Source organism: Callospermophilus lateralis, unplaced genomic scaffold (genome assembly GCF_048772815.1).
Source record: "Callospermophilus lateralis isolate mCalLat2 unplaced genomic scaffold, mCalLat2.hap1 Scaffold_63, whole genome shotgun sequence".
Classification (NCBI taxonomy): Eukaryota; Metazoa; Chordata; class Mammalia; order Rodentia; family Sciuridae; genus Callospermophilus; species Callospermophilus lateralis.
The window spans coordinates 8,747,846-8,819,934 of NW_027514713.1; the positions used below are offsets into that span (position 1 = coordinate 8,747,846).

At 35.1% G+C, this 72,089-nt stretch overlaps 3 pseudogenes; 1 reads left to right on the forward strand and 2 right to left on the reverse strand.

Annotated features, from left to right (window-relative positions):
- Positions 1-205: 205 nt before the first annotated feature.
- Positions 206-2,354, reverse strand: LOC143389583 (E3 ubiquitin-protein ligase Midline-1 pseudogene; annotated as a pseudogene).
- A 20,437-nt stretch (positions 2,355-22,791) lies between these two features.
- LOC143389707 (small ribosomal subunit protein uS12 pseudogene) lies at positions 22,792-23,267 on the reverse strand (annotated as a pseudogene).
- A 5,628-nt stretch (positions 23,268-28,895) lies between these two features.
- LOC143389706 (small ribosomal subunit protein eS7 pseudogene) lies at positions 28,896-29,579 on the forward strand (annotated as a pseudogene).
- The last annotated feature ends 42,510 nt before the right edge of the window (positions 29,580-72,089 follow it).

Consider the following 72,089-nt stretch of genomic DNA (forward strand, 5'->3'; position numbering starts at 1 on the left):
GCAAGCCCATAGTGAAGAAATAAAAGTTGTAAAGAGCTGGCAAACTTATGGGCCTCTCAATGTGCAAAACCAAGTCATTCCTAACAGTTGTAATCCTGATTATGTTTCTTTTATAAATAATCTATAGATTTTCCTCTAAATACAAAAAAAAATATTAAAGCCTGTACTTAATACAAAACACAGTAAAAGAAAAAGAAATCTCCCATTTGAACCCTATTTTAGCTGATTTATGGACAGTTTGGGGGAGATTTAATCACACTCTTGAAACCTGTGCTTTCTTAATCCTCTAAATAGTGAATAATAGCCTCAAACTTTGTTACTCCTGGAAAGCAGCTTCATGTGGTCAGATGCTCACGGCAGCTGCTCTGTACAGTCCAAATGGTCTGGGATAGGAAGACCAGTTATAATCGTCAAACACTTGTTCCACAAGGTGAAGGTGGGGCACACAGGCTGTGCAAATGCCACATCGAAGGTGTAGAGGTGGATGGAGTTCAAAGCATCATAAAAAGCGATGGAGCCATTATCATAGTCTAGCAGGATGCCAACGCGTCGCAGGTGGGGGGCTGGCTCGATGGGGATCTCCTTGCTGTTGTGTCTCACCACCCAGTTATTGTTACAGCGGCAAAGGGCCCAGGAAGCAGAGTTCTTCCCAATCCATTCATGCTTTGGGGCTGATTTGTAAGCAAGGCCAATGGCATACCATGTGCTTCCACTTATGACTACTTCCCAGTAATGCCGGCCACTATCAATGAACACATTTCCAGCCACTCCATAGCTTCCTTGGCTGGTGAAGCGTTCAGGCGTATGACTCTTTTTGGATGATGACTCATCACGTTCTACTGTCAAGTTATCATGGGACACCTTTAGTTTTCGATGAGCAGATTTGGGATCCAGTTTAAAAGGTTGGCTGTTTGTCTTCAACTTCCCAGGCTCGCTGCTGCGGCTGCCTGCCTGGTTGATGGCCTTGACCATGAAGATGTACTTGGTGCCACTTTGAAGACCATGCACCGTGTAGTGATTCTGCTTGATGTTGGGCACAATCATCCAGCTATCAGCCGAATTACACAGACTAACAACATTGGCTTGCCCGGTGAATATGGTGTACTGAAGCTCATAGGAGACCACACTGAATTCATCATCAGAGGTCCAGTGGACAGTAATTGTGTCGTATGAAGCCGTGCAGAGCTCTTCTCTGATTGTGGGAGGGTTGGGAGCTGTAAGGTAATCCAGCATTCTAGCAATTTCTTCTCTCGGGAAAAATCTAAGGCAAAGGTGTCAAATGTGTCATTGAGGTTGATTTCAGGAATTAGGACCTGAGAGGATGCAGTTGCCATGGAGACTCTCTCAGTGACATTCTTAGCAGTCTGTAGGAAGGGAGCATGATCATTCTCCTTCAGAGAGTGTTCTGCTTGGGAGATGAGGGATGCTGACCGTTCAATGCACTGTTTGCAGTTTGCAATCTGCTGAGCCAGTTTGCGAAGCCTCATCACCTTCCCTTCTTTGATCTTGGTTCCAATAATTGGTCGTCTTTGCTGAATGATCTCAATGAGAAGATCACACTCCTCAGTCAATTTGGCTTCCTGACGTGATACATTGACTTCGACATGTTGACAGGTTTGGATGAGTTTAGCCAAAAGAGTCTCCAGTTCCGTGTTCCTCTTAATAAGGTTGGTGAGGTTACTCTCTAAGTTTTGCTTCAATTTGTCATAGCGCTCACTCAAAGCTGCCACCTGATGATCGCGGTGCCGCCCAACCAGTTTACACAAGGCACAGATTAACTGGTCATCGGTCACACAGTACATATTCACCTTCTCATCCTCGTGCTCCAGGCACATCAGCTCCCGGATGTGCGAGTCCGGGATTGGCTCAATCAGACGATGGCCTGTAAAGGGCTTCTTGTTCGGGTGAGTGGCTTTCAGGCACTCATCACAGTAGGACACTTCACAAGTGACACAGGTCTTCACCGCGTCCTGGGCAGGATCCTGGTCACAGAACTGGCAGAGGACCTTCTCAGCAGAAGACATGGTGCTGGTATCAAAGGCCCGCTCCCGACGGGTCTCACTGGGGAAATTGGGCCGGCTCACTGACGCTTTCTGGAACCTGTCGATGATGTTCTGCAGGGTGACGTTGCGCTTGAGTCCGTCTAGACCTCGCTGGCTGAGCGTGATGACATGCCGGCAGGTGGGGCACTGGAAGGCGCTGATGGACTCCACAGACTCGTTGGTGGCACAGTGTGACACCAAGATGCGGTGGGCGCAGTTGAAGCAGAGGCTGTGTGCGCAGGGCAGCAGGAGAGGGTCCTCAAAGAGCTCCAGACAAATAGGGCAGGTCAGTTCCGACTCCAGTGTTTCCATCTCCAGGCAAAGCTCTCTGGTGTCATCAAAATCCAAGGAAGCTGATCAGCTATCTGCCTCATGTTTAGAATTCCATGACCCATCCGGCAGGGAGCAAGCTGCATGGAAGCGCACGCCGCAAGCCTTTAGTGCAGACACTAAAGCCAACAGAAGCCCGCGAGACAAAAGCAACTCGGTGAAATCCACAGGCAGCAAAGAGCACGTTTTCGTCCTCTTTTTCTTTGATCTGTTGCTACACGCACTCTGCCCAAGACAATGTCAAGTTTCTCAACCTTTTCTTTCCCAGCCTATGAAAAGTCGGGCGCAGAGAAGCGAGGACCGCCTGGCTCTTATTTCAAATCAGTTCTCCATTGAAAATTTTAAAACCTTCCCAATACTTAAAATTTTTTTCTGAAAAGATCAGTGGTGATATTATCAATATTTTTTAGTTATACATGGACACAATATCTTTCTTTTGTTTATTTATTTTTTTGTGGTGCTGAGGATCAAACCCAGGGTCTCTCATGTGCGAGGGGAGCAATTTACCACTGAGCTACAACCCCAGCCCCCAAAGGTCTCCTTTAAAGAGTGAATAATGAAATGCACTAATCTCTAGAAGGTCTATATAGTTGAGACTCAATATTTTCTAAATGAATTATGGGTACTGTTACAAAAGCAATTATAAGTAAATCCAATGTGTAAGATAAATCAAGGGATGGAAAGTTCATCAGTGATACCAAACCAACTAACTTTTAAGAAACTATGTTTAATCTTAGCTGGGAAAGCAAGTAACTAAAATACTCAAAATAATTTGTGAGGGAAGTACAAAGGTGAACTCATACTTTTTTACTTTAAGGGTCACTATACTTATAGAACTGTGTATCTAGGGGTTGAGGCTGTGGCTCAGTGGTAAAGCACTTGCCTAGCATGTGTGAGGCACTGGATTCGATTCTCAACACCACATATAAATAAACAAATAAAAAAGGTCCATACATTTAAAAACAACAACAAAAAGAACTGTATATCTAAAACTATATATTTTATTCTATCATAAATTATATTTAAATAAAGCTGATTTGAAAATAAAATTGAAAAGAAACTACCTGAGTTTGGTATGGAATCAAAGAAAAGCATCCACAAATAGCTAATACATTATTAAAATATTACTCCTTTCCCTAACTATATATCTGTGTATGGCCAGATTTCCTTCATATGCTTCATTCAAAATAAAATATCACAACAAACTTAACAAAGAGAAGAGTTCAGTTGTCTTCTACTAAAACAATCATGAAAAAATATCTTGCTAATTTCTCTTTGTTTTGGAATATATTTTCATAAAGATCTGTTCTTTTACTAACAGAACAGACTTATTACTATTTTTAAACAAATTAATATTTTAAAATTTTCTGTCTTCATTTCAAATATGATTAATATTAACAGATACAACCCACATTTTTAAAAAGTTCTTTGAGATTTTTGAGAGCCTAAAGAAGTCCTAAGAAGAGCTGCTCTACAAATGTACTATCACAGATATAATTATAAGCCACTAGTATCTATGAGTAGTAATGGAGCCATGGACTTTCCCCTCAAGTATGGAAAAAATAATAGCATAAACTGACAGCACACTATGCTGGTAACTGTCAACTGCAGTCTATAAAAGAAGGACTGATACTACTACTTATCTTGTACACAGCCATTTTCTAAGTTATTCCTTTTCAGAAACTTGTTCAAAATATGAGCAAACTAAGTTTCCTCCTTTACCAAAAAAATCCCAAAGCCCACACTTTATCTTAAAACAGAGATGGCAAACTTTTTCTGTAAAGGTCCAGACAGTAAGTATTTTAGGCTTTACAGGCCATATGGTCTGTCGCAACTACTCAACTCTGCTTGTGAAGCACAAGAGCATCCACAGACAGTAAATGAATGAATGTGGTTGTGTTCCAATAAAACTTTATTTATGAACACTATAAAAATTCTTCTAATTTTTGCATCTAAATTTTTTTTTCAAAATTTTTCAATCATTTAAAAATGTAAAAATCTTTCTTTAGGCTGCATTTGACCCATAGATTGTGTGGTCTGCTACCCTGTCTTAAAACAATGTCCTAATTACAACAGAACAGCTAATTTGCCTTGTGTTTATTTTGTTAGGGATGGGTATCCTGTGAATTTTAATCATTTCATTTGTGTTAAAATACCACTGTATAATTACCTTCAATTTATGAAAGAAGTTGCCACTGAGGCACAGTAATACCCCTTAAATTAAATAAAACTGAAGAACAAAGAACCCTGCCCTTTGCAACTCTGGTGTTAATTCCAATCAAGGAGTGGCTGCCTGGAGCACTGTACTAAAAGGGATTTTGAGGATTTTTCTGAAAGGATTTTACCATTTAGAATGGAGGAGAGCAACACCAATGTCACATCAATTTAGACAGAGTAAATTTAGATAAAAGATAAGCTAATGGCCATTTTATTTATTTAAAAAGTATTCATACTAATTATTTTTAAAGGTAAACAATATTTCTGAATGATTTTCTAGATGCAGACTATCATTTTATTGATATGAAATATAGACAGAGAGAAAATGTCTTATGGAAAAAACTATGACAATCTCTCTACTACTCCTCAGGCTTATCTGTAATCAGTTTCTATGCTATCACACCTCTAACTAAACACTAAACATAAAGAGGTACTTATAAAATAAAGCAAATTATATATATTTTTATATTCTTAAGCTCACATTGTAACTTTAAAGGTGTGGTTTTAAAAAGATGGCAAAATAATTTACATGTATTAGGTTTTAATGGCAGGTCCTACTTTCTGAAACTTCATATCTCTCTGAAACTTCATATCTCTCTCCCTCCCTCCCTCCCTCCCCCCCCCCTCTCTCTCTCTCTCTCTCTCTCTCTCTCTCTCTCTCTGTGGTGCTGGGGATTAAACCTAGGGTCTTGTACATGCGAGGCAAGCACTGTACCAAGTGAGCTAATATCCCCAGCCCCTGAAACTTCATGTTCCTATACAAAAGTGTATTCTATCAAAAATAACTCCATCTGCTTAATGTTGTCATTTTTAAAAGAAATAAACATACATGAAAGGTACTCATTCAGAGTTAGTACAGTGATTCTTAAACAATGATGTACATCAGAATTCCCTTTGTATTTTCACACATTCACATATTAAAGCGCTATTATGTCCTGGAAATGCAGTAGATGAAAAGTACATTTGGGGAATACACACACACACACACACACAAACACACACACACACACACACACACACATACATACACATAGTATTCAGTTTGTGTTCTTTTTTTCTAATGTTCATTCCAAGTTAAGAACCATTGGCTTAATAGGCTTTGGCCTGTACATGCAGACTAGTTCACAAACTGCTGCCTTGAACATGCTAGCAAATCCCTCAATTCAAGTTCCAAATTATTTTCCAGATCCATAATTCACACTGCATCTTATTACAGAAAATTTAGCCAGGTGGGTCCAGCATCAGATTTAATTTAGATAATGTTTATATTATCTAAATAATATAAACATTATCTAAATTATGGTTTAGATAATATTTATAATGGTTATGCATTGAAATCTAGTACTAACTGTTGCATTCGCCCTACCATTAAAATATACATACATGTGAGCGTGTGTATGGGGTATGGGGGCAGTGGGGTCAACACACAGAATTTGATATTTGGTAGATTACTGGGCCATAAAATAACCTTGAAGAATTAATGTTCAGGGCTGGGGTAGTGGCTCAGTGGTAGAATGCTCACCTAACACGCATGAGGTACTGGGTTTGATCCTCAGCACCACATAAAAATAAAATAAAGATATTATGTCCACTTAAAACTGAAAAGTAAATATTAAAAAAAGAATTAATGTTCAATCTAAAATGTTTTTCCTTTGCAAAAAAAAAAAAGAAAGAAAGAAAAAATTTCACCTAAAGCAACTGCATCTGAGGACAATTCAAGTTTTTTTTCTTATAAAAAACAAAACTTAGTCCCTAGGAATAGAGAGGAACTGCCTCAGTATCATAAAAGAATATTATACTAAAAAAACCTACAGTTGACATCATACTTAATGGTGAAAGACCAAATGCTTAGGAAACAAAGTAGTAATAGCCACTCTTATCCTTCTTATTTAAAATGGTACTCAAAAGTTCTGGCTAATGCAATAAGGTAAGAAAAGGAAATTAAGGGGATACTGGCTGAGAAAGAAGAATAAAATTGTCTCTATTTTCAGATGATGTTACTATTTATATAGAAAATCACAAGATTCCTTAAAAAATAATCTCCTAGGATAAATGAGTTCAGTCAGGTCATAGGACACAAGATCAATAAACTAAAATCAACTGCATTTCAATATGCTGACAACAAGGTGGAAATTAAAAATGCAATACCAGTTACAATTTGAAGCTATAACCTAACAAACATATCATATATAAGATCCCTATGATGAAAATTATAAAATGCTGATGAACCAAAGACCTAAACAGTTGAAGAGACATACTAGGTTCATGTCATGGAACTGAGACTAATAAAGATGTCAGTTCTCCCTAAACTTACATACAGTTTTAGTGCAATTCACACCAAAATTCAGCAAATTTCTTTGCATTAAACAAGCTTCCTTTAAATTTTTTTGGAAAAGAAGACTAAAGTGAGAGAAATCACTCTCCACTTTCACAATGTTAACATTTACAACACCCCTTAAGGCTTAACTGTAGTAAATCAAGACAAGTGAAGTATAGGAAGAGGAAAACACACATAGATCAGTGGAGCAGATAAGACACCAGAAATAGATCCACACAAATATGTTCAATTAATTTTTGCAAAATGGACAAAGCAATTCAATGGAGGAAGGGTAGCTTTTCAGAAACGGGTGCTGGAACAACTGGATCTGAAGCAAATACATCTTGAATGCCCTCCCCCTCACTATATAATGTTATTCTAGTAATTCCTGAAAGTCCAGCTCTTTCAGAAAGCCACCCAGGCAAAATCTCATGTATGTGACAGTTTGCAACTTTTCTTAAGATACACATATCAAAATCCTAACTCTTTTAATCAGGACTCTTTCTTCTCCTAAAGTGCTCACTAACTGATCCAACATAAATTGTTTTATACTTATTCAATGTTTTTAATCAGCTATTTATATATGTACTATTACATATCAGAATGCTTTGGGGGGTTAGATTTTAAGCATTCTCACCACAAAATGTAAGTATGTAAGGCAATGCATATGTACATAAGCATCATTTAACCATTTCATAATGTACACATATTTCAAAACATGTTGTACATGCTAAATGTTTATCATTTTGTTTATCAACTAAAATGAGTCAATAATAAAAAAAAAACATATGTCCAGTTTAAGAACTGTGGAATATATGAGTTATACTGACATTTCTTTTCTTTAGACAGAAGATACAAGGTGATGATATAATACTGTCTGAAACTACTACTATGTATAAAGAGGTACGCCACTGAAGACCTACCCTAAATTTGTGCTTCCTATAAGCAATTCAAGTCTTCTAGGAAAGGTTAATGAAATTTCAAATATAATAAATTCAACTCAAAAAACAATTCTTATTTCCCTTTCACATATCATTACTCTTGCCACTTTATGGACAGACTACATGTTCAAAGAATCAACTATGGAAGACAGATCACAGTGAATGATGTTTTTTAATCCAAAATATCTTCTAACCAGGCAGCCCTCAATATGAAGGATCCCTAATTTTCCCCAAGAAGATTTTTTTTTATCTTGACTAACCTCAAATATACAAATTTTTCATGTTTACTTGATACAGTTTAATGTATACTGAATTTGTTAATTTAGCCTTATGTTTTAAATCACAAACACAAATTTAATAAAATAATTACTTTCAAACTTTACCTGTATCTTCAACAAGTGTCTTATTACTTTCTTTTTGAGTCATCAAAAGTATCCTAAAAGGGATAATCTTCACTTCCATTTAAGTTGTTTTGAAAAGCAATACATTTAAAAGTCATATATAATACTCTCAATAAAAATCTTTTCAGACAAAAATATTCATTCACATAATACTAAGGCAGTTAGTTTTTTAATAGTTCTATACGTACATGTTGTGATTTCCATTAGTAACGTGTTAAGCATCCTAATCCAAATATCTAAAACACAAAATGCTCCAAAATCTGAAACTTTTTAAGCAGCATCATGATGCCACACATTGACATCTCACAGTCAAAACAAGGTGCATTAAAGATACTGTTTAAAACAAACAAACAAACAAAAACTTCAGGATATGTATATAAGATGTATACAAAACTAAAATGAATTTTTGGGTCCTATCACTAAAATATCTCATTATATATGAGAAAATACTCCACAATTCTGGGTCCCAAGCATTTAGAATAAGGGTTATTTATCCTTTAGTACTGTTAAAAATAAAATAACAGAAGTTTCAAAATATGAAAAATCTTGTAAAAACTAAAATATAACACCTTATTTTAAGGAATAAATTTTTAGAGAAAACTGCTTTACATTGGATGTATGCAGATAAAAGAACTGATCATACACTTGTTCCATAAATAAAATCACCAAGATAAGGGCTAGATAAATGTAGTAGGAATTTGGAAATGATAACCTAGGACCCCCATTAGAGTTTAACAAGTACAGTCACAACCTCTGTATCATCAGTGGCTAACACCATATAGACACTCAACAAATGTGCACTAAATCAATTCACAAAGACCTAGAAGAATTAGAAAAGGCTGTATGGCCAGGTGTGATGGCACCCACCTGTAATCCCAGTGGCTCAGGAGGCTAAGACAGGAGGATTGCAAGTTCAAAGTCAGCCTCAGAAACTTAATGAGGCCCTAAGCAACTTAGGGAGACACTGTCTCAAAATTAAAAAAAAAATAAAATAAACAGGTGTAGCTAAGTGGTTAAGCATCCCAGAGTTCAATTGCTCATAACAAAAAAAAAAAAAAAAAAAAAAGAAGAGAGAGAATGAAAATTAAAAGGATTTATGGAGGAAATGGGACTAGAGTATGAGACAGAACTAAAGTAAATATAGGCAGAGAAGATGAAACTATAGTCAAGGTTGTGAACAGTGTTTGCCCTCATTGGATGGAAGCATTTCATATTCTTTAGTACTGGATAGGGTACACTAAAGGAAAAAAACGTCTTAGAAGACAACAAAAACATAAAATTGCATTTTAAAGATTGATCAGAAAACAATAAGTAAACTGTGTTGGAAATGGAATGAAACTCATGAAGCCATACTAACCAATCAATAAAAAACAATGGTCTATAATATGCATGTCATAGGTATCATCAAAAGGATTAGCAAATTAGAGTACAGAGATCAAGTTTTTGCTTACCACAGTCCCATATTTAGTCTCTCTGAGCATATAAAAGTAATATATAAAAATGAAAAGGCTTATTAAGTTGGATGGGCTGCATTTCTTTTTTTCCTATATTTTTATTAATGCATAATTATATAATTGTGAGATTTATTATTATATATTTATACATGAACATAACAATACACTTTGGTCAATATCATTCCCCAGTATTTCTCCTTTCCTTTCTTTTCTCACAACTCCTAGTCCCTTTCCTTTATTAGGTAGCTACATTTCTAAATGTTTATCCAACTTCCAATAAAACAAAGCTTGCTTCCAAACATGTTTATCCTATGTTTCCCTGTTGCTCTTTTCCTGATATTTACACTGTCATAAAAGATATGTAATGCCCAGGATAAGTTAGATATCTTCAAAGAAAAAGCACAAAATAAAGTATTTTTTGCCTATAGCCACAAAACATGGGGTATATTTATAAATGCCGAAGTCTTAAGATTAAAATAGTTCTATGTAGTCTTCTGGCATTCATTCAAAAGATGCTTTACACCAAAACAGGAATAAGTAAATACAAGTTTTACTAAGATTTTACAAAAGATATTTCTGATATTAGATATTCATTTGCGGGCAAGGAAAAGGAATCATGAAGACTGTAGCTGGAGGCCAATAATCCCATCAGATTAATAGGTTATTTTTTTAAAAATATACAAAAGCCAAAACTGAGCATAAATTTAGGGGGGAAAAAAAGATGAAAGGTAGATTCTTAAAATCACAACAGAGCTCCTAGTAGACAGATGAAGTACCCAAACACATAATATTTCTATCATTTATGCTTATTATAAAAGTAATGTAAAATATAACCCTTGAAGAATCAATCAGCAGTGTCAAGAGTGAGAAAAGTGGGGGGGGGGGCGCGCAGGGGACACAGCATGACAGCCACCATAAACACTCTCATCAAAGCAATATCTGGAAGTTTAAAGGAGAGCTTAAATAATAATATTTGTTAAAAGTAGCTTTTAATAGCAACACAGTAGTTATTTTAAAAAGACGTAAGCTGATAACTCACTACGACATTAAATAACAGATGGATACGAATCACTTAGCTAAGCTTATTTTTTTTAAATCACCAGCTTTTTTTCATATGTATAACTGTGTTGCTTCAACTTACAAAGAATAGAATTTCTAGTATCAAAAAAGAACTAAAATTCTTGTTTATTACATTTGTGCTACATAATTTCTTTCCTATTGAAGACTCATTAATTTGTTTCTGTATGATTACAAATACATTTTAGGTCTTTTGGTGCCTTTCTTTCTATGTTAACACATAGCTTAGAGGAATCACCTTCCCTATTTGGCTGCTCTGGGCTGTTTTTAAACCTTACAAAAACTTTTCACCATCCAAAACTTGCCCTAAAGTCTAATTTGTCCACAAAGACACCGAAAAATCTGAAATATGATGAAGGAAATATTAACTAGCTCAAATTTTCTAAAAAATTACGAAGCTAAAAATAAAATAAATTCAAGTTAACTATATAAATCATAAACAACAGAATTAGAAAATCTAAACCAGGATTTTTAAAGGAAGTGAGTGTCACTGAAGTAAGAAAGTTATTACTGCAAGTCATCATTATCTCTGCCTGAGCTATAAGCAATACTCTTTTTACCTGATTTCCTAGCTTCTACTTTGTCCTATACAATCAGTACTTCATGCATAAACCAGACAATTCCTTTATTAAGGTTAAAACAAAAAATATCAAGCCACTCCCCCAACTTAGAGCCATTCATTTAATGGCTGCCTGCCACACTTGCCTTAAGATAAAAAATCTTTAGCAAATATTAGAAATTTAAAAATCTGGCTCCTCTTCAGCCTCAATTCCTACCAAATGAACTTCTTTCTTTAAATATCAAACTCTCAGGTGATACATTCTACCACTCTTCCATCATCCCCAAATCTCCTCCCCCTCCTTGTGTTTCAAATCCAAAATTATTTATTTATTTTTATTGGTTCTTTTTAGTTATACATGACAGTAGAATCCCTTTTAATGGGTGAGATAATGGAAGGAAGTAAAAACATTGAGAAAGTGCTGAAAAAGTTTGCTATGATTTGAATGTTTATCACTCTAAAACTTCTGTCTGAATTTACAATTGCCAATAAAAGGTACTAGGAGATGGGTCTAATGGGAGGTGTTTAGACCATGGTTTTAATGCTGTTATAAAAATGGCTTTTAGAAGTAGGTGCTTCCTCTTGCCCTGATACTATGTAAGGATACAGTAAGAAGGCCTACACCAGATGTTGGGACCTTGAGCTTGAACTTCCCAGCCTCCAGAACTATGAAGGAATACATCACATCATTTATAAATAACTCTGTCTCATGTATTCTATTATAGCAGCACAAAAGAAACCAAGTCAAACTTGAAAAAAGTTCACCAAAAAAAAATGCAAAACATCATCTCTAATTTAGTTTCTTAAACTACTAAAAGCACAATTTGATTGCATTTTAAGTTTTTCAAAATACATAAATTATCATCTTCTCCACTCCCATGAAATTACTTACATCTTTAAAACACTTAAAATCAGTTAAATTTCTGATAGTTGTATAATATTACCTCTCCCTTAAAAAAAGAAAGCTAACTAACTTGCTATTTAATTTATAAGAGACAAGGGAAAGCCTTTAAATCTAAATCTTTCTCTTAAAGAAAAACAAGAGAGAGAGAAAGAAAGCGAGACTATTCCTTTAATAACATGAACATGCACCCTTTCACAGAAAATCTGGAGAAAATCAACCAGAAACTTCAGATTTACATTCTACATCAAATGAATATCTGAATCTAGTTCACAGTTCTGAATTCGTGCTTAATAAAAAAGTAAAAAAATATATTAACAAAAGTAATATGTGCCCATTTTAAAGACCTTTCAATAATTACTAAAGTTGTTTTAGATTACTATCTTGTCTAGATATCATAAACAAAAAGTAGCAAGGACAAAATAAACACAACTTTTTACTTAATATTACAAACTACAATTAACCGATGACAATGGTATTAAAGTAAACTGAAGAATGGCAAATAAAGTTAAACCATTCACTTAAACCCACAGTGAATAAAAACCCAATACATCCTTGTCTATATTCCTTGTGAATTTACATGTCACCTTTGCCCAGAGGTCTTGCTAATCTTTCCTATATTGTTTCAATTTTAGTACTTGTGCCTTATGTTTTAAATAAATGTCCTAAAAAAAATTCTGTAACTTTTGTTAGCCTATCTTGAATGCCATTCCACTATTTCTTATACACAGAAATGTTTATATCCATCATTATCTTAAAAAGAAACTTTAATAATTATTGGGGCTGTTCTCAATCTTTATTTGGAAACATTTAAACGAAGCAAAAAAAGTCATATTTCTAGACCACTGAAAGAAACTAAAATAAGACTCAAATAAGTTCAAGTGATAATGTACTTTATTCGAAGTCAAAAACTACTTTGGAATGCTAGAAACTAAGTAAGGCCATGGCTGGCCAATTTTTTTAGTTCAGGTCTGCCCTCAGAATGGAAGCCTGAGATAAAGATATATGTTAGAGAAAACAAAATAATTTTGAAACACAGACAGCAGCTTTAAATAATAATACTCTTTTTTTCATACTCAAGGATGCATGTGTGTGCTGAGGAGATGGGAAAGGGACAGGAGCAAAAGACAGAAGCCAACAAAAATGAAGTTGAAAGAACAACTGTATCCATCAGAATTGTTCTCAGTTAAGCAGCTGGGTGGAGGATGCGTCAAGGGTCAACAATTCTAATCCACAGTCATTATTAAATCTGAAAACCAATTCCTGGTGGAATTCACACACCCTCTTCCCATTTATCACTTACATCCATCCACCTGCTCCAGTTTCCAGGGAAGAACACTTTTACTTTTTAAAGAAAAATTAAGAAGCGGGAACAACTGCAATAAAGGCCCACAGGAACTTACATACCTACAGGTATTTAAAACCTTGTTAAGTCTGATAAAGACAAGGACAGTGATAAGCTAATGAGAATTATATACTTAAATGCCAGTCTAAGAGCTCAGTCTTTAATATTATAATTTTTCAAACACACATAAGAAATTTATGGTATATACCTAACTGAGGAAAGGAAGAACAGTGATATAAACAAATAAAATGAGTTTTATCAAACCAATTTCTTATCAGGTATGACCTACAGATAGTGGGTTTGTCCCTTCATTTGACATCTCTATAAATATCATCTTGAGTTCCCGTGGAAAATACACATGAACACACATGGCGTTGTGATGTCCAACATTTAAATGTTCAAGCTAAAATTATATTATCTCCAACTTACATTAAAGTCAGTACCTATAATCTGTGTCTCTGGAGGCATCAAGAAACAAGAGCAATGTTTCTCAATGTGTGGGCCCTGAACAACCTTCATAAAAATATTCAGCCAAAAAGTTGAATTCTGAGCCCATTCCAGATCCACAAATCCAATTCTCTAATATAATGCTGTTTAGCTGAGGCTCTACATATTTAATAAGTTACTTTTTTCATATCCAGAGAGAAATAAAAAGGGGTTCTATTAACTATGTATAGGAATTAAATAAGAAAATTTATAAGTATGAAACACTGTAACTAATACAAGGTAGATGCTCAATAACAGTCTGTACTCTCTGAAAATGGAGAAAATAGAGGATATTTTATCTCCAAAAAGTACAGTCATGATGGAGTGGCTTTTTGTTCTGTGTTGGTGTTTTTGTTTATTTGTTGAGGGCAGAAGAGGTTAATTGATAGAGAAGGGTTATTAAACATAGATTATAAATAATCCTAAATCTGGATAACCTCCTTTAAACAATTAAGAGTCACAAAGAGCCGGGATCGGTGTCAAATGCCTGTAATCCCAGTGGCTCCAGAGGCTGAAGCAGGAGGATCATGAGTTCAAACCCAGCCTCAGCAATGTAGCGAGACCCTAAGCAACTCAGTAAGACCCTGTCTCTAATAAAAATATAAAACAGGGCTAGGAGTATTGCTTGGTGGTTAAGCACCCCTGGGTTCAATCCCTGGTACCAAAGAAAAAACAAAACTCAGAACCCCCTGAAGATACCAAAATCCAGAGATTCTCAACTCCCTTATTTAAAGTGATATAGTATTTTCATATAACCAACACATATTCTCCTGCATACTTTAAATCACCTCTAGGTTACTTAACATACCTAATACAATGCAAATGCCATTTAAATAGTCGTTGTACTGGACTGTTTAGGAAATGACAAAGGGAAAAAGTCTGCAAATGTTTAGTACAGAAGCAATTTAAAAAACATACATTTCAATCTGTGTTTGGTTAAATCCACAGAGGCAAAACCCATGGACAGAAAGGGAGACTGTATTCATCTAATTTGAATATCTATAATTCTACTTAGATTCTATGAAACTAATAAAACCAAAAAAAAATTTAAAAGGTGATAGGGATATTTAAAAACACATAATTTTGTGGACTGCAATCATGCACCAAAAGCTATTTAATAAGAACTAAGATTCACCAAAACTCAACTAGTACAGAAACCATTATTAATAAGTCACTACCACTTCGATTTTAATCTACAGAAGTCTAAAATTTAAATATATTTTCACTTAATAATATTTTTACAAACTTAAAAATCTTAGTTGATCCTTATAACAATCCTACAGTGTTAAGAGAAATAGATAACATCATTCCTACACAACTCCTAATCCAATAATAATATGAGTAGATGCTTGCTTGAACCAAACCAGATCTTTAGAGCCATCCTTTCCAGTGGTTCTCAAAATCCATATGATGTATAACAGATACAGTTGAGTGTGAAATAAAACATTCTTGGCTCTACCATTAGATTGATTCAGTAGGTCAAACATGTAGCCTAAGAATCTGCATTTTTATCTACTACTCAAAAGTAATTCTAATAATGAAAGGTCCTCAAATCACAGTTTGAAAAACAATCCCAACTACACCCTAAAGAGATAAGGTGATTAGGTCCACATACTCAATCCCAGACTTCTCATTTTTATTATCAACACAACTCACAAAATGAGATTTAGAAAGTACTTTCTTCACCTAATATAATTTACGTGTAAAACAATGTTAATCAATTACTGATCAAGAGGTTTCACCAAATCTTGAAAACTGTTCCTCCCTTAAATAAAGTGTTTATTACTCCATTCAACAGAGAAAAAATTGCAAGAGAAACACTCAAGTACAATGGTATTTCCTGAGTAACAATGACATGGTTTCCTTGGATCTTGTTGAGATACTCAATGATCATACCAATATACTGGAGGACAAAGGTTTCTTGTAGGAAAAATATATAATGTGATCTGAAAGGTGCTACAGAAAAATCAGGAAATTATGAAACAAAACGATTATCCTAACTACTGAAACAGGTTTTTTTTCCTGTAGATGGGGGCCTTCCTCGTCTTAAAAACTGCTTTAAGGGGAGAGACAGTGTGAACATACATTCCAAAAATACATGATAGTCACTCTTTTCTCCCCTCTGATGTCCCCAACTAAAAATAATAACAGGAAATCTGCCATACTAGTCAAGGTCACTACATGCAGATTCTGTATTTAATTCATACAATTTAATCCATACAATTCTATGAAGTAGATATTATTTCTGCCCATTTTTTTGGACGAAGAAATTGAGGCTTGGGTGGTTGTAACTTGCCAATGAAAACAAAGTGGCCCACTCAGGTCTTAACTACATTTATATTCTATGGCCAATGACTCTACACAAGGCCCTCTTAGTCACTGCCTGAGCAATAAATTTTGATACCATATTCTGCATGAGCTTTCATTTGCTCTTAGGTCACCAAGAACTTTGTCCGGTTTTTACTCCATAAAAATCAATCATTTACCTCAGACTCTTCCTCTCTACTGTATTAGTGTAAATCATCCTCTTTGCCTCCTTGCTACCCACATTATGCCTCTGCAATGAATTTTATCTGCTCATCTCAAAAGTTTCTCTGGGGTGTCATTATGAATGACTACCTTTCTCCTTCAAACTTTGTAATGATGACACAGCCTAGGATAAAAAGCCCTTAGTAGGAAAAGATGTTTTTCTTAAAATGATAATCAGTTACTCTGGTCATCTTAAAATAAACTGGTAATAGTCAAGTTCTGCCATTTTCTATTTTCCTGAAACCTTTTAAATTTCTACTATTCTTAACTTCCAGACAATTTCATCATCATTTACCAAAACTCTGTTTCATACCAATTTTTGATTCTCTCCCAAAACAATATGCATACAAAACAATTTCATACAACATTCCCTTCATGAGGTAGGTCCTAAGAGTTTCATGTGTGTTCATCTTTGGCCTTCATCAATTTTCTAATTACCATAGTTTCACCTCACCACATGCTTTAGATTTGAGCAATCTAATACAATGGCCACTAGCCATATGGAGTTATCACACATTAGAAATGTGCCTAATCTGGACTGAAATGTGTTTAAATGTAAAATACATGCTGGATTTCAAAGACTTGGTACTCAAAACTAATACAAAAAAAAAGAGAGAGAGAGAGGGAAAGATATATATATATATATATATATATATATATATATATATATATATATATATATATCTTTCTTTCTTTCTATGTACTGTTTAATATCATTAAAATCAACAAGTATTGGAACCAGAGGACTTTCAACATAGGTGAGGCACCTCTCCATACATGAGCTGTGTGAGCACTCTGGGCTCAGGAGAGGAGACTGAGCTTCAGACATTAACCATATCTAAATGCTCAAAGTTGGCAAAACATTAGGGAAACACACCAAAAGAAAAGAGTTTTTTTCTGCCTAAGAGAAATCTGAAATCCATTTTGAAAAACAAACATATCAAAAGTATAGGAATTATTTAAAATAATTTGTGTGCTTACTGGCAAACAAAGTATAAAAGAAATGTGAAGAAAGACCAAAAAGGATAAAAAGAACCAGTTAGAAAAGATTTCACACAAGACACAGTATATGGAAAAGATTCTAGCTATACGTAGAAAGCAGAAAAAGAAAGTATAAAGTACAAAGAAGGAAAAGGGTATGGCACATATGGAGAAAGCAGCCCACAATGAGAAGCAATTAAAAAAAAACTCATTAAAAGAGAAAAAGGAAATATGGGGTCTCCTTCATGATACAGTCAGTGGATTAAATAGGAGAGAATGAAATAAGTCAGGGTAAACAGCTCTTGCAATTTAAAAACAGAGTCATGATAATTATGGTATTTACAGTCACTGTACAGTTACCAGGCTTACAGGTGTTATGGCTAAAGCATAAATCTCCAATATTTAGAGCCAACTCCCTTGTGAATAGCCCACAGGGGACTAGATAAGCCAAAGATTTGTACAAACTGTGACATCTGCTCTCAAGACATAAATGTTTTAACAAGAAGAATCAAAAATGGCATGTTAAATGAGGCATTCTGGCAAAGGTATAACTTTACTCAAGAACTAATTCAAAAAGGGCAGATAAATCATGAAATTCATATGGAAAAATAAAAGACCCAGAATAGTAAAAACAACTCTAAGCAGGAAGTGTGAATCAGGCGGTATAGCAATACCAGACCTCAAACTATACTACAGAGCAATTGTAACAAAAACAGCATGGTACTGGTACCAAAACAGGTAGGTGGACCAATGGTACAGAATAGAGGACACAGAATCCAATCCACAAAACTACAACTATCTTATATTTGATAAAGGGGCTAAAAGCATGAAATGAAGGAAGGATAGCATCTTCAACAAATGGTGCTGGGAAAACTGGAAATCCATATGCAACAAAATGAAACTGAATCCCTTTCTCTCGCCATGCACAAAAGTTAACTCAAAATGGATCAAGGAGCTTGATATCAAATCAGAGACATGGCATCTGATAGAAGAAAAAGTTGGCTACGATCTACATACAGTGGGGTTGGGCTCCAAATTCCTCAATAGGACACCCATAGCACAAGAGTTAATAACTAGAATCAACAAATGGGACTTACTCAAACTAAAAAGTTTTTTCTTAGCAAAAGAAACAATAAGAGAGGTAAATAGGGAGCCTACATCCTGGGAACAAATCTTTACTCCTCACACTTCAGATAGAGCCCTAATATCCAGAGTATACAAAGAACTCAAAAAATTAAACAATAAGAAAACAAATAACCCAATCAACAAATGGGCCAAGGACCTGAACAGACACTTCTCAAAGGAGGACATACAATCAATCAACAAGTACATGAAAAAATGCTCACCATCTCTAGCAGTCAGAGAAATGCAAATCAAAACCACCCTAAGATACCATCTCACTCCAGTAAGATTGGCAGCCATTATGAAGTCAAACAACAACAAGTGCTGGCGAGGTTGTGGGGAAAAGGGTACACTTGTACATTGCTGGTGGGACTGCAAATTGGTGCAGCCAATTTGGAAAGAAGTATGGAGATTTCTTGGAAAGCTGGGAATGGAACCACCATTTGACCCAGCTATTCCCCTTCTCGGTCTATTCCCTAAAGACGTAAAAAGAGCATGCTACAGGGACACTGCTACATCAATGTTCATAGCAGCACAATTCACAATAGCAAGACTGTGGAACCAACCTAGATGCCCTTCAATAGACGAATGGATAAAAAAAAATGTGGCATTTATACACAATGGAGTATTACTCTGCATTAAAAAATGATAAAATCATAGAATTTTCAGGGAAATGGATGGCATTAGAGCAGATTATGCTAAGTGAAGCTAGCCAATCCCTAAAAAACAAATGCCAAATGTTTTCTTTGATATAAGGAGAGTAACTAAGAACAGAGTTGGGAGGAAGAGCATGAGAAGAAGATTAACATTAAACAGGGACGAAAGGTGGGAGGAAAAAGGAGAGAGAAGGGAAATTGCATGGAAATGGAAGGAGACCCGCAGGGTTATACAAAATTACATACAAGAGGAAGTGAGAGGAAAGGAAAAAAAAAAGGGGGGGGAGAAATGAATCACAGTAGATGGGGTAGAGAGAGAAGATGGGAGGGGAGGGGATGGGGGATAGTAGAGGATAGGAAAGGCAGCAGAATACAACAGACACTAATATAGCAATATGTAAAACAGTGGATGTATAACCGATGTGATGCTGCAATCTGTATATGGGGTAAAAATGGGAGTTCATAATCCACTCGAATCAAAGTGTGAAATACAATATGTCAAGAACTATGTAATGTTTTGAACAACCAACAATAATTTTTTTTTAAAAAAAGGGGCAGACAGGCAGAGTTATTGAAACTAACATATTTTATTAAATAAATAACAAGGCAGGATGACCAAGTAGAATATTAAAGGGAGAAAAAATAAGCCTAGGCTTAATTTGATGCTATGCTACATGAGAGTAGGACAATGGGCATTTCTAAGTATCTAAGATTTTCTTATATTTTATAGTCTACTAAAATATGTTTTTGCCTGAAAGAGAATATGGTAACACATACACCTCTTCTCGTATCTATCCCCACATACCACCTTGTACACCCCTAAACCCCTTACCCTCTATTTACTCTGACATTCAAGACCCTACATAAGTAATGTGGCAATAATTTAGCCTCTCAATCATACCCTCTCAACCTTATCTCCTGTGCCAGTTTTAATTCCTACACTGCAAGTATACCATTCTTGCTGTCCCTATCTTAGTTCAAGCCCCTACCTGCAACCCACCACACACCACCCACAACCACATTCCATCAACCTGAATTTTAACTCATCTTTCAAAGTTCACTGAAATCCCATTTTCTTCATGAAATTTCCAGGTTATTTTGCCTCTTGATGTTTTTCATTGTCCTGGATTTCCTACTTACTTGACTAGTATTCAGCTGGTTTTTCATGCAACCTAGCATTTATATATAAACTACATTGTAACATTTATTGTTGATTTATTAATAGAATTCTCTCTTCAGCTACAACAAAGCCACAGCTTTCTGTTTTCTCTACAGAAACACAATAAGAGACACATCCCTTTTGTATGGCTGCTAACTCTATACACTATTCCCCTCTTTGACATAACTTGTCTATATCTCAAATATATTCAGTCCCTGGATATACTTCCATGATTTCAAAATATCACATTTAAATATATTGAAATACAACTGGGGATCTTACAACCACAAATTAGATGCTGGCTTAAGGAAATAAGCAAAAGGCAAGGATGAAGAGTTACTTCCCCTCATTTATGATGTAAAATCAATCTTTGAACATTTTTACAAATAACCTGAACAAGCAAGCATATGCACAGCAAAATTTGCAGATTTACAGATTTCCCCAAGCAATTCTGAGCAACAAGTTATCAAACCAAAAGGAAGCAATGTTATAAAGTTCTTTAAGGGGTATAAAAGTAGGTGAATATTAGAGTATTTTCTATATTAAAAGAAAAATAATGTAAAATGCCTTGTTAAATGATTATCTCTGAGTAAAAAAAAAATCTAGAAGTCATCAAGGTCTGAGGACATGAAAACACAATGATATAAAGTACTTGCATATTCAAAAAGGGCAGTACCATTTTAGGAAGGTAATTAAACCTTAATAAAAAACAGAAATTATTAAAATGTGGCACAACAATACAGGGTTATCCACATCTGATAATTCCAGAAGACACAGAACCTTTCCTCAAAATTCAAGAATTAGTATTATTTCCCAGATTAATAATAAAAAGATTTGCCCATTGTTACGGTGAAAGAAGAAAAACCTTAAAGCATGAGATCCCAGACTCCATTTCATCTTCACTCAACTTATTTTTCTAACCGTATCTTCTGTTATATTTTCTACCTCTTCTCTCCTGTCTAAAAGGAGTATTCAGCATACTGTAAATATTATCAAACTTACTGCCTCAATGCTTTGTGATTTGCCAGCTACAGTAAATAGAATGTTTTTCCCATCAAACGCCACTTGGTGAAATTCAACCATTCCTCTCAGGCACAGTGACAAGCCACAACATACATGCATTACTCTCTTCAAATCTCAATGAACATGAGTTAAGCATGAACTCCACAATCAGTAAGGCAGGCAACAAGGACAGAGATGAATTAGAAAAATTCCTATCGATCTAATATGAACAGTGAAAACTGAAGAAATGTCAATCACATAGAAAGTGATTATATGATATTATAGAAACACAGAAAGGAGCATCTAACAACTGGGTGCAGGAGAGAGGAAACGGGGGAGAGGGTCCCCAAGGAAACTGCAAGACGTACAAAACAATGGAGTGTGGAGGAAAAAACAAAAACAAGTATGTAGGAAAGGGAGAGAAGAGAAATTATAAAGTCTTATTAGTGTTAAAAGATCAAAGTGATTGGCAGTATGTGGCAGGAAATGAAGGTGGAAAAAAATCCCTAGGTTACTGCTGTACATCATATCAAAAAGCTTGACCTTCATCATTTGTTGGTGACAAGAAGTCAGTAAGGAGTTTTAAGAAGCCGAGTGTCGGGCTGGGGATGTGGCTCAAGCGGTAGCGCGCTCATGCGTGCGGCTGGGGTTCGATTCTCAGCACCACATACAAAGATGTTGTGTCCACCGAAAACAAAACTAAATAAATAAATATTTAAAAATTCTCCCTTTCTCTCTCTCTCTCTCTCTCTCTCTCTCTCTCTCTGTCTGTCTCGCTTTTAAAAAAAGCTGAGTGTCAGGGTCAGATTTGTAGATCCCTTAGTTTCTATAATCTCCATGGTTTCTATCAAAGACTGTGAAAGATAGGATTTCTTTTTCCCTGGTGATTTTTTTTTTTTTTTGCTTACTTTGTTTTGTTTATGGAGTAGAAGAGGAAAAGATCAAAAAGGTCTATTCAAGACTTCAAACAAGGGATTGTAAGGGTGAAACTAACACACTGATGATGGGAATGGAGAAGCAAGTAGTAAACAGAAATAAGAAACACAAGGTCAAGTTGGCAGGATTTCATAATTATACAGATTTGAAAGAACAGTAAAAAGAACACAGTGAAGATGATAGCCAAGTTTCTGACTCCAATTTTGATTTTCCCTTTTCTGTAAGCACTCTCCTGAACCAATACTTCAAGCAAATAAACATTTTTACCCTAACTCTTCTCCAATCTTTTTTTTTCTGGAATATGAAAATTTCTTACTATGTTTTCATCAGCAAAATTTATAATCTTGGTCTTTCCTTCTTGCCTTTGTATAGGGCCAAAAGGGAGACATGACTACTTTAACAACCTTGAAGCGGACTCCAGGAATGTCACCAACAACATGACCTTTTCGACCAAATCCAGCAACTAGAACTTCATCATTTTCCTCAATAAAGTTCAGCCAACCATCATTGGGTACAAAAGCCGTGATTTTCTTGCCATTCTTGATCAGCTGGACTCTGACACACTTCCTGATGGCAGAATTTGGCTGTTTGGCTTCAACCCCTACTTTTTCCAGCACAATTCCCTTTGCATGGGAAACACCTCCAAAAGGGTTGGCCTTCAGGGCTATGCCCAAATGGGCCTTCCTGTATTGTTTATCATGCCACTTTTGGTCCTGTCAGTGACTACAGAGCTTCCTGGCAGTACAAAGACCGCGACACTTGCCCACCTTGTTGACGCCACGGGGCCGAGCGAAAGAAAGAGTTCCCCCCATCTCTTCACAAACTTTCTCAACCAATATTTCTTAAAAATAATGGATCACACCAGAATACACTTCCTCATCTACATTTCACTCCTCATTTTACAACATGGCTTTTGTCTCCAGCACTCCACTGAAAATATTTCTTGTTAAAGTTACAAATAACTAACCTCTAACTGACAAACCAGTGATGAATATTCAGACTCTATCTTATGACACTGTTTAATAGTCTCTCTACTTAGGAGGGAATGAAACTGCTTGTTTTCTTTCTATATTTCTGGACACATCTTCGTCGTCTTTGTCCTCCTCCCCCTCTGCCCTGTTAATGTTCATATCCCCCTGAGTTTGGACTTTGACTCTCTTTTCATTCTTCATTCTGCCTATTTGGATTCTATGCCTATACGTATACTGGCTGGATATTCAAATGCCTCTCCCCAGCTTAGCTCTATAAGTCTACTCATATGAAATCCCTATCAGGATTAGCCACAAGTACTTAACTTGATAAAAATATAATGTATCTCTTTATTCTAAAGCACTAATCTGATGAAACATTCTACTTCTGAAAATGGCCCCTCTACAGCCTCCATCATGAAGTTAACATTCCTTAGTAAATCATCATGCCCTTCATAATCTGGCCCTACTTAACCTCTGCAGACTCATCCTCCAACATGCTTCATGACCCACTTATCCCTTATGATCTAAGCTTCCTGAACTAATTCCAGTCCCTCAAAAATGTAACAATTATTCATGTACTCATGTAAATTGTTTCTTTGGCCTTAGTCTGGACATTCTTGGCTCCTTTAATCTCTTTTTATTCAAAATACAGTCCCTAAATAGACAGTACAGCAACACTGCAAGCTTATTAGAAATGCAGAACCTGGGCCCCACTCCAGACATATCAAATCAAAATCTGCATTTTAGCAATATCTCCAGGTGTCTTGTGTACATATTAAAGCTTGAAAAGCATCACTTTAATCTATCATGATCACTACTGCAATACACAACAGGTATCACAGTAAAAGGCAAATCCAGCACACACAACTTTGAGAGCTTTGATCTAAATCATTCCCTTACATAGGCTCTTTGAATCAGTAGTAATGAAAATGTTATTAACTTTCTTGTTTTCACAGTCACTCCTCTCTCTATGGATTTAACTCTTTATACAATTTTGCAAACATGACATTGGCTTACAATTCTCAGTCCCTGCTGAGGTTGTCTTTCATCTGTTATCAAGGAACTTGTCCACACTGAGCTGTCTCACCCCCAGGGAACATAATCACTAGACTTGTTAGAAACAAAATTATTCTTCTTACTTTATTCATCTGGTGAAATCCTAGTCATCCTTCACGATTTCTCTAAGCATTACTGCAACAAAACATAACCTGATCCACTCCAAACTGAACTGGGCCATCTTGTTCTGTAATCCCAAAGCATTCTAATCTATGTATGAGGTGCTGTATAATTGCTAGTTTACCAATCATTCTCTTCCAATGAGGCTGTGAATCCTCTAGAGTAAGGTAGTGTCTTATTTATCCTCATAGTTGCAGACGTCAATATACTTACTAGACAACTAAGAAGTCTGGAGCTCAAGAGGGAAATCAAAGTCAGAGACATAACTCAGGACATCTACATTTAGCTTTAAAAAAATTACAAGAGATGGGATTACTTCAGCAAGGAAGGGTATACTGAGTAAAAATTACATAAGGATTAAACTCTGAACAAACAGCAACACAAAAAGAATGAATATTAAGGTGGTGAGGGCCTAAAGTAAGAAGTTAAGGAACAAAAGAATTTCAAGAAGGAACAGGCAGACAATAACATCAAACTTATAGAAAAGTTAAGTCATAACCAGATACACCTAACAATTTTTTAACCAATTAGAAAATCAATCTTTGAGGTAATTATTTCACTTATTTCAGGTTAACAGTAAGCTGAAGAGAGAATAAAAGGTACAGATGTGGAGCCAGGTATAGATAAAGAGCCATCTGAAGAAACTGGACCATGAGAGAAAAAAGGAAGACTCTTTCCCATTAATTTATTTGACAAATACGTATTGAACACTACAAATGCAATGATACACAGGTGGACCACAATCCTTATATGATGCTTTTTTTAGCAGCAATAAATTCAGGAAGAAACAATAAAAAGAAACATCCAAAAAAGCCAGACGGAGGAAAATCTAAAATGCATCTCTCACCTAGTCCTAAAGGCAACCAAATGAAAGAAAAAAAGGAAAGAAAAAGAAGGACGGTCAGTCAATAATTTGGTGCTAGACAGCATTAATATTAGTAATGAAGGTGTTGTATTTTTTATACTGCATGTTCAGAGTATGTACTGTGTTAGAAGGCAAGGGTATCATTCCAAAGTGACTAATTTCTTAGACAATCAAAGACTATCCTTCTTTAGTTAAGCTCTGCAGAATCTACCAAACTTGGAAGCCCATAGTAAATATCCTTAATTGTTGGTTGATATCAATTATAACTAAATGGACCATGGATATGACAATATTAGTTTTCCTATAAATTCAGTTGCTTAAGTTCAAATAAAACCCCATGGATTTATTATTGCCTTCACTACTCATTTAACATCTTTTATTCATACTTATCATTCTAAAAAATAGAGAAATAAGGGATTTCCTTTTTTTCCTATTCTCTTCATCACATTTCAATTTCTGTAAGCTAACCTATGCTTTAAAAATTATAGTAACAGAAAATTGAGGTCCTTGGATTTAGAAAAATAAATTAATCTATTTATCAAGCCATCTTAATATAAATGAAGGGAAAGAAACCAGACTATTCATGCTTATCTAACATATTCTTCCTCATGAAACCAGAATTTGTAACAGGCACCAAGTCAGTAACTAATAACCACTATCATTAAATTATTTTCCATGTATGAGTCAAAAAGAACATGAATTTGTTTCCTTCTACATGAGCAAATTTCAATTAACTCAACTTTTCTGAATCAAGGTGTATTATTTTAAATAGACACAATTACTTTATACATTTGATTCACTAATTCCTTCAAGTAGTGATCAGAGCAAATGAATTCTGACCTACTTCTGATTCTGGTTCATTGTATAACCAAAAGAAACAACTTCTTTTTCTCAGTCTTTAAACAGCTGTGCACAAACAATTACTTTTATTTAAGAGGTGGAGAAAGCTCTGCTTTATCAGTCACCACCAACCATCAACACCTCAACTGGATAACCTACCATTTCTGAAATCATAAATCTCAAGGGGTGTAAACAACAGCAGTTTTTGTTAGGATAGGGGGAAGTGGAAGGAACTTTGGTAGAATGGGTTCAAAGAAAATCATACTGCCCAAGAATTGGTAACTCATCTTTTAATAAATGTTTTAGAGTATCTGAATATTTGATTCAATATAAAGAATAGAATTAAGTCCTGAAAAATCTAGATTAGATACTCTAACTCTGCTACTTAGTTATACGACCTTCCACAAGCCATTGACTCTTGGTTTCCTCATTTATAAAATGGGGTAATATTTATCTTGTACTGCAAATCACACATATTATCACTAAAACTTCAAAGCACTTAGCCCAAAGCATGTTATAAAAGATGGATGCTAATAGTGATGGTTTTAACAAATGATAATCCTAGTAATATTATTGATATATACAATGACTGTGACATAACTTGCCTGTTTCAAATTTGACCAAAGAAATATAACATTGTAAAAGTAAAATTATGGCACATGTGTAATGAGATTGACTTGATTATGAACCATTAGGAAAACAATTTAAAACATTCACAATCAAAATACAAAAGTGACTGAGAAAAGCACTTCTTCAGCAATCAAGGACAGGATTTATCTACAAATTTCCTTCAAGCAATAATCAACACATGTGGATTCTTAGTCACCATCAAGCTAGCCAAGCAAGAGTATATCTGTCCTAAAATTAAAACTCACTTTGGTACTTTCTATTGCTGCATTGCTGTTTCCAGCTCTCTGGGCTCTAAACATGGATTTCTTAAAGTCTGGTACAAAAGATTATCTGCAAAGCAACCACTCTAAATTACTGCAAACATTTCCCCCACTAAGGGTGAGAGAGGGCAGTGGAGTATTCTCTAAAAGTTGGTAAGCATAAAGAACCCTGAACTTAAAAGTCAGGGTTTTAGTTCTAGTTCCATTCATTAGTGACTTCAGGCAAAATGTATTATCTCAGAGTCTGAGTTAAAGCAAATAACAACATAGAACCTATTTCAAATAGGTTCAAATAGAATCAAACAAGAACAAACATGAAATCACTTACAAAACTATAAAGCATTAATAAATGAAAGCTATTTTTCCAGAAACGTTGGTATTTGAATACTGAGAAAATAAAACAAGATATAATTTGGAAATTTCAAGTTATTCCCCTAACACAACCATTCTGCTTTATCTCATTTGGGAAAAAAAAGTTTTGAGGTGCTCTCATTTGGGAATATACTACTAAATTACATACTATTTCATTCTATAATATTCTGAAAAGATTCCCTAAAAACTTCTGTATAAACAATACCACTAAATTATGAAACAGAAAATGTCAGTATTCTTCCCTGAAAACCAACTAAACTGATGATGTTCTAGATTTAAATCAAATAAATATTATAAAAATATAAATAATATTAATAAGAAATTATTTGCATCCTGAACACAATAGTGTGGTCAACTATAAAAGTGTAGTTTCTTACTAAATATATTGGAGTGGCTTTAGTTGTCAATTCACTACACTCCAACTTGTCATATTCAATAAATGGTTTAGAGATAGCCAGCCACTGCTTAGTAAAAAACAAAAAGCAGTATTAACAATTAATTATATTTAATAGGATTCTGTCATATTTCCATTCTCTAACCAGATTAAATATGGTTTTGTTACTTTTCTAGTGAAGAACAATAGTCTTTCCATCTATTTCTTCCAAAACTATGACAAACCAAGGTAGAGATCAGAATTAGCATGAACTAGTTTTCAGGACATTTGCACTCAATATTTAACAGTGACAGAAATGTCTTAATGACAAGTACACGACATTTGCACTCAATATTTAACAGCGACAGAAATGTCTTAATGACAAGTATTATGATTTTTAAGTATTTAAAATGGGTAACTGGGTAAATAAGTCCGGACTACCAAGTTACCTGAGAGAGACTTTTCCCTTAATATAACTTTAAAATTTTTTTTCAATTAGCATATCAAAGCTACCCATCTCCAAAGCCAAGACTTCTGCTTATACAATTTAACAGTAAGTCCTGTTTTACCTACACCCACTTGTAAATTGCCACATGGGAGCAGCAAACCCATCTTGGTGACCAGGTGTCCCTGCTACTTGGGTTTCCCCTCTCAGTTAACGCCATGATTATACTACTCTTCCTCACTAAACCACATCCTCAATTCCCTGCTATTTCTAGTATGAGTAAAGAGCCCAACTGCTGATGAAAAATGAAGGAACAAAGAGTATAGTATAGAAAGAAGAAAAACTAAAAGTAAAATCTCTCCTCTTACACATTCATTTGGACAAAGCACAGAACAATGTGGAACCCAAGGATAAAACTTTTTCTGGTGCCTGTAAGAAGCTTACAAGCAAGGATATTAATTCTGAATTCCCAGAATTTCAGATGTAAACAAAAATGCCTAAAAGTATCATGTGTCATTACTCATATAGATTACTACACATTTATTCACACCTTTTCAAAAGCTCTATCACTGAAGTCAATGCCTTCAAGAAATCTAGTGAGCTGCCACCAACTTTTTGTCCTGCAAAACATAAAGTTATGAAAATTATGAAACCCACAGCTCAGAAGCCCAATGGGCAACAAGAACTCTTAAAGCTGGAGATAAACTTGGACCTCAAAGCCCAGCTGTGGGAGTTCAACAGCACAGCAGTCAAGGGAATTGAATTTGGTGGTGGTCAAAAAGCTATCATAATATTTGTTCCAGTTCCTCAACTGAAATCTTCTCATAATATCAAAGTTCGGCTTGGCATGAATTGGAAAAAAAGTTCAGTGGGAAGCACATGGTCTCTACTGCTCAGATAATTCTGCCTAAGCCAACTCAAAAAAAAAAAAGCCATCTGAAAAACAGGCAAAAGCATCCCAAAAGCTGCACTCTGACCAGCTGTGTACAATGCGATCCTTGAGAACTTCGGTCTTCTCAAATCAAACTGTGGGCAAGAGGATCCCATGAAGCTGGATGGCAGCCAGCTCATAAAGGTTCATTTGGACAAAGCAAAGAATAATGTGGAACCCAAGGATAAAACTTTTTCTGGTGCCTGTAAGAAGCTTACAAACAAGGATATTAATTCTGAATTCCCAGAGTTTCAGATGTAAACAAAAATGCCTAAAAGTATCATTCACAGTTAAAAAAAAAAAATCATACATGCCTTCTTTCTTTCATCCAGGATATAAGGAATGAAGCACACAATCTACTCTAAAATGAAATGAGTCTGTTTGAATCTCAGTTATAAAGTGTATTAGCTATATGACTCTGTTTTTTCCTCCTGTAAAACAGGTAACTACCTCATAAAGTAGCTCAGTACCAGAAACACACTGCAGTAAGCAATCAAGAGGCTTCCTTTATGTATTTCATTTGGCTCTCACATACAATAAAAAAATTAAAAAAAAAGAATCTCAAGATCAATATCCCAAACCCTTAGAACATAGGCTTTTTTAAAATATTTATTTATTTATTTTAGGTGTAGATGGACACAACACAATGCCTTTTATTTTTATGTGGTGCTGAGGATCGAACCCGGGTCCCGCCCGTGCTAGGCGAGCAGTCTACTGCTGAGACACAATCCCAGCCCCAGAACAAAGGCTTTTAATAAAACTTTTCTGACCACAAACTACAGTAAGAAATAAATTTTTCATTGAGATCCATTACATACATATATATTAATCACACACAACTGAAGATTCACAAAACAATACTATCACTTGTGTGATACATTTTAATAGTTTCTATTTTTTCATCAAATTGACGCTCTACAATGATTTCGTGACCTCTAATGGTTTGTGACTTCTAGTTTGGAAAAAAAAAAAAAAACACTACCTTGTACTCTTCTCTCTCCTTGATTTTCTCCTCCTATCTTTTCTACTCTAATCAAATGCACAAAGTGTTTTTAGTCTTCCTATGTCACCCTACAGGAGCACCCAGAAGCAGGGTATTTCCTAAGATGTAAAGCCCAGAAAGCAAAAGAGAGATCATGGAAAGAGGAAGTTTTGAAAATAATGGGGAGAGTCTTTATTAAGGTCCAAGAAGGATTATTAAACCCATTTTCCCTCAGAGATAGCATTATTCCTGACGGTAAAGTCTATAGGATTGCTGGAATACAATACAGATGGTTAAGTAGGTTTGCATATTAGTCTAGGAACTTAATGTTTTTATAAGAAACATGATTTTATAAAAAAACAATTTTTAATGATTTTATAAGAAAATGCTAACTAGTTTCCAAAGAAAGTTTCTTAAATATATTTCTAAATTGAGGGAGTAATGCCATCCATACAACCAACAAATGCAACCTACAGCCAACAGGTCAAATCTACTCTGTGACCTGTTTTTTACACAGCCCCTGAACAATGGTTTTTATTTTTAAATAATAGAGAAAAATCAAAAGAATATTTGTGACACATTAAAATTACATGAACTTGGGGATTGTGGCTCAATGGTAGAGCGCTCACCTAGCACATGCAAGGCCCTGGGCTTGATCCTCAGTGCCACATAAAAATGAATAAATTAAAAAAATAAAGGTATTGTGTCTATCTACAACTAGAAATAAGTAAATATTTTAAAAATTACATGAACTCCAATTCCTGTATGCACAAATAAAGTTTCAGTGAAAGTTAGTCACACTAGATTAATTTACATATTGCATATGACTGATTCTGTGTTAAAAATGGCAGAGTTAAATAACTACAAAAGAGACTGCCTAAAACATTTACTATCTGGTCCTTTACAAAAAAGTTTGCATACTCCTGTCCTAAGCACTTGAAAGCATTCAACATTCATTCACAAATATTTGTTAAGCATCTACTATTTGCCAGATACTGGGCACAATACAATAAATAAGTCAGCTATGGTCTCTCTTATGAATAGAAATGAAAGGCAAGTGGAAAAAAGCTCACAGAGATAAAAAGCAGTTGATTTCTTGTAGGAACTACCAGACAACAGATATGGCAAATGTGGTTGGACTTGGGCCATAGTATGCAGTGTCTTTAAGGTCACTGTAAGGAGTAAATACTCTTCTAATGTTTTATATTCAATTGCCTATGGAATTATTACCTGTATTCACTGACAGCTTAAAGATGAATTTCTACTCATTAATAATCACAAATTCTGAATTAGAAGTATTATCATAGTTCCCCTGAACTCTTCCTATTATTCTATACTCCTTGAAAACATTGGTGTATTCCTTAAAAATATTTGCTATAACATTTCAAAGTTTTAAATGTTTCATGTATATATGTATATGAGTGTGCTTGGGCTTTTGTGTGTAACCTTGAATCCTCATTGTAATCTTATGAGGTGAGCAACATAAATTCCACTGAAATGTAAAAAGTCCACAGAGTTATGGAATTTCCCCAAGTTCACACAGAACCACACCATGGTAGAGAAAGGTCCAACACCCAAGGTTTCTTCCTGAGAAATGTCTGCTCTTTCTAATATACGATTCCAAGAATGCAAAATATATGACTTACATTGAATTTGAAGACAAAGGAAATTCTTATGGCTGTTTGTTTTAGACAGCCATTTTTGCCAACAAACAACTACTTGTACCAATATGTTTTTGTTTCTGTTAACTAGTCCTTATTGGTAAATCATATGCTCCAATAGCAGAAAATTCTATAATCTATAATATATTGGGTCAGCTATTCTTCTGTTCTCTGGCTTAGTGAGATCATGGAAATAAGGGTAGTTATTAACTATGAAAATACTTAAATTAGGGCTGCTAAATACATGCTGTTAGAGTAGTTAGAAATTATAATTCTTGGTATACTAATATTCTTGGGATACAATACTAAAAGACCTAAAGATAAAAGATCCCAACTATGCTTCACTGACTCCAAAGAGAAAATAACAGTCCAACTAATTCTCTTCTGACAATAACCTATTGCTTTTATCCCATACTTCAGAAGTAAGGATCAGCTTGAGTAGTTTATTCTTCTTAAAAATCATCAGAGGTAGTTACTGGAGAAAAATGGTACTTGACAGGCTGTTAGGCCCTCTCAGTAGTAAGAGCCTCCTAATTTCCTAATTAACACCCAAATCAAGTTATATATCTAGAAAGAACAAAAGAAGAAAATAAGAAAAGGATACCAAATAAAATTTGTCATATATTTATATAGAATAGAACTATTGTTAGTTTCTATTCAACTTCTTTTTATTTCCTGGTCTTTTAGAAAGGTATTTTATTCTGTTTCTGAATACCTGCTAAACAAATTGTTTTTCTAATACTATGCCCATCTTGCATAAAACTACCATCTAGGAACTGTCTGTCCTCATTGGTTATTTATCAACATTCTCTTATACTTTTCAACTTTTCAGTTCTCCCCATATCATTTTAAAGTACACTTGTGCAGGTTCAAGTTCATTATAAAAATAATTAGTAAATTCTACTAATTGGGCTTGGTTTGTAGCTTATAGAGTGCTTGCCTAGCATGTGTGAAGCACTGAGTTTGATTCCCAGCACCACATATAAATAAATAAAATAAAGTTCACCAACAAAAATAATTTTTAAAAAATTTTCCACTAATCCTATAGTATCAAACTCCACTAGAGGGTAACACAAAGCCTAGCCACCCGTTTTTTGTTTTGTTTTGTTTTCCTAGAACTACTTTACTAAAGGTAATAACAAACAGAATGTCCTATGATATTTACAGGGTGTGAAACTATACTTCTTTATACAAAGTGACTCAAATATAGTTAGTTTTTCCTACTTCAAATGATAGACATCAAATGAAAAGGTAGCCACCATTATATTTTTTAAATTCAGTAAAATTTTATGTCTCTTCTGCTTTCACCTTTATGTAATAATGCAGTTATTTCCTAGTCAAAGATGCTGTTCAACTTGGTGCCATAATAAAAGCCAATATCCCTGCCCAAAGCATTATTTCCCTAAACAAGAGTAGAAGCTTGAAATCCTTCCAGATAAGAATACTGAAACTGACTACCTATAATTAGAGGCTGTAGCACTAAGTAAAACTAACAGCCCAAAGTATTAACTATTTACATTTCAGAATTTATTGTAAGAGCTTAATTACCTGAAAAAGATCTATTCATAATAATTAAGATACAAAATACAATATATTACATATTTCAAACAATAAAGAGGTAGTGATCTTATGAAAAAATAGTACAAAGGATTGAAGTGGAGCAAATTATGTTATATGCATTTATGAATGTCAAACTGAACCCCACTATTATGTATAACTATAATACACAAATAAAAACATTTAAAAATAAGCATTTGAAGAAGAGGAAAGCCAAAGTTTCAGAAGTGGGAATGCTTAAATAAGAATATAAATTAGCAGATGCACAAAATATAGAGATTTATTACAAAAATTCAATAACCAAGTCCAAGTTTTATTATCTTTTTTTTTACTTTTTTTGAGACACTATATTCAAAGTTCTTATGTCACACACAAAAAAACCTTTTTTCTAGTAGAAAATATCGGATAACTAAATAATACTAGAGGAAGAGTGATAAGTGTAAGCAAGCTGTACAATACAGAGAACGTTCAATGCTAGGAGAGATCTTGGAGAGTCTAGCTCACATTGATGCAACAGACTGCTAACTAGTCTTCACCTCTTTACTCCTATACCCTCCCAATATATTTTTCAGATAGTTGCAAAAGGGATCTAGTTCCTCCTTAAAATTCTTTGCTTACCACTGTTCTTTGCATTTTTATTATAATCCCCTCCCCTATTAGATCAAAGTCCTGTATTATCTTGTTCCTCTCTCTCCAGATCTCCACATTTACTTCTTTGGGCAGCCAGTTAAATATTTCTTTTCTTTTTCTTTTTTAAGAGAGAGTGAGAGAGAGAGTGAGAGAGTGAGAGAGTGAGAGAGAGAGAGAGAGAGAGAGAGAGAGAGAATTTTTTAATATTTATTTTCCAGTTTTCGGCAGACACAACATCTTTGTTTGCATGTGGTGCTGAGGATCGAACCTGGGCCGCACGCATACCAGGCGAGCGCGCTACCGCTTGAGCCACATCCCCAGCCCTAGTTAAATATTTTTTGAGTTTCTATTTTGTGCCAGAAACTGTGCTATGTCCTGGAGATATGGTGATGAACACATACCCTGCTTCACTGTTGGAGCTACTATTAGCACCTAAACTCTAGCAGTGAAAATGATAAATAATAAATAGGAAGGTAAACAATTAGAGATTGTGATGTGTGATGTGAGGTGAATAAAAAGCAATCCTCTCAGCACCCTGCTAGTTTCAACAGTAGTAAATATGACCTCTATATTTAGTTGTTCACTTGACTGCTTCTTGACTGCTTACTTCATGACTATAAGCTCCATAAGAGCATAATATGTCTGTCTTGTTCACTGCCAAATCCCAAACACTTAGCAAACCATCCAGAATTTATTTGTTAAATGAATGAGCACCTATTTTATCATCTTTAATTTGGGGATAGTGAGGTCTTAATGGTTGTCAAAGGTCAAAGAAGAGTCACTAGGAAAGTAGGAATTTGAGTGAAAGATTCTTATTAAATTTTACTCCAAAGTATTATACCACATTCAAAATACTGATTTTAAAATTCAACTAATTGTGTTTTCAAAGCTTAAGTTATTGGCACCTAAAAAAGACCTGAGAATCTTTCAAACACAAAAAATTCTATATCAAAAAAGAAGTTTTAAAATACCTAAAATTGAAATGAAATAATCATTTTTTTAAATTCTGACAAATACAGATGCAGATTTATGCCAATGTTTCTTTTTAATGAGTGAGAACAATGAGACCTTAAAGAACTCTTTGTAAACAACTATGATATCTGAATGTTTATTTCCTGGCATCTATCTAGCACTCTATACTGATATTTTGTCTGTATCATTTTTAGTTAGAATATGATTTCACATTAGTTTATAAGTAATATACCTGCAAATTTAAAAATATCTCCCAAGAAAGCCAAACATGGTGACACATCCTTGTAATCCCAGCAATCTGGGAGGCTGAGACAGTAAGATCACAAGTTTTGAAGTGAGCCTGGACAATTTAGAGAAATCTTGTTTCAACATAAAATAAAATAAAAAGACTTGGGGATGTTACTCAGTGGTAGAACATCCCTGGATTCAATTCCAGTACCACAATAAAAAAAAAAAATCTCCCAAAAACTGTTTATACTTTTAAATGTCTTACACACTATATCCTTCTCAATTAGACTCAAAGACAGATTAATGATTAACATATGTATGTGAGAGCTACTCTAGATTTGCCACTGTGTTATGTGGTATAGTGTTCTATTTAATACAACTTGGTTTACACATCTAAAAAATTAATCTCAGAGTTTTAGAAACCTGCTAAGATCTCATAATTTACCCATGCCCTTTCCTCTTGAAATAATGCCTAGGAACAAGCTTGGTTTTTAATATATAGTCATAAAGATGTGAACAACAGATTTTTCCTAATAATGGCCTTTCTATAAAATATAAATTTTAAAGTCAATAATAACAACTAGGAAAAATCTTCCCTTCAAGCTTTATAATTAGACAGACTTATTTCTATCACAATATGTAAAGACGTAATTTAAAAATCTTTCATAAGGCAGCCCCTCCCCCAAATGTGTAGCTAGTCCAATTTAGTATCTCCTTGCTTAACATTTAGTAAGTATCTCCTTGCTTAACATTGTTACTCCAGCAACATTAGGGGATAAATTGATTCCCAGTGTGATAACAGACCCTCCCAAAAAAATGAAAAACTAACTGTATTAAGTACAAAACAATGATCAATGAAAGGTTTAGGTTTCAGGTATGAATAGCATATACCAAGATCAGAAAAATATCTAAATCTATTTCTATAGTACAGTATAATTTATTGCAAGGAAAATGCCTCACATAGATTTAGAAAAATATAAAAAAATATAAAATATAAAAATCTAGATAATGAGTCATTATTGTAATTACTTGAATTTGACCATTATTTAAACATAATCTAGATGACCAGTTAAGACTCATTACTGTAATTACTAGAATCTGATCATTATTTAAGCACAAACAACATATTGAGCCATTAAAGCTCAGAATTCTTTAAGTAGGTATCACAATAAAGACATATTCATCAAACAGTGTTCACCACACAAGAGAATATCACAGGCTCTCCAGTTTTTTATGTGCACTTTCATTTTTCCAAATCTGTGTGCATATTTTCATTCATAGTTATCACTAAATTCATGTCTATCTGTGTATTTATTCAGTTATGAAAGCTCTTTCTATTTTTTTCTGGCTTATAACTTCTTTACCAATTTTATTTAGTACTACCTCCATCTACATTAATATTCAAGTTGCTCTTCCATCCTATATTCCACATCATATATTTGAACATCCATCAGGATTTATATCACTTCTACCTTTTCTAAGTTTTAATTACTTTCATCTGCATTTACCCCTTTGACCAAGAATATCCCACCTCTTTAAGCAATTATGAATCTCTCTTTATTACATAAATCTTTTCTTCAGATTAGGTCAAAACTCCTCTATCCCAACTTGCCTTCCAACCATGGTCAAGTCTACTCTCAACTGCTCTTGTGCTCCTGATGCTATTTTGTATTTTTTGCTTCATATAAGATGAATATTCTTCTAAACTCCTGGAAAGATACTATTTTTCTCTAGTATTGGGCTATAATTCCTCTAATTTTCTTAAATGAAAAAAAAGTCTGAATTCCCCAAAATTATCTACAACACCTTCCTATGTACTTTAATTTATGCAACTAGTCCAGAACAGAAATAAAGTGTCCCTTGAGACCAGTTTTCCCTATATTCCAATACCTAGACACACATTCTCCATTACAGATTAAATGATGACCATATTTTTCAGTGCACAGTTTTGTTCAGTGTATATATTTTTGACTGAACATATTTCCTTCTCTGAAGTACTGGTTAGAATAAGAAGTTGATGAGCTAGGTCAGTGTGTTTTAGAAGTTTACAATCCATTGGCTGGTCACTGATTGATGGGTCAAATTCAACATTTTAAAAATAAAATCAAAATTTTTTTAAAAGTATCCTACTCACATTAAGATTATATAGTTCATGAAACTTTGTTCTGCTACATACACATACACACACACACACACACACACACACACACACACCACATACACAAATACATGAGAACTAAGTCATGACACAATGTATAATTCTTATTGTGGATTATGGCCAAAAAAGCATGAAAGCTACTGAAAGTTGAAGATATCTAACATATCTTCTAAGTATAAAATTTCAAATTATATTAAAAGATTTAGTCTAAGGATAAAAGATAAAGCATCTTTAAAAATGATCAGAACTTAAGGATATCAAAACAACTACCAGCAAAATAATTTTTCTTAACAAAATGTCACTACTGAACACTAATCCTAAAATTATAGAATCTTATATCTTTTAAAGAAGGGAAAAAAATAGAGATCATCTAATTCAAGTCATCTAATCCAAGTTCATCTCCTAACATAAGAGGAAATCTCTGGCCCAGAAAAGTGAAATAATTTCATTTCATTCATTCTATAAACATTTGCTGAGTGCCTACTGTGTACCAGGTTATAGGAATGAGTATGTAGAGTAAGAGAAGATGTTTTCAAGAGTGCAAACAGGAAAGTAAACATCTGCACTAGTGTAAAGTAAAAGCAGGCAAGTAAACATTTGCAATAATTATTGAAATCAAGGTGACTTACAAGATGTTAGATGAACACAAAACAACTAACTGAATCTAGGTTGGGTGATAGAGAGAAAGTAATTCTAAAGAGGTGATACTTAGTCTTTTAAAACAACAGGAGTTAGCTAGGTAAAGGAGGAAGAAACAACATATACAAAGATACCCTACTGATACACAAGATGACATCCAGAAAACTGTAATTCAAATTTGTATGAATGAAGTATTGATTGAATCCACACTAAAGAGAAGCAATAGCAAAATATTTAGCATTTATGTGCCATTTAATCTCAAACCAATCTCTTAGGCAGGCACTGTTAATATTCCCATTTTGTAGATGAGGAAAATGAGGCACATGAATTTAAAGTGAGTTTGGCCAAGGTTAAGCTGTGAAGTAAAAATTTAAACCAAGGAAATCTAATGTCAGTGCCTATACCCTTAACTACTATACAAAGAGATTAGAGAAAATAGGCAAGAACCAAAAATCAAAGGACCCAGTGTACCATTCTAATACTTTAGATTCTATAAAGGTGACTCAATGTGAAAGGTTTTAAGCAAAAGTGATGTCAGATTTATTTTTTAATGAGTCCACTCTGGCAGCTATCTGGATGAACTGGAAAGAAAAGTAGTGACAGGGAACTAACTGGACTTAGCTAAAAGACTAACAATGATTCAGGTAAGAGAAAATGACAGATGAGCTAGATAGTGATAGTACTGGCACAAGAACCCAAGTCAACCAACACTACAACCAACATTGTTGTGTATTATCCATAAGAATCTCCAAATTTCCCCCCTTAGGTCTACCATTCTAAAAGTTCTAGAAATTCAACCTCAGGGTCAACATATTTCCTTTAAATACTTTTATTTTAAAAAACCTGACCACTAGATGTATCGGGTATATGAAAATGACTAAATGAAATCTAGTTGGAGAATGATGGAAAATCAACTGCTATCTAAAATAGTTTTCCTGCCTTCTTCCTCTATACACTATACCTAGAACTTTCATGTTCAATAGTTAATTTAAAATCAATGTTCTGTCTAGACATGGCTGTCATAACTTAACAGAATTAAATGTACCACAAAGAAAAGCTAATGTGGGCCCATCAGTGGCAAGAAATACACTTTCAGGTATGGTCAAATTTTGGCATGAACAGAGATGATGAATTAATAAGAGGCTATATGACAGCAGAAAAGAGTTAAGAAAAACCTGAATATGAAAAGGAAAATAAGAGCAATCTAAAGTTCAAGCTATTTGATTACAAGAGATAACACTACTCCCAAATGTGTGTACAGTAGTTCAGAAACCAGAGGAAAAAAACTATCTGGTCAATCTCAAACATTCTAAATTCAATCTGTTTTCATTGAAAATAATGAGTGAGCCCTATTAAGGCATGGTGAATTCTTAGCATAGGTTCCACAAGTAAACAGCCTACAGTATAGGAAAGTACAGAAGGAAAAGGAGGCAGGGGAGTAGACAAAGGGAAGAATATGAAAAAGGAATTATAACAGAAGGAAATGATGAGTTTTATAACAAAAATAGTGAAGGCATACCAGTAACCCCAGTGTTAAAGGTTGCCAACTTCCTCTATGATCTGAGGAACACTGTGACAAGTGGCAACATAAGAAAGCATGAAAAGACAAATCTGATATCAAAGATGAGAAGTAATAGTACTTATAAAAGAAAAATGAAAAAAAAATAAGTCTTAGACTCTAAAAGAACAAATTAGTGAGCTCATTTGGTTTAATTAGTCTTCATTTCTTTGGAACAGACTCTGGTGGATCCAAAGGTGAAAATATCAGTAGTACCATACCAGAGGGCCATGAAGAGTTGTTAATATGAGGCTGATCTGCATACTTTTTGTGGAAGTGACTTCAGACTTTTCCTCTGAATGGTATAGCACTACTTAAAAGAGTTTCACTATAAATTCAGGCAAGGTGGCACATGCCTATAATTCCAAACACTTGAGAGGCTAAGGCAGAAGGATGGTTAAGTTCAAGGCCAACCTGTGCAACATAGGTAGACCCCGTCACTAAAATAAACAAACATATAATCAAATCTAATCAATCTATCTATCTCAAATTTCACTATAATTCTCATCCTGGCTGGCTGAGTTAACTTTAATAAATCCGAATTCAAAATAAGGTATGAATTTATTAATTATGATCAACATTTAATCTTAAAAAGGGCAAGGGTCGGCAAAAGATCATAGAATAGCATTTAGTGTATCCTAAATAAGTCTAATGGTAACCAAAACCCAACTAATGATTCTCAAGAAAATTATGTAATTAAGAATTCACTTGAAAGTTTCTTGAAATTATAGTTAGACAAAAGAAATCCTTTTTAAAGGGTGAATTTATACCTTGAAACTATTCAAAGCACATGTGATGGTGAACATATTTCTTCCATTCATACAAAACTTTTAGGCACCATGTTAAATATGTACAGACACATGTACACACATACCCCCATAGCCATGCAGCCCAGTGATCTCAAAAAGATAAAAGGCAATATCCTTAAAGATGATTGGTATAGCACAGAGAATCCCAGATCCAAAGCAATATAATTAGGCTTGATACCTTGACTAATTGTTCATCATATCCATGAATATGCAGTTTTCATGAACACTATCAAAATAGACCATTGTAAGTTTACTGATAAAAGTCAGCAAAATATTTTTATTAAAATTTAATGGGATGCAATAATATATATAATCTATACATATAGCCTATTTCCATAATTTAATATTTTAATCTTAAAAGATAAAGAAAAGATAAAAACTTTAAATACAAGGTCAACTGGAGATCACCAATTCCAAATACTGAGAAAATTTAGATAACCGACTTTGTGGGGAGTAAGAAGCACAGCACTTTTACTTCTATACTAAGCTTTTAAAAATTAAGTGTTTAAACTGAGCACAGTGCACACCTGTAATTCCAGAATGATGAAGCAGCACTGCAAATCTGAGACCAGCCTGAGCAACTTAGCAAGATCCTGTCTCAAAATAAAAAAGACTGGGGATGTAACTCAGTAGTAAAACGCCCCTGTGTTCAATCCCCAGTACTGCAAAGAGAAATAATAATAATAATAATAATAATAATAAGAGTTTAGAACAGGTCTTCAATCTCAACACTGAGTCAGATAATTCTTTGTTATGGAAGACAGTCCTATGCATTATAGGATGGTTAGCAGCATCACTGCCCTCCACCCACTAGATGCCAGTAGCACATACACTCCAAGCTGTGACAATCAAAAATATCTCCAAATGTACCCTGGGGTAGAGGGGAGAAAAAAAAATCACCCCAACTTGAAAACTACTGATGTACCTCATAAATAGAAAAAAAATCTAAATAAAATGGGGGGTGTGTCGGGGGTTTTTTCCTAGTCTGAATGTTTCAACAGGTTATATTTGATCACAGACAACGTTTAAGAGATCCTCCCTCTTAGAAAACAATGTATTTAATATCTATACTTGTTAGCCAAAGTTAACAAGAATCTCAGAAGATTCTCTGCAGTGCCAACTCTCCCTCCAATCACACACACAGTACCGAGGACGCACAAGCATATACGCATACATACACACACACACACACACACACACACACACACACACAGCCTAGCTGAACTGAAGAAAATGTAATGTAATTACCATACTTTCATTTATTCATCAAATATATTGACCACACTTTCCAGCTTCCACAGAATCCAAAGGAATTCTTACAAAATGTAATGTAGCTCAAATACCACAAAAGCTTCATTATTCTAGGTAGAATAAACTAAGTTCTAGGACAAGTATTAAATTCATCCTTATACTTTACAAATTATAAGAAAAGATACAAACTAACCATGAAGCTTTAAAAAGGAAAAAATTGAGAAGCAGATTTGTATTTTGAAACTAAGAGATAAGAGGAATGAAAAAATTCAAAATCAAAGGGAATCTGAAAGCATTCCAGGATGAGGGTAAAACTCAAAATGTTTCCCCTGGAATGAGAGATAGGAGGAAATTATACACTTGGCTATATCTTGCATAATTAGTCTCCAGAATACAAACCATGGAATGAGAAACTGAAAAATTGAAGTCCACAAAATACTAAAGAAAACATTTCCATCCTGAACACTCAGAAGGACTGTTCTTTACTATTGTTTCCCACTTAAAAATTTTTAAATGAGATATCAAAGGAAAAAAAAAGAACCTGACAACTTGATAAATTTCTTAATTCTCATAAAAAACAACCACTCTGATACTTCCAGCATGCCAGATTACACATTACACAGAAAAATCAATTAGCAGGAGAAACACAATAATCCTTTTTTAAAGTATATTTGATTCATAACAAAGCCCTTTTTAAAAATCAGACATTTTAAGTACTAAAAACCTTCATGTAAATATGGATTAAGGCTTTTAAGATTACTTCAATTATATTCAATAGGACCACATATTTTAATTCAACTAGGAATGTTCATTTAAAAAAAAAAATCTATGCAACAATACTTAATATTAATTTAATGTAAATGAACTATCTCTATGCTCCATAGCAACAAAATACTTTATATCAAAATTTTCAACATTAACCTCTGGCCCAGTGAAAAATTATCCTCCAAGAAACTAATGCTCAATTCTTTTTACTCCCAAACCAGAGGAAGCTGTAATATTTATAGCGACAGCCTGCTTTTCTAGAAGTAATACCTTAAGACCACTCAAGAATAACATCCTTCACCAATTAATGTGACTCAGGTAGGTTTGGGAGGGAATAATGTCCAGGATCCTTTGGTCAGTGGCCATGATGCCCCTCCTTCTCAAGGGCAGGAGATCAGAAAAAGGGATTTGAATAAGAGGAGTTCACCATTCAGAACATAATAGGGACAGAGGAAAAAGAGTACTACAGGAAAGATAAAAACTACATGGTTAAGTCATCTCACAAAAGCAAGATGTTTAATGTTATCAAGGCCTTCATTCATTTCAGACACACCATTGTTTAGCTTCCTCCCTAAACCGTGCACAAAAAGAACTGTCAGCTTGCCTTAAGCATGTTTCTTCTTCCATTTAAACAGACATGATTCTTTTGGTTAATCTCTGGCAATGATCGCCATTTCACAACACATTCAGCCCACCCGGAACTGATCAATACCACTACAGACATAAGACTAGACTTTATCCATTTATTAACCACAAGGAAATGTACCATTCAGCAAAATTCTATACATTACAAAAGATTCTATTAAAAGGGGGGTAGGGAAAAGGGACACACGGACACACACACACACACACACACACATACACCACAGAGGTACACAAAGAAAAGACTACCACCCTCTAATTTCCCTGAGGCAAAGGAGATAAAGACATGACCATGAAACCTGTCAATTCGTTCTTCCCCCTATAATTCTATCTCACAACCTAGTAACTGGATAGTGAATACTTAGGATAAGTAGATCCATTATGATTTTTAAACTGTTTCATCTATGCTACTAATTCTCCTGTTATGTACATTTGCATACCTTGCTGCTAAATATTGTATTCATTTACAGAATTTCAAATACAAAAGACTAGTTTTTCCAACCACTGGTTGCAACACAGAACGTCCTCACAAAATCAAAATTTCAAATATAAAATGGCCAGATCACTCTCACCAACCTTAGGCTAAAATATATCTCATGAGCATACCATATTTAACAGTACGAACAATTTCACATGGGCTGTTCTTAACTGAAAACAATGCTTCCACACAAAGCGTTTAAAATAAGTATTCCGTAGGTAAGCAAAATCTATGCCTGAAAAGAGCACACAAATAAATGATGGTTGAAAGCCAGCACATTACCAACAGACAGCGGCATACCTCTCCTGCACTGAGTTATAGTTAATACTCCAACAACAACAACAACTATTTTTAACACTGCTGGACAATGAAGTTGAAGAAAACGTGAGAAGAGACAGATGAATTGCTGATAGGATTCATTGTTTCTCACGGTCAAAATTAAGTATCAGCTGACTTGATTTATGTCGTAATGTTCACCGGAGAAGCACTAATTAGAAGACTAGAAAATGACATTCATAAAAGAAAGAGAAAAAAAAAACTTGTTTTAGAGGAGCTTACACTAAATGACATTTCAGAATACCCCTTTTGGGTCTCAACCTTTGCATAAATTGTCACTTGTGGTATTTGTGGCTTAACAGCAACCCCACCAGCGCTGTCATCCAGTGTTATGGCCACAAACCATGACTTTCTCACTTCCACAACAACACAGCACTCACTCTTATCAGTTCGTCAACCTAACTCAAAACAAGAAAAATTCATGGAGATTTCCAGATCACAATCAGACCAGGGGGTGGTGGTAGCAGCAGACGGGCTCAGGGTGTGGGGAAACCTCCCCAGGCTCCACTGGAGCTCACCGACCCAACAACAACCGCGGCCACCAGCCGCGGCAGCCGTGGCCGCAGTAGCAGCCCCGCCGGGCTCCCAGCACCTACCTGAAGAACAAGAGATAAGAAAGACGGCAAACGCCAACTTTGCAGCAGCTCCCATTTTCCCGAGGCGCCGGGGAATCCGAAGGAAGTTCTCGCTAGATATCCAGTTTCCTGCGTCTTCCTCGGAGACAAACCTCCTGGTGTAAAATCAACCGTCATAAAACATATTCGGAAGCCCCCGAGGATGGCGGTAAAAAAACGTTCACGGGGGTTCTTTAAAAAAAAAGAGAGAGAGAGAGAGAGAAAGACGGGGGAAAAAAGCACAACAATAAAAAAAAAATGCACCACGGGGAAAAACCGCCACACACACGCACAACACACAAAACCAAACAACTAAAAGCCAACAACAACAAAAGCGGGTTTAAATCACTGTCAAAATCACTGTCAGCTCCGCTAGCCTCTCGAGTCTCTCGGAACAAAACGCCAGGCTGAGGCGAAGAGGAGGCGGCGGCGGCAGCGTCCACTGCCGCCCGGACAGTCCGGGAACCGAGCTGGGTCCCACGTCCGGACCGACCTTCAACCCGGACACCCAAAGTCCGCGGACCACTGGCGACCGAGCTCGCGACTGTGGCGGCCGAGGAGGCAGCGGCGCGGGGAAGGGTCGGCGGGAGGCGGTGGCGACAGCAGCGCAGGCGGCGGCCAAGTTCTGGTCCAGGCTCTGGCTCCGGCTCCGGGCTCCTGGCTCGGCCGCGTTTTCGGTCTCCTGGCCTCCGCCGGGCCCCGCCCCCTAGACTTCCGGTTCCGGCCCGAAGCTGGAAACTAGGCGCCGCGGAGAACGCTGGGTGGCGGCGGTGGCGGCGGCAGCTGCGGCCGGGCGCAGCGCGCGTGCCGGCCCGGGAGCACGAGGAGATTGTCGGGGAAGCGAGGCGGGAGCGGGGGAGGGGAGAGAGCGAGGGCGGGGCTGACTGGAGGGCGAGGAGGCGGGGCGGACGGAGGCTCGATAACGCGAGGCCTCGACGTCCGGCCTGCTTGGTCGGAAGATCCCTCGACAAAGGGGCGCGGGTGCCTCAAAGTCTCTGGGCCGTCGCAGGGCTGTAGGTGGGCGGGGTGGTTGCGGCCGGGTACCATGCACGGCTGTTGTCCAGATCGCGCCCAACTGGACTCTCTGGAGTGCCCGCCCAATCGTTCAGGGACAGTCCTGGAGGAACCCAGGATGGTGGACAGTGACTCCAAAGGGCGTCTGCGGCGCCCAGCCCTTCCTCTGGGGGTCGCCTAGTCGCCAGCACCAAGTGGGTGGAATCCGCGGGTGGGAACCGGTCTGCCGCGCCCTTGAAGCTGCCAGAGGGAGCTCGGGACGCGCGAGCTGGCTTCAGTGCCCCCAGCCTAGGCGATGCGACCTACCGCTGTGACTTCTATCTCAGCGTTTTGTCTTGCATCTGAAAAACTAATCAAGAAAGACCTGTCCGATGGGTTGGGATATCCACGCCAATTATCGTAATGTACAATTTGAATCCTTTTCCACCATACCTTTTGTACTCAAAGCGTTGTTTTGAAAACGGTTCTGTACGTAATACATTCGCAAATATGTGTGTGTTACGCTTTGAAGAAAAACCTGAAGGTTTCGATCGACATACCCAATGGTCAGACAGGTGTTTACTTTTTAAATATTTAGCTCTTTTAGGCCCCAAAAGACATATAATCCATGTTGTTTGCTTACAAGGTACTGTGTTAGGCACATAATGGAATCCAAAATGTGAAAATAGGATCTCTACCACATGGAGCTCAGGGTATATACTATATTGGAAGTTGACTACAGAATACACATTAAAGGCTATTAAAGTTAACTAGCTCTGTCTTTTGCCACATGTTAGTGAGCTAACGTTAGAGATCTTGTGTTTTTCCCTATTTTTATCTCAGCACGGAGAAGTGTCTGGCATAAGTTCTTAATAAGTTAAAGAAAATTATAAATGATTCAAAAGTAACTGACCTCTTAAATACAAATATCTTTATATCTACTTTTTTTCAACAACTGTATCGTAGGCTAATTGATATTTTACTTAGGATTTACCAATTCCCACAATTTCCCACAAAACTCAAGCCTTCTCTTCTCACTTTTATTTATAGTGTTTTCTTTTTCTCTTTCCTTAAATTACTCTGTATTTCTGTCTATTAAGTTCATCCTGTAATTATCTGCCTAGTTCTACCTCTTGTCAGGCTTATTAATAATCATTGTGGCTCTTTAAACTCTCTCCAAGATTTCCAGTTCTCAAGCTGTGGTGTTCAGAATTTGACTGATATTGTGCAACAAAGTTCCAAGTTAGTCTTCAAGGTGTCCGTGATCTCATGCAATTCTGCAGCTTTTATGAGCTGGTCAGAAGAATATGTATAAAACTTCCATTCTTTGGTTGAATTAAGAGTTTCCACTATCCATATGGGAAAATGCTTTTTTGATTTAGAACCACTTTCAGTCCATTCAGGAATTTGATGTCAGTTATGCCCTGGATACAGGCCCTACTGTTGTCTTATCACTGCATCACTTCAATATTCTTGTGTTGTGAAACCAAAGCAAGTGGAATAACTGGAATAACCAGAAATGGAACTGAAACTTGAAAACATATTGCTTATCTTCTTACCACTCAAATTTGTCATTATAAGATAATATGAAGATTATTTTTCTGTAGTACTTAAGAGGAGCAACAAATCTAAATCTTCATTAGAATATTCTAACAGAGTTAAGTAACCCCATGAGAGAAGTTATTAACATCCAGTAACATTAGCTATGTATCTACTCCTACATCTATATTCACTCCTCCCTCTGCTTTTTTTTTTAATTTCAAAAATAATAGCAAAACCACAGACTATGTGACTAATTCCCACTGGAGTTCCAAAGCTTAAAAAAGATAAAGGTAGCTACAGCTAATTATACTGCCCTTCTTTCCTCCCTATTTTCTAAGGAAAAAATTGTGTGTGTGTGTGTGTGTGTGTGTGTGTGTGTGTGTGATGTATGTTTGACATGGTGTCCCCTGCATTGCCCAGGCTGGCCTCAAACTTGCAATGCTCCTGGCTCTGCATCCCACATAACTGGGGTTACAGGCCCCTGCCACTGTGCCCATTCATAGAATCCCTTTTTGGAATCCACAAATTGAGCACTTTCCTAACATTGTGCAAGATGTACAACCTGATTTGGGAAGAAAAGGAAGGAAGGAAAGGAAACAAGGGATTTTAGTGTACTAGAACATTTGATGTTATGAGATAAATAGATTCAGTTAATGACACTTAATCTTCACACCCAAGATCTAACCTTGTTACCAACCCAGTGTTAGACTTTCAAGTTCTAGAGTCCTGCTAAGAAGTTCAACTGAACCACAAGCTAGTGTTGTAATAATCTTGAGAAGTTGGTTCAATCTAGACAGTAAAGTATATTTTAGTTGGATGAGATAGTGACACAGAATGCTTAAGAGTAAAAGGTGATTTTGTTTTTGAATTAATAACTTATGTGGCTCAAAAAGATGGGCAAAGTTTCAATTCTGAAGTAGCACTCGAATTGAACTGAGCTAGAATTGAATTTGCCCTGAGATTGAGTATTATGCCATTTCTGGAGAAATTCACCCTAAGAATTCACTTGTTTTGGGACAAAGGACTTATCTGAATATATCACTGAAGCAAGATGTCAAATCTCTTCATCTTCAGGAAGATACATAACTGAAAACCTTTGATGTATGTTAGAAGGTTAAGTTCCCCTTCAATGAAGGATTTGGAAGTATTTCTGCTGCTTTCTAGCTACTATAAAAGTTTACAGCTATGTTCTCATAACACAAGCATTCCTGAAAGTGACACAAATTTCTTCTATACCAATGCTCTAAGGCATAATACGTAAGGAATAAACTTGGTAACTTTGTAAGTCAAAGGAAGACAGATAATGATCAACATATATTTTATGAATATCTTCTCTTTATGCGCCCAAGGTAAAAAGGAAACCCCACACAGTAGCTTTTGCTTTATTCCTCCCCTTTTGTTATGCCCAGCAATAGCAACACTATGCCAATGGGGTCAACAAAACATACTGAGGAGAATGAGGATGTGGGATTAGATAAAAGGCAAAGCAGTGAGATAAAATATTTTAGGGCAAGAATGTAAGTACAGTTAAGAGAAACTAGTTGTGACAGAAATAACATACTTAGCACTTTGATAAAAGGCTATAGTAATCCATCCAGAAATGTAAATATCAACAATCAATTGGTTTCTCTGTAACATGGCATAAGCAACATGTTACTTTTTCTCCCCACTATCATCTCCTTCAAAACCCAGTATGAGAAACAAAAATAACAAAATTAATTTGAAAGGATGTTTTTTTTTCCCTCCCTCCAATTTATATTGATTAGCACAGTACTCAGTTTTCCTCAGGAACTAAGACTCAACTCCTCCCCAGACTGAAAAACCAAAGTGCCTACTCTAAAACTGCTGAGTGGCTGGCAGAACCCCCTTCCTTCAGTGGTTCTGAATTGTGGCATCACCAACCCTTCCCTCAGCAGCTAGAAATGTGTATGGGGATGGAGGTTGGAGTCGGGCAAGGTGTTAGTTTAGACAACAACTGGTAAGGGTGGTGCTACTAGCTTTTAGGGTACCAGGATTAGGATGTTAAATTCCCTTCAGTAGGTTGATTAGTTCTACCCAACAAGTAGTATGGCACATTCGACGCCCTGGGTTCAATCCTCAGCACCACATAAAAAATAAGTAAAATAAAGAATTTGTGTCCAAATACAACTAAACAATATTTAAAAAAAAATAACAGTGACTTCCATCCATTTTGACAAATGATTAAAATCTTAACTAAAACTTTGACCTTTTAGTACTGAAGTTCCAGAAAGCAAGATTGCATAAGGGTCAGTCATTTTCAATATGTAGTCCATCTTTACCTGTGATATTCATTTATTCCAAAATAAATTTTTAGGTATAGGATTTGTACTAGGTATTAGTTATACAAGTAATGGATGAAATAAATATAGTCTCTGCCCTCACTGAACTTACAATACCATGAAGGTGACAGAAAAAATAGCCAGTAAACAAGTAACTGTCAAAATGGGAGGAATTATTCTGATAAGTGGGCAGAATGCTGAGATAAAGAATAAGAGTAGTAGGATGGGGTAGAAAGAGGGGACTTAGTTAGAGAGAGTGATTCAAGAAGGGCTTTTTAAGAAAGTAGCACTTAAGACAAAGCTGAATAATGAAAAGGAGATAGCCAAGAAAGAAGTTAGTGAAGAAGAAACAGAAAGTACAAAACTTAGATTGTATTTAAGACACTGAAACAAGGCTCTCATGTCAAGGAGGAGAGTGGTATGAGTAAGTGAGAGAAAAACAAGGCCCAGAATACACAAAATCTCAAAGAAAAAAGTAAGGTCCTTGGGTTCAATTCAAGGTGAAGCATCAAGCCATTGGTGGTCAGGTTTATGCTTAAAATATTACTCTGTTATATGGAGAATGAGTTTGCAGGATATTCTCAAAGAAAGTAGAGACTAGTTAGAAAGTCATCCAGTCAGCCTAGAGATGATGGTATTATGAACTGATATAGAAAGGAGTGAGAAGATTCAAGATATATTCTGGAAGTGAAATCAACAGAATTTGCTGATGGATTGAATGACTCCTGATTTTACTTCGTAAGCAAATTAATTGAGGTAGTGTCATTTATTGAGATGGGGAAAACTTTACGGAAGAAGCACTACATATTATCTCAAATTGATGAGATTCAAGATACAAGATTAAAAGGTTCAATTTTGAAAATGTTAAATTTGAGGTGCCTGTGAGACACCTCAATGAAGATATAAAGAAAGCAAGTAGATTATGTGACTAAATTTTGGAGGAGCTTGCAATGCTACAAATATAAATATGGAAGTTTCAGTGTATGAATGGTATTTAAGGCCATGAAATGAATGAGAGCATATAAATAGGGAGTAGAAAAAGATGCATATTTTGTGTAAAGAAAGATAAAGTACATGACAAAGGACTTATCTGAATATTTGCTATTTTTATAATATGGAAAGAGCATTTTTAACCTATGCTAAGATAAAATTATTATTTTAGAAATAATTATGATTTAAAACTCTATTCTTAAAGAATTATGAATAGAAAAATGAAAAGGTGAGCTTATTGTTTTTATTTTGTGTGAAAGTTATTTTTGCACTTTCATAATGATAATATTTATACATTTTATATTTATATATAAAAATATTTTGTGGTAAAATAAAGCCAGTGGGAAAAGAAAAAAAAATTTTCTTTTCCATATGATTTTTTTTTTAATTTTTGTTTTCTTAGGTTTAACTACACTGGATTTTCCCACCTGTTTAAGCATGCAAATTAAACAAAACATTTAACTGCACTTTATTGTGCTTCTTTTTAACTTAGATCAGAAGAATTTTAATCAAAGCTGTACTGAAGCTTTAGGGGAAACTTAAGTTGTAGGGATGTTAGTAATTTTAACTAATCCAAATACATTTTGTGTACCTTTTTATATTCAAAATAATTTATTACTAGCTGCTCTTGCAAATAAGTGATAATTTTATCCCATTTTTCAGGTGAACAAATACAAAGGTTAAATGGTTTGCCTAGAAGCATAAATTGAATCAGTAGCAGAAGTAGGATTATAACTCCAAACTACTGACTCAAAGCTTAGTCCAATGAGCCATGCTGTTTCTCAAGTAGTAGGTGTATTAATTGTTCCTCCAAGCAGGAAACAGAGCTCTAAATGGAGCATGTCCCATCCAGAAGACCTATGCAAAATAGTCATTTAGTTAAGGCATTTTAGTTATTTCATTATAGTTAAGGCAAAAAGAAAATAACTTACGCACAAAATTATCAAACTTGCTTTTTTTGTTAAAGAATAAGTATATATTATAAATTCAAAAAGTAATACAAAATAGGTTACAAAAATATACTGTTTCCTAGTTGTAAACCCATAGAATGTTTTGTTTTTAATGGTAGCATCAGACCTAGGATACACAGAATGATGAATTTGCTGTATAAAATGGACACATAATTCAGCAATCCATGTACTCTTTGTTATCTAGGCTAATCATAGAAAACATTGTATAAATATTACTTAATATTTGAATAAATGTTTACCTTACTCATTGCTCTTATTTCAAGTCCACCCAAGTATGTAATATTTTTTACTCAATTTTAACCCTGTACTTTCAAAGCCATAAATGGGAAGGAGATTGTATTGAAAGAGTGGATTCAAAATTACAAATTAAAAGTAAATGGGTCAGGGCTGGGGTTGTGGCTCAGCAGTAGAGTGCTCACCTAGCACGTGTGAGGCGCTAGATTTGATCCTCAGCACCATATATAAATAAGTAAATAAAATAAAGGTATTGTGTCCAACTACAACTAAAAAATTTTTTTAAATATTAAAAAAAAGCAAATGGCTCAGGATTGGGGTTTTAGCTTAGCAGTAGAGCGCTTGCCTCACACAAGCACCACATAAAAATAAATAAAGTAAATGTATTTTTTTAAAAAAGTAAATGACTCTACTTCCATTTCTGGATATGATAGAAAAACTTATATTACATTAATTCTCCTGTTAAGAATAACAATTCATAAATAAGATATGTCACAACTATTTGAAACTACTTAAAAAGTAATTAAAGAATCCATTATTAAAGGGACAAAAATCCTAGAGAGGATATAAGTTTAATGAATTGAGGTCCATATTTACCTATGCTTTTCACTTTGGTTTTTGCATTCAAGGTATGTATGGATAATAGATGAAAACAAGAGAGTGGCAGTTAGGACTGTGGCTTTTTCACTGGATTAGGGAGATAAGTTGTAGTTTATGACTGCTAAAGTGACTTGATGAACTAGAGTTTAGAAGTTGAGAAAAGCACAGAGGAGTGAACCCAAAATTCTGCTGAATCTCTTCAAATCACAGGCTGACTCCTTAACTGTGTGAGGTAAGATGCAGAGAAATTAAATGTTAAGAAACAGTCTGGTAGTTAAAGAATTGAACCAAGATTTTGGCAGTCTTGGAAACTTTTGGAGACAGAGATGGGAAGGAGGAAGAGCCCAGGTCAATTCTTCAAGAAGGCTACTTCTTAAAAAGTAAAGGCTAAGCTTTAAGACAAACTGAAAGTTTGTGAACCTAAAAAAAATCTGAAATCTAATACTGAGTAGAGTAATGTGATTAAGTCTATGCATTATATGACTTCTGGAACAAGTTAAATTCTCTTGGAAGGAAGATAACTTCCTGCATAATCTTTGCAATTTTTCACAACATCCAGCATTCAATTTAATAATGTGATAAATGAAATAACAAACACTCAATCCAATAGAAAGGACAGCAAAACAGAGAATAGGTGATAAAATAGAAAATAGAGTAAAAAGATAAATTTGAATCCAAGTACATCAGTAATCACATTAGATTTGTTGAATTAATACTCCAATTAAATGATAGCAATGGTCATAGTAAGTCAATAAGAAAAACAATAAGAACTTCCTCTTTTTAGTCTCTCTGTGAGAAGAGTATTTGTCATCCAACTTAAACATACGCCTTGATGAGATTTCTCAATGCTCATTCATTACAATATCACATACTTTGAATAAGGAATTCACCCATGATTATATTAGGTACTTCTGCCACTTACTCTTTCCCTGATTTCTACTAAAACATAGAACGCTTGGTCACAACTCGGTGATTCCTTTCTAGGTATTTGAAGAATATTAGGAACCTATCCTTACCTTAGCATCTATGTCCTTAACTTATCCGAGCATTTCTCTATGCTACAAGGTTTTTCCTGGAAAACGGTACAGATTAAGCATTCCTAATTCCAAAATTCAAAATCCAAAACATATTAAGCACTGATATGATGCCACCAGCAAAAAACTTCCATACCACACTTTACGTTACAGATTATAGTCAAAACATAGGCACACTAAAAATATTGTTTAAAATAACCTTCTTGTTATAGGTATGTATGAAATGTAAATGAATTTCATGTTTAGACTTGAGCCAACCCATCTCTCTCTTTCCTCTGTCTTCCTCTCTATTTTATATATTCCAAAATTCTGAAAAAATGCAAACCTGAAACACTTGTGGTCTCAAGTATTTCAGATAAGGGCTAACTTTTCATCTTTGACTAGTTTAATAAGCATATTTTGAACATAAATTCTGAAATCACAGATGAGAATAATAAATAAAGTAGAATCTACAAAGCTGTTATGTATTTGTGGATAGCTACTAGAAACCCTTTATTTTATTTTCAGTCAACTGAATAGCACAAAAGTGAGAAAGTGCTATTTATGAAGAGAATAAGGAACTTGGATAATTCATTTATTATTTTGCAATTAAGTTCTAAATAATAAAACTCCACTCTCAGGACTCATACAGAGAGTAACTCTAGCGGGGTTTTCTCTACCCTTCACCTTGAATAAAAACTTAAAATCTCAGCTACTTAAAGATTCAAGATATGAGGGGCTTTTTCTCCAGATACCTCTCTATAGCCTGAATTTTTCTCTCCTTGGAACACAACCTTTCCCACTACACTCACCAAAAGACAGTTCACCCTTTGGCCAATCGCTCACCTGATACTACCATTCTCTTCAACAATTTTAGCGGAAAAAAACTATACCTGATATGGTGTGTTATTGTTGTATATTGCTTCATTAGATCAAGAAACCCTAGAAGTAGCAAACCATCTCTCAGTTTTTTCACTTGCTGCTCTCTCCTTGAACCCAAACCCCTGAAAGCACTGCCTTTTCTTTCTAGTACAATCAACCCTCTTCTATACTTAACTCAAGGGCAGATGAAACTCTTCAAAAAAAAAAAAACTTTGAAGATGCAGAGTATTTTGTGTATGTGTGTGTGGCAGGGGGTGGGTGGGAGCGGTCTGGGTAGATTTGGGTCAAAACTGCAAACTTCAGTCCTTGTAATCATCAGAGCAGTCATCAGTCTGTCAGGGTCATTGAGATTAACCCCACAGAAATTCCATGATCAGTCTTCTTTACTTTATATTGGATATATGAAATTATGCATAAGCCTTCTGAGCTCAGCCTTAAATGACCAGTTTTTCCTGAGTTTACTCTCTCTTATGTTTTTTGTTTTGTTTTGTTTTGTTTTGTTTGCTATCTGAACCCAAAATCTCTTGAAGAACTTATTTTCTCATGGCAACTTTATGTAACTACACAGCACTTTTCCCTTTCCCCTGCACTCTAAACCTACACAGATATCAGTAGCCTGTCTGAGTGGCCCAGAAATTCTAGAATTCAGGGGTTACTACCACTTAGCTATTGTTTCTCTACTGTTCCCATTGTATTATCAAATATAATAAAGCATTAGTATATTTCACCTGAATTATACTTTTAATCTCTGTGAATTTAGATCAATTTTAGGGAATGAACCCCAGGGTAATTCAGAGGCTATTCAATAACATGCATCACCACAAGAAATTGAGAACATACATTGATGTTTACTTAGTTATTATTATTTTGTTATATACAAAAGTAGAGGCATGGTATATGGAACCCCTAGGCATTTATCACCCAACTTCTACAATTATTGCAGTCTGCTTATATTTATTTTTAAAAGAACGATCTTTGAGTACTATATTGTATTAACATTGCTGTCTCAAGAATTATTATCCCCCATGATCAATTTGACTTTTTTAATAATTATTTTATAGTTATAGGCAAACACAATATCTTTATTTTATTTTTATGTGGTGCTGAGGATCGAACCCAGTGCCTCACACATGGTAGGTGAGTGCTCTACCTCTGAGCCACAACACCCACCCCAATTTGCTTTTTATTCTAAATTTAGTCCAGAAACCAAACTAAAATACTAGGGGGAAAAAGTGGAGGGCGATAAAGGAAAACAAATGGATTATAGTTCTTTTAATCCTAGGGCTAGCTCTTTCATATTATCTTTACCGAATAATGTAAGTTACAGCACTAGGTACATTATAAATTCTCATTTGAAACAATGGCTGAGGGGAATTCTAGATTATTGGAGTTTACAGGGATTTTTTTTTATTACACTACTGTTGTCATAGTTACCCCACATTGTATTCTTCAGAGAAACCTCTGACCAAAAGATTGGATCAGTTTCAATCTAGGCAGGTTAAAGTCTGGGGATATCTATTTGGGATGAATTATTAGCAACTGCAGCAGTTGAAAGAAGAGAAAAGAGGCTTTCAAAGTCTGTAAAATAGTCTACTGTGGTGTGCCCCACTTCTAGGTAAAGAATAGTTGGCTATGGCTATACCTCTAGAGGAGATCAATCAAATGACAATTAGTTTAAGCCTATGCAGAGGACAGAACTAGAATTTGGATCTTTAATTTTTTATTTGTTCTTTTCAGTTATACATGATAGTATAATGTATTTTGGCAAATTATACATATGTAGAATGTAACTTATTCTATTTAGGATCCCACTCTTGTGGTTGCACATGATGCAGAGTTACCTTGATAGTGTATTCAAATACAAGGCTAGGAAAGTTATGTCTGATTATAGAATTTGGATCTTGAGGGGTCCCCAAAGGTGCATGTGGTTAAGTTTTAATTTCTAGATAGTACTATTGGGATGCTGTGGAACCTTCTAAAGGTGGGGCCTACAGGTCATCAGGTCATTGAGGGTATGCCCTTGAAGTGGATCCTGGGACTCCAGCCTCTTCCATTTCCTCTCTTTTCCTTTCTACCCACTATGTAAGCAGTTTTGCTTTGCCTTGCTCTTCTCCCACAATATGCTGCCTCACTACAATTTCAAAAACAATGGGAACAATTGACCATGGACAAGAACTTTCTTCTTTTTGTAAGTTGAGAATCTCAAGTATTTGTTATAATGATGAAAAGTTGATTAACACAGTTTTCTTCATATCCTTATGGATATCATGATGAAATAATTCAGAGCATATTATTAGACTCAGTAGGAGCTGAATTAGATGGTTTGCTAATATATTAGTGGAGAGGCAAATGACCTTGATAAGTTGATAAAACCATGTATGATGAAATCATAGGAGACAAATAGAAGATGAAGCTGAACCAAAAAGACATTCTCACAAATTCAGTTTGAGAAATCTTTCCACTATACTTTTTATTTGTCAGACTTGTACTAAAACAATGTATCAATCTTGGTCAGAAAACTTTAAAATTCTGTAGACAAATTGGAGGAGTTTCCAACAATAATGGCAAAATCAACAAAAGTAAAAGAAAAATCAAAATAACATTAAAGATGTCTGAAAGTATGTTTTGGGAGAAGGTACTAAGTGGTTGTTTTTCTATGTTTAAGAAGGATTAAAAAGACTTAGAGGATAACATTTTATTTGTGCATAATTTCCTTTATTTAGGAAAAGCACCAAAAAAAGTAAAAAAATGTATTTTATTACTTACGTTCTTTCCAAATTGTGGTTTTAATGGTCTATATTTTAGTAGGAGTCCTGAAGTCTTCAATGAAAAAGATGATTTTAAATTAACTTACCACTCTCCCTAACAGCAAATGGTTTGCTTATGATTAGGATTGTAAAGAAATATCCCTTCTGTCAAGAACAGCATTCCTGTTCCTTTCCTCAAAAAGTCTGACATACTTTGAAATTTTTTAAAAATATAAAATGCACAGTGAAACATTTTACTCTTACCCTGTACACCATGTGCATAGCTCTCTTATACATGTATAGCCATAATCATTATTATTGTTTTCTCACATGTTCTTGTAGTTTCTTTATCCAAACACTGAGAAATAGAAATAGTCTTATTCCTTCTCTTAAGTATCATCAATATCCACTATTTTATATGTTGATTTTTTTTTTGCATTTAACAATATATCTTTTTTTTGATACTGTAGATTGAACCCTAGGGTGCTTAACCATTGAGCCACATCCCCAGTTACTTTGTATTTTATTTAGAGACAGGGTCTCTCTGGGTTTCTAAGTGCCTCAATCAGTTGCTGAGGCTGGCTTTGAACTCTTGATCCTCCTGCCTCAGCCTCTTAAGTCGCTGAGATTACCTGCATGCATAATAGTACCCGGCTAACAATATACCTCTATGATCAGTACTAGCAAGCATCCTCATTCCTTTTTTCCCCCATTGTGTAGTACTGTAAATATACAAGAATTTTCTTATATTGATGGGAACTTGATTTGTATCCAGTTTTTAAATTTCAAACAATGGCATGGATAGTGTTACATACAATGTCCTCTCACATGTGGACAACTATATCTATAGATAAATTCCTAGAAGTCCAATTGTGGGTCAACTGTTAAATGCTTTGACAAATTTGCTTTGAAAAATATTGCAAAATTTTCATCTATCAAAGTCATACAAATTACAACTATCCCTAATGTATGAGAGGACCTGTTTTCCTACAAATAATAAAAAGTATTATCAAGCTCTTTGATCATTTCCAATTTGAAAAATGACATCGATGTAGTTTTGACACATATTTCTCTTATTTTATTTTAAGTGGACTTGATCATTTACTTATGTTTATAAGTCACTTGCATTTTCTTCTTATGACTTCAAAGTATATATTCTTGTCCATTTTTCTATTATGTGGTTGGTCTTTTGTTGATTTTTAGCAGCTCTTCAAATATTAGGGAGACAGGTAATTGTCTGGAAATAAGTTTCTCGGTTTGTAATTTTGACTTTGTTTATAGTTTAATGTCATTAAATTTAATACTTTATTTTATGGAAACTGAATTTTGAGTCATAAAGAAGAAGGAAGGCCTTCTTCATTGCAATGTTAAAAAATTCTGTGTTTTTTTCTCATATTTATTTATTTTATTTTTATTTTTTTTTAAAGAGAGAGTGAGAGAAGAGGGAGAGAGAGAGAGAGAATTTTTTAATATTTATTTTTTAGTTCTCGGCGGACACAACATTTTTCTTGATATGTGGTGCTGAGAATCGAACCCGGGCCGCACACATGCCAGGCGAGCGCGCTACCGCTTGAGCCACATCCCCAGCCCATTTTTCTCATATTTATATAGTCTCAGGATTTTATATGTAAATCTTATTCATTTAAAATTTAACTTGGTTTCACTGGAGTATAATCTTCCATAGCATCCATTATAATTCTTCCTGGAAGCCAGTATAATTATATACCTGGAAAACTCAAGAAACTTGACTTAAAAACTATCTAGCAAAATAGTGGGGCACAATGTTAATTAATATACAAAAGTCAAACAACAAACAGTATGAATATATAAAGGAAGAAAATGCTCACTTAAATAGGAAAAAAAAGAAGAAAGCTTTTCCTCAGATATTGTATAACAATTTATTGAAGTGTTTATCTTCTTTCCATTGATTGAAATGCCATCTTTATCATATATTGAATTGTAGCATGCTTTTGCAATTATTCTGGAGTTTACATTATGTTCCATTGATGAATTTGTTTATTGACAAACCTATTTCACACTGCTTTAAATATTCATGGTTTTATAATATGTTATAATATCTGGTAGTATTCATTCCACTCATTGCCCCCCTTTTCAAGTTTTTCTACTTTGGATAATTGTTTTTCATTATAAGCTTTATGATCAGTTTGCTAGTTTCACAAAACTCACTCAATATTTTTCTTATTGGGCTCATATTAGTGATAAATTATCTCAGAAAGAATTGATATATTTTTGATGTTAACTCTATCGACTACATAAATCTTCTCTGTGTTCACAATTTCTTATCTGTTCTCCAGTAGTGTTTTAACATTTTCTATTAAGCTTATTTCTGTGTACTTTTATATATTTTATATTATGGACTCTTTGGTACCTTCAAGTAGACAAGTAGATCAGATGATATCATTGTTCAAAAAGTGTGGTATCATTTTGGGAAGAATGTTACAGGTTGAGGATTATGTTAATTAGCTTCTCATAACCGTGACAAAACAACTGACATAATAACTTATAAAAAGGATAGGCAGGCTGGGGTTGTGGCTCAGCAGTAGACCACTTGCCTAGCATGTGTGAGGCACTGGGTTCGATCCTCAGCACATATAAAATAAAATAAAGGTTATTGTGTCCACCTACAACTAAAAAGCAAATATTATTAAAAAAAAAAGATTGGCTTAGTTTGGCTCACAGTTTCAGAAGTTTCAGTCAATGGTTTCTTGGCCTCATTGCCACTGGGCCTCTGGTGAGGCAGTACATCACAGCAGGGAGCATGTGGTAGAGCAAGCTGCTCATCACTTGGCAGCTGGGAAGCAGAGAAAGGAGAACTAGAGAGAGAAAGGGAATTGGGTCCCCCTATCCCCTTCAAGGCCTACTACCACAAATGACCTAACTTCCTACAACTAGGCTCCACCTCTTAAAGATTCCACCACCTCCCCACAATGGCATGAGCTGAAGTTCAGCCCTTTAACACCCGGGTCCTTAGGGGATACTTATCCAAACCATAGTAAGGGTTGCATAAACATTTCATTATTATCTTAATCTCAGTCATCATACTTGCCATCACATATTTATACAGAATGTTCTCTGTATTAAAAAAAAAGGAACTCATACAAAACTACCTGTTTGTTACTACCACTGTTCTTACCCAAAATTTAAAAAATATATTTCCATGTAAAGCCCAATGTAGTTTAACTTTAGTATAGCATGGTGAAGAAAAAAACCCAAGTGTATACAACCAACTTCTCATCAGTCTTGCAGCTGTATTGGGTTTTACTAAGTAACTTAAATGAGCTGCATTGTGTTTGTGATGGCACAGCAAATCAACCTTGCTGAAATTTCTGAACCCTCTTCGCCTAACAGTGATCTCCTTTGTTGATCTTCAGGGCATGATGTCTCATCTGTTTAGTTTGGCCTTTTATTTGACCTTCATTTACTTTGTGGCCAAGCCTGTTTTCTTTGTTTGATATGCTAGTTCAACTATGTAGGTGAATCCAACCACTTAGTGATGGGTATGTAATTTTTATAAACAACACATGATGTTAGTGAGAGAATTCATATTTTCCTAGCAAATGAAAAAAATGTTTGACTTTTGAGTAATATCATGCTATCTTTTAGCAAACTTGTCTAATTGCTACTGAATTTCCATCAGGTGTTTGGTTGTTTTTAAATACACAAGACTCTACCTTAAACTAGACGGGATAACTTGTCTTTTCTAAGTGCTTCCTAGTGTGTTAGAATCTTTTAGTCTATTTTCTGGAGACCTGTAACTGTTACCCAAGCCTTAGTACTGAGTTAGCCATCATCACACAAAATTTGGTATAATGAAGAATATTTTCAATTGAGGTATATCACAAGTTGTATCATGTTTCCAACTGTTAAAAAAATATAAACATGCATCTTGGGCAGTAGTATCAATGAATATAAAATAGAGAAACCAAAAGTAGTAAATATCAACATTTGTACCTTTTGGTACTGAAATTCTGATTTTACAGTAGTAAATTCAACTTCATTGCCTTGTTTCAGGTATGATTGAATTTCAATATTTTACCTCTTTTCTACAAAATTCTGTTAAGAAAGCCAAGACATAAAATGCTTTTTAAAATCCCAAAGTTTTATATAAATTTTAGTTTTCTCTGAGGTAGTACTTCTGAAACCAAATCAAGTCATACAAAGAATTGAAATTTTAAGGCACTTATTATTCTTAAGTGTATTATTGGGGTGGGGGGATACTGGCAACTGTAATATCATCATCAGTGGTAAGCTTCTGTTGGCTCCAAATGGGAATTACTTATATAAAATTCCCTCTAGAATCTTTGTTTATGGGAATGAGACCTTAGGGGATGTTAGAAAGGGTGTAGTCTTGTTTTATAGGCCTTCTTCTCTGGCAACATACTTTAAGTTTTAATATTCAAAAGTCATTCATATAATCTCTTATTTTATTGATGGGGTTTTTTAAAGTTTCAGGTACCTACTTGCAAATGTTTCCCAAGAACATTTCCTTGTATCTGGGAAGCTATGACTTTTACCCTTTCTCTTTTTCTTTTTTGACTGTTTTAAAAACATAGTGGTTTTAAAATATAGTGCATATTTCAAAAGAAAGAAGATTTGGAGAAGAACAGAAGTAGTCAAACTTAGGTTTCCTGGTATGCCAACAAAAGTGCAGAGACAGGAGACCCTCTTAATTAAGAGGGCTCTAATTTTATTCCTGGAAGTTGTTGATTATATCAGTCTTTTCGTGCAAATTGATAACAAATCAGTAAGCAAAATCTTGGAACAATTTTCAGCCTTTGGGATTATGGGAGTGTGAGGCAGTAGGTAGACAACAGGGATAGGTCTGAGGAGATGTTTCTTGGTTTTGTTTTTTCATTAAATTTTTAATGAAAGTTATGTATATCCCTCAAATCTTTATTTTTATAGCTCCTATATTCCCTATATTTTCCTCCTTGGTGAGATTTGACTTCATATTCAAGGTTTCTTTGCAATCTTTGTTCAGCCTAGTGATAACCAACCTGTTGGGGTAAATGACCACATGGACGATGGTGCCATTAGCCTTCTCCTGCTGCACCCATTCAATGTAGATGGCATATTTCTTTCTGTAATCCTGAACTTGCTGGTCTTTGTAGTGTCCTCACACAACCTGTACTTTATTATCCTTTTGGATAGACATGGATCGAACATTGCATTTTTGTCTCCGTTATTTGGAAAATGGGGAAGACATAATCTCCCTGTGAATGTGAGAAGGTGCATTGAAATGGCTTTTATGGTTCTTGCTCAGGTCAAAAGTCTCAGAGGGACTGGGCTTCATTTTGGCCTCTTTCACTTCAGTGATGACTATAAAAGAGAAGAGAAAATAGGATTTTCATTAAAGTTTCTCTAGCTTTAATTCTTTAGTCTGAAATAAATCTGTAGACCTATTGTTCTAATTTGTACTCAGCCTTTTTCCAGGCCTTCTCATATTTTTTTCCCTGAAAGCTAAAATTTGTAATTTTCATATCCTTGGAATCCTGCTCAAGCATTTAACTATATTATTTTAAACAAACATTTGATTTCATCTTTTTCTTTTACTGTTGATTTTTATTTAAGTGCAAAGAAGCATTTTTAGTTACATTAGGAAGAGAATGGACTCTGTAGTCAGACTTATTAGGGTTTCAACCCATATATATGTTTTGGTACTGGAGATTGAACCCAGAGGCACCTAATCACTGAGCCACATCCCCATCCCTTTTTTATATTTTATTTAGAGACAGAATCTTGCTGAGTTACTTAGGGCCTTGCTAAATGGCTAAGGCTAAGCTTTGAACTCATGATCCCCCTGCCTCAGTCTCCTGAGCCACTGGGATTATAGGTGTGTGCCACTGCACCTGGCAAGAATTTGTATTCTTATGGGGAAGCCAAACAATAAACAAAATAGGCATGCAAAATATCTCATATGTCAATGATGATCATCACTGCAGGGAAATGAGTTGTAGAAGGAACAGGTCGCATTTGAGTGGAGACCTGAAGGTGAGGGAGGGGATGATTTGGAATCCTGGGGGCAGAAAGAACAACAGGTACATTGTCCAGAAGCAAAGAGGCTGGTTTGTCTGGAATGGAGTAGAAGATGCAGATGGATAGCAGAGCCAACATCAAGTGTGATCTTGTAGGTAATGTAAGGACTTTGTAACTCTGAGTGAAAGGGGAGCCCATGGAGGGGTTTGATGAGAGGAATGACATGATCTGACCATGGCTTAAAAAGAAAGCAATCTGGGCTGATTTGTTGGGAAAAGATTATTAGAAGTATGAGGTCAGAGGCAGGGGAGACCAGTGAGGAGGCTGTAGCCGTGACCCATGCAAGCAATAATGGTGGCTTGACCAAAGGGGTAGGTAGCAGAGTAAGCAGTGAGACATGGTTGAATCTATTTTTGCATATAGGAATTTTGTAAGGTATCATGGGGAGCAAGTAAAGGATGACTCCAAAGTTTTTGGCTGGCCTAAGGAACTAGAGTTTCTGGTAACTGAAAGAGGAAGACTGGAACATTAACATATTTGGAGTAGGAGTGAGGGGGAGATCAGCAGTTTGGATTTAGATATGTTAAGTTTGAGATTAAAATGCCTATTAGACATAGAAGTGAAAATGTTCCTTAGACTTTTAAGCCATAAAAGTGGATGAGGACTACCAGGGGAAAAGTATTGATAGGCAAGAAAGTAAGCTTTCTGGGGCCCACTAGCATGAAGAAGAGCTAGAGATGAAGAGGAACTCTGATCTACAAATATGTTGTTTATAGTGAAAGTGCAGTGTGGGGAATACATTGTGAGGAAATTTATCTATATTTACCACACTCCCCAATTTTAACTCTAGGAAAGTGAGATATTTGCTTCTTTGAAGTAAATGTAGCCCATCTATTGGTTAAGAAGCATAGAATTCTAGAAACATTCATGGAATTTCTATAGAAAGTAGACCAAAAAAAAAAATCTCTGTAGTGAAGACACTAAAAGGTCTAAAAAAAAGTCTGTAGCAAGCAACAGTAAATTTAGAAATGGCTTATAAATACATCAAAAGTAGAAAAGTGGGGTAATGGACTGGGTTGGGAAGTGATGGTCAGTGTTTTTAGTAAGTAAAGCCATGTGGCTGATTTAGAAATGGCTTATGAAAGAGATGAGCATCAATTCAAGTTCATGAGGAACAGAACATGGATTGGTAGAAGAGAATTTAAAAACTGAGAATGGCCTATTAGCCACTGAACAAGTAGGACAAGCTTTTTGGTGAGTGACTCACTTCTTCCTTATAATATCACTCAGGATCCCTGCAGGAAACAGATGGCTCAATCAAAAGGAGCAATTGAGGAGAATTTGATGAAGGAACTATTTACAAAAGTGTAGGCAGGGTTAAACCTTTGTCTAGTATCCTATTGGTGCTTCTCCTCAGTAGGTTCCTGCAGGAAGCCTGAGGACAAGCAAGTCTAGTAGCCTCCTGAGGCACAGAGCAGGTAGGAAGGATGGCGAGTGGTTCTGAAGGACACATTGAGGTTATTCAGCCCCTTATCTCCATAAAAAAATTTATAATTAGCTTCTGTAGAAAGTCATAGAATTATGAAAAGTTAATTACCATTATGAACTCTGAATGACCATAAATTGAATAGTGTTCTCCCAATCTTTCAGTGTTTATACCTAAAAAAAAAAAAAAAAAAAAATTCACCTTTTTTCTCCTCCTTTGTTTTTCTTCTTGACAGTGTTGTTTTTATTTATTTTGTTTTGCTTTGGCTGCTTGAATTTTTGTTAAATATTTATAAAGACGTTGATATGCTTCTTCCTATTTGAGAATAATCTACTTTTAAGCAGGTGCCAGGTTTTCAATCTATACAGTCTCACTTTGCTGTGCAGATATATTGTAAGCCTTAGTAATACTGACTCTAGTTTGAGTTTTCTACTTGTTCATTGCAATCAGATAACTTGCCATCAAAAATAGGGAGTTAAAATCTTATTCTTGCAAAACAATCACTCTCCAAATTGCCTTATACATGGTATTAAGGTATCCTATTGACTTCAGTAGTCACCATTCTCCTTCTGACTCTAGAGTGTTCTTATTATAGACATCTAGTGAGCAAATTTAGGCCAATTATATAATTAGAGTTAGTAAGATGAGGTAGAGACTAAATAAAACAAATCAAAAGTTACAATATCAAAGATGTGAAATATTTACTTTTGTTGTTGTTCCAGTGCTGGGGATCTACCCCAGGGACTCAAGCATGCTAGGCAAGTGTGCTACCACTAAGCTATACATTCTCACCAAGATGTGAAATACTATCTTGAAAGTTACCTGAAACCAAATGTCATAATCTTTTAGAAATATACAACCATGTGCAAATATCCATTACTTTCTCCTAAGATCATGTTTAGCAGCATATTGCTTCTTCCTTCCTTTCTTTAGTAATAGAACCCTTTACAATTAGCTGGGCACTTGGGGGCCAATATAAAGACTATATTTCCCAGTCTCTGTTGCTGCTCTGTTTGACCATGTATTTTAGGATCTGCCCAATGATATGCAGAATAGAGTGATACTGATGAAAGTTACAAAAGCCATTTTAGTCCATGGGATGGAAACTATGTCTTGGGAATGCTGGAAAATGTAGTAGAAAGTGCTGAGGTCCTCAAGAGTTTAGAATGACTGCCTCATGATCCTTGGATGGTTTATGCTCCAGTTCTTAGGTAAGAAAGAAGTCAGGGTCTATTTGTTTGAGCCATTGCTTTTTCAGCCTTTATGATAGCAGCTAGACTTGTATCCCAATATATTCATGGCCCTTTTAATAAAGGCTAGTGTGCTAAAGTATAATAGTTATTATATTATATCATCTGTTGATAGAAAAAAATGCTTAATGAAAAAGGGGATATTGTAAATGCAGGAAAGTTTTCAGTGAATTTTTATTTAATTAGTCACAACTATATACATTTGAAAAAAAATGATAATAGGATTAATGTAGGTGGAGTATATTTCCTACTTACTCTATTGATAATGCTTGGACTGGCATGTGGACATAAGGACTCTTTGACAGACCCCTCGCTCAAACCGCTTTTTAAAAAAAATTTTATTTGTAGTTGTAGATGGACAGAATGCCTTCATTTTCTCCTTCCTTCCTTCCTTCCTTCCTTCCTTCCTTCCTTCCTTCCTTCCTTCCTTCCTTCCTTTCTTTCTTTCTCTCTTTCACGGTGCTAAGGATGGAACCCAGTGCCTCACACATGCCAGGCAAGGGCTCTGCCACTGAGTTACATCCCCAACCCCTCAAACTGCTTTTTGAAGTCTATGGATTTAGGCCTTGAAGTTCAACATGAAATTAGACATGATGGGATCTGCTTAGAAGATTAAAATAAAATCTGATATGCCTGTTAACTATAAAACCATTGACTGTAACCAGGTAAGTGAAGAGAGCTAAGGCCTAGCGTGTTCAGGATCTGTAATGGATTTTGGGGTGACTTACCTAACACTGCATTGCCATTTTCCCATTTCATAGCAAACATTTCACTTGGATGGGTGCACTGGGATAACTAGTGCCCCATCCCTCCCAAAATTCACGACCAGCCTAAACCTGTGATTATGACCTTGTTTGTAAATGAAGTCTTTGCTGATATCATCAAGTTAAGATATGGTAAATTAGAGTGGGCCTCAATCCAATGACTGGGAAATTTAGACACACACACAGAGAAGGAAGACAGCCATGTGAATAGGCAGAGGTTGAAATTATAAGCCAAGAAACACTGAAGATTACTGGTAAAAATCAAAAGCTAAGCAGCAAGGGGGAATTCTTCCCTAGAGCCTTTGGAGAGCGCATGGCCCAGCCAATACCTCGATTTTAGACTTCTGGCCATCAGAATGATGAGAGAATAAAGCTCTTTGTTTAAGGGCCCCAATTTGTGGTTATTTGTTATGGAAGCCTTAGGGAATTAATATGGTATAAATTAATGCTGCCCTCAGTTGGCATTGTATTCAAAATGTTTTAATAACAAGTACATGATCCATCCAAATAGAAGAATGTCCAATGCATTGCTAGAGCAGGGTCCAAATGGATCCTTGATTTTCAGATATTAATGTTTTAGTTTCTGGAATTTGGAGAAGTCCTGCTCTGGAGAATGCTTTGAGCCAGGAGAAGTAACTCAGAGCATTGGCTACATATCCTCTGGGTTTAGGAGCATTTCAATATTTTAAACATCCAGGGGATTGTATGAATGTATAGTAGGCATGGTCTACTGGATGGTCTAAAATGTTACATTGTTTTTTTCTTCTTGCCACCATAAGCAACTCAAGAGACCCAAACGGGGCCAATCAGAATGAAGCTCAGGACTTCCATTCTTTGGTTGGAGAATAACATGCCATCTTAGGAGACATGGAAATGAGAAAGAATGTGGACCCAGTTGCTGCTGGATGAAACTTTGCAACCTGAAGAGAATCTATTTTAAGGGTAGAGCTATTAATCAAAGAATGGAAGAACCAAATAATTACAGCCAAATGGACCTAGAACTCTGATTAATTGTATCTGAGTCTTTCCCATCCTCTGGACTATTAATTACAGGAGCCACTAAATTCTCCTTATTGTTTATGCAAGTTTGAATTATGTTTTATATTTTATTTTTTTTGTAACAAGAAGCCTCCTAACTGATACAATCTCTGTGATTTTATTGGTTCTTCTCTTTGAAACATTTTATTTTGATGTCTGCTAATGTTCATTATTTTGTAATTACCTTTTTACCTTTGTATTCTGTTAATAAAAGAGATACCAGCTAGACTCCAAGAAAACAGGACTTTGCTGAAAGACTACTATGGACCATCTTTATACTAAATTCTTAGACTATAACTTACAAGCAAACAAACATGTGCACTTGCATACATATGCTCCTGCAATTTCTCTCACATGTAATAAGAACTAGTTTGTATTACAGATGCAGTGGATGGGAAGAATGATATAAACAAATGAGAGAGGATCTGTAATCTATGGGGGATAGTAGAACACTGAAGGAAGGTATTAATTCAAAGAAATATGGTTTTGTAGATGGAATTCTCATCTCTATGAATAAATACAGAAATAAATCAAATTGTAGTGCAAGGACAATTTAAATACAGAGGCTAGTCAAGGAATGGAGATGAAGAGAGTTGAATAGAGGGAACTCAGGGAAAATCATGAAGGTAATAAAGTACTTTTCCTATGTCTGAATTTATAGAACTTGTCTTTTGAAGTTCTGGGTGCCATTTCAAAAACAGGGTTAAAGGGAGGAAGAAACAATGTAACAATATTCTTTGTGCCTCACTAACAATGAAAAATTTGAGTTGAATAAATTGATTTAGGTTACCCTGAATTCATGTATTTGTATACTGAGTTTGAACTTTCTGCTTTACACTCCTCCTGGCAATTAGTATCTATACTTTGTTAACAGTAAATATTTTTAAAAATGTAATTTCAAATTTAGCCAACATTTAAATTGTTTTTGATCAATTTTTAAATTAGCATATTGCCTTAAATAAGAAAGAAAAGTAATTTTAGAAATAAAACTAAAAATGATGAGTTAATTTTTTTCCAGTATACAATTCATGTTAAATCACTGGTTCTGAACAATCAGTAACTGAAATTTTATCAATACATGTAGTAATACACATTTCTCATTTTAGTTGATAATTAATATTCAGGTATGCAGAAGAACAGGTAAAATTAAATGTCAGTGTTGCTTTGTTTGTGGTTTAACATATACAAATTGTTACTATATCCAGTTTTTCCCTGTCTTTGCACATGTATATATGTTAATTTTGTTCTTTTTCTTTGTGATCATAATATCTTTGTGTATTCATTTGATTCAATCTTCTAAGGAAATAAAAAGAATAAATCTTCTTGGTTTTAAAAAATAATTGCCTTATGTAATTCAGAAATGAAAAAAGATATCTGAGAGTCTTGTTTAAAAGACTGCAATTGAGGACTTAGTTTAATTGATCCACTAGTATAGAAATTTTAGTTTTTTTCCTTGCTTTTGTTTCATGTAATTTATGATTAACAACTATGTAAAATGGTGAGCCACCTAATGAAAATAGTTTTATAAATATTGCATGCCATTTTATGTTCTTCAATCTCTACTTCCCTTATCAAGTATTTTTATGTTAAAAATGTTCAAAGTTAATGTGTGAGGAAGTAACTAGCTAGTTAGATTTCTCTTCCCTGAAGAAAATTACTATAATGGTTACTTTTGCTAAAATGCAATTACTGTCACTATAACAATCAATCATATTTTTATATAAGAAACTTTAACAACTCTTGAATGCATTAAGAAAAAGCAAATGAAAAAGACTCAGTGTGAAATAAGACTAGACTCTCACTCATATTTGGTGAGAAAAAAACTCATCTACCTCTCTTGTAATACATTTTAATGCCTTATCAAAGATTACTGTGAAAGTTATAGTAGTGAGCAAGTTTCTCAGATCATTGAAAAATGTTACATATCTTCAATAACTAGTAGCTATTACCACTTCTGGTGAATAACAGTTTAATCCTAACCCAACAGAATCTATAGTCCTCAATTTTACAAATTAAACCAAAAGACACCATTTGAAAAGGTTTAATTTTTTTATTATTTATTCAGATGAAAACATCTCCACATGAAAAATGAAGACTAGAATGTATCAGTTGTATCAGTTCTCATTTTATAACAAGAATAGTAGTTGAGGTCAGAAAAAAATTTGTCTCTAAATATTGTGCAGTTACATGCTCTATACACAGATTTCCCACCAAATCATTTGTAATTAATATACTAATCATGAAGGCAGAATACTGAATAGAGCATGAGATGACTGTTACTCAACTCCTCATATAGTATTGAGAATATAGAAATAGATGGTGTGCTTCATATTGCTATTTAATAACATGTGCATTGACATGATGAATACATTTATAAGTGACATTAGTCAAAATATATCAAAGAATAATGTACTATGGATAAAACTAATATTTCTTGTAACTATTTGCACTAAAACACAAAATTAACACACAGTAGTTAGGTGATCACAGCTCTGTTCTCTTTCCTAGGGCATCCCTAACTTGCCTTCTGCTTCTATGTCTTTGTCTTCTAATATCTTTAATGCTAACACCATCCAACTAATCTCCTAAACTGGACACATAAGAGGTATTTTAATTTCCCCCTCTCCCCAAGAGCCTTCTTTCATTCAGTTACTTGATTTCTATTCTAACTTTGGGAAGTCTCTAGAGACTTTCATGGTCCTTGTTTAGGTCCCCTGTTAGCCTTCTCCATAACCTATGTAAGATCTTGGTGTTATCAGTCCCTCTCCTGTTTGTCACCCACCCTTTTTTCTGCTCCCAGTACTATCTTTTCAAACCCTTGGCATACTCTACCATTCCCATACTGTTCAATCTGCTCTCATCCCTATTAATGTCCCCTTTCCTGTCAGTGACCCTGTTAACCCCAAAGTTCTGTAATAGTGGAAGCTACTCTTTCTTACTGGAATATCCTTTTCTCTATTTAGAAAATTCCTCCATCTTCACTACAAATTGCGTAACAAGACTTCTCCTCTGATACCCAACTAAAAATTAAACGTTTTCTTCTCTATACTGTCATAGCATTTGGAACTCAACTGGTTTATAGCAATTTCTGTGTTTCTTGAATTTTCCTCCACTGCACTGTGAGTTTATGCAAGGGAAGGATGCATCTTGTTCTCTTTGGTATCCCTCATGCTTAGCTCAGTGCGTTTCATGTAGTAAGTAGCCCTTCAATACAGAGTGAAAAGTACTTTAGTACTTTTAGTTCTGAACCAATTTCAATGTTTTACTTCCAGATTCACATTCTGTCTGGGAACAAGGCCATTAAGAAAAATAATTTTAAGTCATGCTTTAAAGATTAGCTTTTACCAATTTACCTGAAAGTAAAAATCCATTATAAGGGAGCTGGCTTGGTGGTGGAGCACCTGCCTCACATTTGTGAGGCACTGGGTTTGATCCTAGGCACCACATAAAAAATAATAAAGAAATAAAATGAAGGTATTTTGTCTATCTACAACTAAAAAAAATTTTTAAAAATCCATTATAATTAGAAGACATTCTTCATTATCAGGAAAGTTCTCTATTCTTGTGTGTGTGTGTTTACCCCAATATATACATATTGGGAGGTATATAAATATGAGCTGTGGATGGCTAATTCATAACAGCTATATGAATGATTGTTTGGCAATAAAAAAACACCCAAACAAAAGCAAAACATTATAGGATATCTGCTAGATGTCAGATTTCTTTTATTTCACTCAAAATTAAAGTTTTGGTTATAAAGTTTGTTTGGTTATAAAATTTCTCTGGTAGAAATTTTTTCAATGTATTTTAAATTGTTGACTGTAGCAGGCTAGTGCTATGTATAGAAAATTGCATTGGATTCTATTGCCAATATGTGCTGGTTTCCCCTCTATAGTCTGTATGTTATAGGGGAACTAATAAAAGTGCTTCTTTCTGTTACCTTTGTGCTTTTTGGGAAAAAGGGAATAACAGCATATGCTTCAACATCCTTTCTCTTTCAATTAAAGGAAACCTTAAAATTCTTTGATTTTTGGGTACCTTTGAATTAGAAACCAATCATTTTAATATGATCAGAATGTCCATGATTTTTGAGAAGTTGTTCCTCTCTTGTGTCTGGGGTTTTGGTGAAATTTCAGTCCCAGTAAACAGTCCCAGTAAATCAGTTTCTGGCTTCAGGAGTGGGCAGAAGACAGACCCAAGCTTGTGCAGTCATGGTGTCTTATCATTTTGTTTGTTGTTTTTGATCCACGTGGTGGTCATATGATCTAGACAGGACAACATAGAGTCCTTCAATGAAGTGTGTGTGTGTATGTGTAGACACATGCTAGAAAGGGTTTATATATATATATATTTTTTTGCTTCTGGAGAGATAGAGATGCGCACTTGGAATATTGGCACTTATGTATTCTGATATGTGGAGGTAGTCCATTTCGAGTAAGAAAATATGAATATTACAAACAGATACAGGAACAAGCAGAGTTGAGAGATATTGAATCTATCTTAATGATACTATTTGTACCACAAAACTTAGCTACACTTAAAGCAAGAGTCATCCTTGAATTTCCAGGTATATTAGGCAATAAATTCCCTCTTTTCTCATTAAGCTAGCTTAAGTTGGATTTCTATCACTTTAGTCAAAAAAGTATTCATTAAAGTGGAATTATACTGAGAAAAACTGTTAAGG